The 72,089-nt window shown below is 40.3% G+C and overlaps 2 protein-coding genes across 2 annotated transcripts; one reads left to right on the top strand and one right to left on the bottom strand.

The window, feature by feature from the left end:
• The first annotated feature begins 15,837 nt into the window (after positions 1-15,837).
• Positions 15,838-20,075, top strand: LOC147334802 (uncharacterized). Its single transcript, XM_086275235.1, has 5 exons — positions 15,838-15,885; positions 16,064-18,053; positions 18,170-18,235; positions 18,684-19,070; positions 19,565-20,075. The coding sequence occupies exons 2-5, from the start codon at positions 16,166-16,168 to the stop codon at positions 19,777-19,779; spliced, it is 2,556 nt and encodes an 851-aa protein (XP_086131361.1). The 5' UTR covers positions 15,838-15,885; positions 16,064-16,165; the 3' UTR covers positions 19,780-20,075.
• A 28,228-nt stretch (positions 20,076-48,303) lies between these two features.
• Positions 48,304-68,014, bottom strand: LOC147334801 (protein NLRC3-like). The gene is made up of 10 exons (XM_086275123.1): positions 67,963-68,014; positions 66,575-66,712; positions 65,541-65,660; positions 64,458-64,536; positions 63,142-63,328; positions 61,175-62,993; positions 56,977-57,153; positions 55,770-55,943; positions 49,446-49,492; positions 48,304-49,270 (listed from the first exon to the last, which is right to left on the bottom strand). The coding sequence occupies exons 2-10, from the start codon at positions 66,661-66,663 to the stop codon at positions 48,747-48,749; spliced, it is 3,216 nt and encodes a 1,071-aa protein (XP_086131249.1). The 5' UTR covers positions 66,664-66,712; positions 67,963-68,014; the 3' UTR covers positions 48,304-48,746.
• Positions 68,015-72,089: the final 4,075 nt, after the last annotated feature.

The following is a 72,089-nucleotide window of genomic DNA, read 5'->3' as shown; positions in this document are numbered from 1 at the left end:
AAGTATATGAGTCAGTTGGGCCTAGTGCATAAATGAAATGCACTTTGATTGTATTAAAACAATCAGTTTGAGTGAAAGTTTCCCAAAATCAACATTAGCATTAGGAGAAGGAAATTGGCTATACCAGTTGTTAGTCCAAACTTTCCCTTTAAAGCATCAATTTGGTCTTTATTCCAATTAAATTTAATATTTTTGTCCTTTTACAGATGTTTTTGTCCATTTAACCTGAAGCTGATCAGTTTACATGATTGGATTTCTGGGGAAATAGATGGCTTTACATCAGTGTTGGGTTTAGAGCTTTTATTGCCAACAGCAGGACAAGTTAGAAGTCAGGAACATGAACTCTACATGTGTTCAGTCGTCATGTCCTCATATTGTTTCAAGCTGTGAAGAACATGAGTGTGTTTCAGAATACGTCCTCATATGGTTGGACCAACAACTCTAGTGTGTGTGTTACACTGTCCTCATATTGTTGGGTAGCAGAACTGTACTGTGTTAAGTTTCTATAGAATCTGGCATAAGGAAGTCAGATCCTTCTGTAATAATGTTCACTGAAACAAGTATGATCTGTAGTTAATGAGCTAGTCAGCATTTGTAGTACAGAATGTTTCTGACATTATATTGTTGTCTTTTGTTGCAGACACCAAGTGTTGAGACCCTGTCCCAACCTCCTACAGACCAAGAAGTGAGTGACAAATCCACTTCATTCCTCCAACAGGTTACGCATAAATTTTTGTATTTGGAATCAAGTATATGAGTCAGTTGGGCCTAGTGCATAAATGAAATGCACTTTGATTGTATTAAAACAATCAGTTTGAGTGAAAGTTTCCCAAAATCAACATTAGCATTAGGAGAAGGAAATTGGCTATACCAGTTGTTAGTCCAAACTTTCCCTTTAAAGCATCAATTTGGTCTTTATTCCAATTAAATTTAATATTTTTGTCCTTTTACACATGTTTTTGTCCATTTAACCTGAAGCTGATCAGTTTACATGATTGGATTTCTGGGGAAATAGATGGCTTTACATCAGTGTTGGGTTTAGAGCTTTTATTGACAACAGCAGGACACGTTAGAAGTCAGGAACATGAACTCTACATGTGTTCAGTCGTCATGTCCTCATATTGTTTCAAGCTGTGAAGAACATGAGTGTGTTTCAGAATACGTCCTCATATGGTTGGACCAACAACTCTAGTGTGTGTGTGTTACACTGTCCTCATATTGTTGGGTAGCAGAACTGTACTGTGTTAAGTTTCTATAGAATCTGGCATAAGGAAGTCAGATCCTTCTGTAATAATGTTCACTGAAACAAGTATGATCTGTAGTTAATGAGCTAGTCAGCATTTGTAGTACAGAATGTTTCTGACATTATATTGTTGTCTTTTGTTGCAGACACCAAGTGTTGAGACCCTGTCCCAACCTCCTACAGACCAAGAAGTGAGTGACAAATCCACTTCATTCCTCCAACAGGTTACGCATAAATTTTTGTATTTGGAATCAAGTATATGAGTCAGTTGGGCCTAGTGCATAAATGAAATGCACTTTGATTGTATTAAAACAATCAGTTTGAGTGAAAGTTTCCCAAAATCAACATTAGCATTAGGAGAAGGAAATTGGCTATACCAGTTGTTAGTCCAAACTTTCCCTTTAAAGCATCAATTTGGTCTTTATTCCAATTAAATTTAATATTTTTGTCCTTTTACGCATGTTTTTGTCCATTTAACCTGAAGCTGATCAGTTTACATGATTGGATTTCTGGGGAAATAGATGGCTTTACATCAGTGTTGGGTTTAGAGCTTTTATTGACAACAGCAGGACACGTTAGAAGTCAGGAACATGAACTCTACATGTGTTCAGTCGTCATGTCCTCATATTGTTTCAAGCTGTGAAGAACATGAGTGTGTTTCAGAATACGTCCTCATATGGTTGGACCAACAACTCTAGTGTGTGTGTGTTACACTGTCCTCATATTGTTGGGTAGCAGAACTGTACTGTGTTAAGTTTCTATAGAATCTGGCATAAGGAAGTCAGATCCTTCTGTAATAATGTTCACTGAAACAAGTATGATCTGTAGTTAATGAGCTAGTCAGCATTTGTAGTACAGAATGTTTCTGACATTATATTGTTGTCTTTTGTTGCAGACACCAAGTGTTGAGACCCTGTCCCAACCTCCTACAGACCAAGAAGTGAGTGACAAATCCACTTCATTCCTCCAACAGGTTACGCATAAATTTTTGTATTTGGAATCAAGTATATGAGTCAGTTGGGCCTAGTGCATAAATGAAATGCACTTTGATTGTATTAAAACAATCAGTTTGAGTGAAAGTTTCCCAAAATCAACATTAGCATTAGGAGAAGGAAATTGGCTATACCAGTTGTTAGTCCAAACTTTCCCTTTAAAGCATCAATTTGGTCTTTATTCCAATTAAATTTAATATTTTTGTCCTTTTACAGATGTTTTTGTCCATTTAACCTGAAGCTGATCAGTTTACATGATTGGATTTCTGGGGAAATAGATGGCTTTACATCAGTGTTGGGTTTAGAGCTTTTATTGACAACAGCAGGACACGTTAGAAGTCAGGAACATGAACTCTACATGTGTTCAGTCGTCATGTCCTCATATTGTTTCAAGCTGTGAAGAACATGAGTGTGTTTCAGAATACGTCCTCATATGGTTGGACCAACAACTCTAGTGTGTGTGTGTTACACTGTCCTCATATTGTTGGGTAGCAGAACTGTACTGTGTTAAGTTTCTATAGAATCTGGCATAAGGAAGTCAGATCCTTCTGTAATAATGTTCACTGAAACAAGTATGATCTGTAGTTAATGAGCTAGTCAGCATTTGTAGTACAGAATGTTTCTGACATTATATTGTTGTCTTTTGTTGCAGACACCAAGTGTTGAGACCCTGTCCCAACCTCCTACAGACCAAGAAGTGAGTGACAAATCCACTTCATTCCTCCAACAGGTTACGCATAAATTTTTGTATTTGGAATCAAGTATATGAGTCAGTTGGGCCTAGTGCATAAATGAAATGCACTTTGATTGTATTAAAACAATCAGTTTGAGTGAAAGTTTCCCAAAATCAACATTAGCATTAGGAGAAGGAAATTGGCTATACCAGTTGTTAGTCCAAACTTTCCCTTTAAAGCATCAATTTGGTCTTTATTCCAATTAAATTTAATATTTTTGTCCTTTTACGCATGTTTTTGTCCATTTAACCTGAAGCTGATCAGTTTACATGATTGGATTTCTGGGGAAATAGATGGCTTTACATCAGTGTTGGGTTTAGAGCTTTTATTGACAACAGCAGGACACGTTAGAAGTCAGGAACATGAACTCTACATGTGTTCAGTCGTCATGTCCTCATATTGTTTCAAGCTGTGAAGAACATGAGTGTGTTTCAGAATACGTCCTCATATGGTTGGACCAACAACTCTAGTGTGTGTGTGTTACACTGTCCTCATATTGTTGGGTAGCAGAACTGTACTGTGTTAAGTTTCTATAGAATCTGGCATAAGGAAGTCAGATCCTTCTGTAATAATGTTCACTGAAACAAGTATGATCTGTAGTTAATGAGCTAGTCAGCATTTGTAGTACAGAATGTTTCTGACATTATATTGTTGTCTTTTGTTGCAGACACCAAGTGTTGAGACCCTGTCCCAACCTCCTACAGACCAAGAAGTGAGTGACAAATCCACTTCATTCCTCCAACAGGTTACGCATAAATTTTTGTATTTGGAATCAAGTATATGAGTCAGTTGGGCCTAGTGCATAAATGAAATGCACTTTGATTGTATTAAAACAATCAGTTTGAGTGAAAGTTTCCCAAAATCAACATTAGCATTAGGAGAAGGAAATTGGCTATACCAGTTGTTAGTCCAAACTTTCCCTTTAAAGCATCAATTTGGTCTTTATTCCAATTAAATTTAATATTTTTGTCCTTTTACACATGTTTTTGTCCATTTAACCTGAAGCTGATCAGTTTACATGATTGGATTTCTGGGGAAATAGATGGCTTTACATCAGTGTTGGGTTTAGAGCTTTTATTGACAACAGCAGGACAAGTTGGAAGTCAGGAACATGAACTCTACATGTGTTCAGTCGTCATGTCCTCATATTGTTTCAAGCTGTGAAGAACATGAGTGTGTTTCAGAATACGTCCTCATATGGTTGGACCAACAACTCTAGTGTGTGTGTGTTACACTGTCCTCATATTGTTGGGTAGCAGAACTGTACTGTGTTAAGTTTCTATAGAATCTGGCATAAGGAAGTCAGATCCTTCTGTAATAATGTTCACTGAAACAAGTATGATCTGTAGTTAATGAGCTAGTCAGCATTTGTAGTACAGAATGTTTCTGACATTATATTGTTGTCTTTTGTTGCAGACACCAAGTGTTGAGACCCTGTCCCAACCTCCTACAGACCAAGAAGTGAGTGACAAATCCACTTCATTCCTCCAACAGGTTACGCATAAATTTTTGTATTTGGAATCAAGTATATGAGTCAGTTGGGCCTAGTGCATAAATGAAATGCACTTTGATTGTATTAAAACAATCAGTTTGAGTGAAAGTTTCCCAAAATCAACATTAGCATTAGGAGAAGGAAATTGGCTATACCAGTTGTTAGTCCAAACTTTCCCTTTAAAGCATCAATTTGGTCTTTATTCCAATTAAATTTAATATTTTTGTCCTTTTACAGATGTTTTTGTCCATTTAACCTGAAGCTGATCAGTTTACATGATTGGATTTCTGGGGAAATAGATGGCTTTACATCAGTGTTGGGTTTAGAGCTTTTATTGACAACAGCAGGACACGTTAGAAGTCAGGAACATGAACTCTACATGTGTTCAGTCGTCATGTCCTCATATTGTTTCAAGCTGTGAAGAACATGAGTGTGTTTCAGAATACGTCCTCATATGGTTGGACCAACAACTCTAGTGTGTGTGTGTTACACTGTCCTCATATTGTTGGGTAGCAGAACTGTACTGTGTTAAGTTTCTATAGAATCTGGCATAAGGAAGTCAGATCCTTCTGTAATAATGTTCACTGAAACAAGTATGATCTGTAGTTAATGAGCTAGTCAGCATTTGTAGTACAGAATGTTTCTGACATTATATTGTTGTCTTTTGTTGCAGACACCAAGTGTTGAGACCCTGTCCCAACCTCCTACAGACCAAGAAGTGAGTGACAAATCCACTTCATTCCTCCAACAGGTTACGCATAAATTTTTGTATTTGGAATCAAGTATATGAGTCAGTTGGGCCTAGTGCATAAATGAAATGCACTTTGATTGTATTAAAACAATCAGTTTGAGTGAAAGTTTCCCAAAATCAACATTAGCATTAGGAGAAGGAAATTGGCTATACCAGTTGTTAGTCCAAACTTTCCCTTTAAAGCATCAATTTGGTCTTTATTCCAATTAAATTTAATATTTTTGTCCTTTTACACATGTTTTTGTCCATTTAACCTGAAGCTGATCAGTTTACATGATTGGATTTCTGGGGAAATAGATGGCTTTACATCAGTGTTGGGTTTAGAGCTTTTATTGACAACAGCAGGACAAGTTGGAAGTCAGGAACATGAACTCTACATGTGTTCAGTCGTCATGTCCTCATATTGTTTCAAGCTGTGAAGAACATGAGTGTGTTTCAGAATACGTCCTCATATGGTTGGACCAACAACTCTAGTGTGTGTGTGTTACACTGTCCTCATATTGTTGGGTAGCAGAACTGTACTGTGTTAAGTTTCTATAGAATCTGGCATAAGGAAGTCAGATCCTTCTGTAATAATGTTCACTGAAACAAGTATGATCTGTAGTTAATGAGCTAGTCAGCATTTGTAGTACAGAATGTTTCTGACATTATATTGTTGTCTTTTGTTGCAGACACCAAGTGTTGAGACCCTGTCCCAACCTCCTACAGACCAAGAAGTGAGTGACAAATCCACTTCATTCCTCCAACAGGTTACGCATAAATTTTTGTATTTGGAATCAAGTATATGAGTCAGTTGGGCCTAGTGCATAAATGAAATGCACTTTGATTGTATTAAAACAATCAGTTTGAGTGAAAGTTTCCCAAAATCAACATTAGCATTAGGAGAAGGAAATTGGCTATACCAGTTGTTAGTCCAAACTTTCCCTTTAAAGCATCAATTTGGTCTTTATTCCAATTAAATTTAATATTTTTGTCCTTTTACAGATGTTTTTGTCCATTTAACCTGAAGCTGATCAGTTTACATGATTGGATTTCTGGGGAAATAGATGGCTTTACATCAGTGTTGGGTTTAGAGCTTTTATTGACAACAGCAGGACACGTTAGAAGTCAGGAACATGAACTCTACATGTGTTCAGTCGTCATGTCCTCATATTGTTTCAAGCTGTGAAGAACATGAGTGTGTTTCAGAATACGTCCTCATATGGTTGGACCAACAACTCTAGTGTGTGTGTGTTACACTGTCCTCATATTGTTGGGTAGCAGAACTGTACTGTGTTAAGTTTCTATAGAATCTGGCATAAGGAAGTCAGATCCTTCTGTAATAATGTTCACTGAAACAAGTATGATCTGTAGTTAATGAGCTAGTCAGCATTTGTAGTACAGAATGTTTCTGACATTATATTGTTGTCTTTTGTTGCAGACACCAAGTGTTGAGACCCTGTCCCAACCTCCTACAGACCAAGAAGTGAGTGACAAATCCACTTCATTCCTCCAACAGGTTACGCATAAATTTTTGTATTTGGAATCAAGTATATGAGTCAGTTGGGCCTAGTGCATAAATGAAATGCACTTTGATTGTATTAAAACAATCAGTTTGAGTGAAAGTTTCCCAAAATCAACATTAGCATTAGGAGAAGGAAATTGGCTATACCAGTTGTTAGTCCAAACTTTCCCTTTAAAGCATCAATTTGGTCTTTATTCCAATTAAATTTAATATTTTTGTCCTTTTACACATGTTTTTGTCCATTTAACCTGAAGCTGATCAGTTTACATGATTGGATTTCTGGGGAAATAGATGGCTTTACATCAGTGTTGGGTTTAGAGCTTTTATTGACAACAGCAGGACACGTTAGAAGTCAGGAACATGAACTCTACATGTGTTCAGTCGTCATGTCCTCATATTGTTTCAAGCTGTGAAGAACATGAGTGTGTTTCAGAATACGTCCTCATATGGTTGGACCAACAACTCTAGTGTGTGTGTGTTACACTGTCCTCATATTGTTGGGTAGCAGAACTGTACTGTGTTAAGTTTCTATAGAATCTGGCATAAGGAAGTCAGATCCTTCTGTAATAATGTTCACTGAAACAAGTATGATCTGTAGTTAATGAGCTAGTCAGCATTTGTAGTACAGAATGTTTCTGACATTATATTGTTGTCTTTTGTTGCAGACACCAAGTGTTGAGACCCTGTCCCAACCTCCTACAGACCAAGAAGTGAGTGACAAATCCACTTCATTCCTCCAACAGGTTACGCATAAATTTTTGTATTTGGAATCAAGTATATGAGTCAGTTGGGCCTAGTGCATAAATGAAATGCACTTTGATTGTATTAAAACAATCAGTTTGAGTGAAAGTTTCCCAAAATCAACATTAGCATTAGGAGAAGGAAATTGGCTATACCAGTTGTTAGTCCAAACTTTCCCTTTAAAGCATCAATTTGGTCTTTATTCCAATTAAATTTAATATTTTTGTCCTTTTACGCATGTTTTTGTCCATTTAACCTGAAGCTGATCAGTTTACATGATTGGATTTCTGGGGAAATAGATGGCTTTACATCAGTGTTGGGTTTAGAGCTTTTATTGACAACAGCAGGACACGTTAGAAGTCAGGAACATGAACTCTACATGTGTTCAGTCGTCATGTCCTCATATTGTTTCAAGCTGTGAAGAACATGAGTGTGTTTCAGAATACGTCCTCATATGGTTGGACCAACAACTCTAGTGTGTGTGTGTTACACTGTCCTCATATTGTTGGGTAGCAGAACTGTACTGTGTTAAGTTTCTATAGAATCTGGCATAAGGAAGTCAGATCCTTCTGTAATAATGTTCACTGAAACAAGTATGATCTGTAGTTAATGAGCTAGTCAGCATTTGTAGTACAGAATGTTTCTGACATTATATTGTTGTCTTTTGTTGCAGACACCAAGTGTTGAGACCCTGTCCCAACCTCCTACAGACCAAGAAGTGAGTGACAAATCCACTTCATTCCTCCAACAGGTTACGCATAAATTTTTGTATTTGGAATCAAGTATATGAGTCAGTTGGGCCTAGTGCATAAATGAAATGCACTTTGATTGTATTAAAACAATCAGTTTGAGTGAAAGTTTCCCAAAATCAACATTAGCATTAGGAGAAGGAAATTGGCTATACCAGTTGTTAGTCCAAACTTTCCCTTTAAAGCATCAATTTGGTCTTTATTCCAATTAAATTTAATATTTTTGTCCTTTTACGCATGTTTTTGTCCATTTAACCTGAAGCTGATCAGTTTACATGATTGGATTTCTGGGGAAATAGATGGCTTTACATCAGTGTTGGGTTTAGAGCTTTTATTGACAACAGCAGGACACGTTAGAAGTCAGGAACATGAACTCTACATGTGTTCAGTCGTCATGTCCTCATATTGTTTCAAGCTGTGAAGAACATGAGTGTGTTTCAGAATACGTCCTCATATGGTTGGACCAACAACTCTAGTGTGTGTGTGTTACACTGTCCTCATATTGTTGGGTAGCAGAACTGTACTGTGTTAAGTTTCTATAGAATCTGGCATAAGGAAGTCAGATCCTTCTGTAATAATGTTCACTGAAACAAGTATGATCTGTAGTTAATGAGCTAGTCAGCATTTGTAGTACAGAATGTTTCTGACATTATATTGTTGTCTTTTGTTGCAGACACCAAGTGTTGAGACCCTGTCCCAACCTCCTACAGACCAAGAAGTGAGTGACAAATCCACTTCATTCCTCCAACAGGTTACGCATAAATTTTTGTATTTGGAATCAAGTATATGAGTCAGTTGGGCCTAGTGCATAAATGAAATGCACTTTGATTGTATTAAAACAATCAGTTTGAGTGAAAGTTTCCCAAAATCAACATTAGCATTAGGAGAAGGAAATTGGCTATACCAGTTGTTAGTCCAAACTTTCCCTTTAAAGCATCAATTTGGTCTTTATTCCAATTAAATTTAATATTTTTGTCCTTTTACACATGTTTTTGTCCATTTAACCTGAAGCTGATCAGTTTACATGATTGGATTTCTGGGGAAATAGATGGCTTTACATCAGTGTTGGGTTTAGAGCTTTTATTGACAACAGCAGGACAAGTTGGAAGTCAGGAACATGAACTCTACATGTGTTCAGTCGTCATGTCCTCATATTGTTTCAAGCTGTGAAGAACATGAGTGTGTTTCAGAATACGTCCTCATATGGTTGGACCAACAACTCTAGTGTGTGTGTGTTACACTGTCCTCATATTGTTGGGTAGCAGAACTGTACTGTGTTAAGTTTCTATAGAATCTGGCATAAGGAAGTCAGATCCTTCTGTAATAATGTTCACTGAAACAAGTATGATCTGTAGTTAATGAGCTAGTCAGCATTTGTAGTACAGAATGTTTCTGACATTATATTGTTGTCTTTTGTTGCAGACACCAAGTGTTGAGACCCTGTCCCAACCTCCTACAGACCAAGAAGTGAGTGACAAATCCACTTCATTCCTCCAACAGGTTACGCATAAATTTTTGTATTTGGAATCAAGTATATGAGTCAGTTGGGCCTAGTGCATAAATGAAATGCACTTTGATTGTATTAAAACAATCAGTTTGAGTGAAAGTTTCCCAAAATCAACATTAGCATTAGGAGAAGGAAATTGGCTATACCAGTTGTTAGTCCAAACTTTCCCTTTAAAGCATCAATTTGGTCTTTATTCCAATTAAATTTAATATTTTTGTCCTTTTACGCATGTTTTTGTCCATTTAACCTGAAGCTGATCAGTTTACATGATTGGATTTCTGGGGAAATAGATGGCTTTACATCAGTGTTGGGTTTAGAGCTTTTATTGACAACAGCAGGACACGTTAGAAGTCAGGAACATGAACTCTACATGTGTTCAGTCGTCATGTCCTCATATTGTTTCAAGCTGTGAAGAACATGAGTGTGTTTCAGAATACGTCCTCATATGGTTGGACCAACAACTCTAGTGTGTGTGTGTTACACTGTCCTCATATTGTTGGGTAGCAGAACTGTACTGTGTTAAGTTTCTATAGAATCTGGCATAAGGAAGTCAGATCCTTCTGTAATAATGTTCACTGAAACAAGTATGATCTGTAGTTAATGAGCTAGTCAGCATTTGTAGTACAGAATGTTTCTGACATTATATTGTTGTCTTTTGTTGCAGACACCAAGTGTTGAGACCCTGTCCCAACCTCCTACAGACCAAGAAGTGAGTGACAAATCCACTTCATTCCTCCAACAGGTTACGCATAAATTTTTGTATTTGGAATCAAGTATATGAGTCAGTTGGGCCTAGTGCATAAATGAAATGCACTTTGATTGTATTAAAACAATCAGTTTGAGTGAAAGTTTCCCAAAATCAACATTAGCATTAGGAGAAGGAAATTGGCTATACCAGTTGTTAGTCCAAACTTTCCCTTTAAAGCATCAATTTGGTCTTTATTCCAATTAAATTTAATATTTTTGTCCTTTTACACATGTTTTTGTCCATTTAACCTGAAGCTGATCAGTTTACATGATTGGATTTCTGGGGAAATAGATGGCTTTACATCAGTGTTGGGTTTAGAGCTTTTATTGACAACAGCAGGACAAGTTGGAAGTCAGGAACATGAACTCTACATGTGTTCAGTCGTCATGTCCTCATATTGTTTCAAGCTGTGAAGAACATGAGTGTGTTTCAGAATACGTCCTCATATGGTTGGACCAACAACTCTAGTGTGTGTGTGTTACACTGTCCTCATATTGTTGGGTAGCAGAACTGTACTGTGTTAAGTTTCTATAGAATCTGGCATAAGGAAGTCAGATCCTTCTGTAATAATGTTCACTGAAACAAGTATGATCTGTAGTTAATGAGCTAGTCAGCATTTGTAGTACAGAATGTTTCTGACATTATATTGTTGTCTTTTGTTGCAGACACCAAGTGTTGAGACCCTGTCCCAACCTCCTACAGACCAAGAAGTGAGTGACAAATCCACTTCATTCCTCCAACAGGTTACGCATAAATTTTTGTATTTGGAATCAAGTATATGAGTCAGTTGGGCCTAGTGCATAAATGAAATGCACTTTGATTGTATTAAAACAATCAGTTTGAGTGAAAGTTTCCCAAAATCAACATTAGCATTAGGAGAAGGAAATTGGCTATACCAGTTGTTAGTCCAAACTTTCCCTTTAAAGCATCAATTTGGTCTTTATTCCAATTAAATTTAATATTTTTGTCCTTTTACACATGTTTTTGTCCATTTAACCTGAAGCTGATCAGTTTACATGATTGGATTTCTGGGGAAATAGATGGCTTTACATCAGTGTTGGGTTTAGAGCTTTTATTGACAACAGCAGGACACGTTAGAAGTCAGGAACATGAACTCTACATGTGTTCAGTCGTCATGTCCTCATATTGTTTCAAGCTGTGAAGAACATGAGTGTGTTTCAGAATACGTCCTCATATGGTTGGACCAACAACTCTAGTGTGTGTGTGTTACACTGTCCTCATATTGTTGGGTAGCAGAACTGTACTGTGTTAAGTTTCTATAGAATCTGGCATAAGGAAGTCAGATCCTTCTGTAATAATGTTCACTGAAACAAGTATGATCTGTAGTTAATGAGCTAGTCAGCATTTGTAGTACAGAATGTTTCTGACATTATATTGTTGTCTTTTGTTGCAGACACCAAGTGTTGAGACCCTGTCCCAACCTCCTACAGACCAAGAAGTGAGTGACAAATCCACTTCATTCCTCCAACAGGTTACGCATAAATTTTTGTATTTGGAATCAAGTATATGAGTCAGTTGGGCCTAGTGCATAAATGAAATGCACTTTGATTGTATTAAAACAATCAGTTTGAGTGAAAGTTTCCCAAAATCAACATTAGCATTAGGAGAAGGAAATTGGCTATACCAGTTGTTAGTCCAAACTTTCCCTTTAAAGCATCAATTTGGTCTTTATTCCAATTAAATTTAATATTTTTGTCCTTTTACAGATGTTTTTGTCCATTTAACCTGAAGCTGATCAGTTTACATGATTGGATTTCTGGGGAAATAGATGGCTTTACATCAGTGTTGGGTTTAGAGCTTTTATTGACAACAGCAGGACACGTTAGAAGTCAGGAACATGAACTCTACATGTGTTCAGTCGTCATGTCCTCATATTGTTTCAAGCTGTGAAGAACATGAGTGTGTTTCAGAATACGTCCTCATATGGTTGGACCAACAACTCTAGTGTGTGTGTGTTACACTGTCCTCATATTGTTGGGTAGCAGAACTGTACTGTGTTAAGTTTCTATAGAATCTGGCATAAGGAAGTCAGATCCTTCTGTAATAATGTTCACTGAAACAAGTATGATCTGTAGTTAATGAGCTAGTCAGCATTTGTAGTACAGAATGTTTCTGACATTATATTGTTGTCTTTTGTTGCAGACACCAAGTGTTGAGACCCTGTCCCAACCTCCTACAGACCAAGAAGTGAGTGACAAATCCACTTCATTCCTCCAACAGGTTACGCATAAATTTTTGTATTTGGAATCAAGTATATGAGTCAGTTGGGCCTAGTGCATAAATGAAATGCACTTTGATTGTATTAAAACAATCAGTTTGAGTGAAAGTTTCCCAAAATCAACATTAGCATTAGGAGAAGGAAATTGGCTATACCAGTTGTTAGTCCAAACTTTCCCTTTAAAGCATCAATTTGGTCTTTATTCCAATTAAATTTAATATTTTTGTCCTTTTACGCATGTTTTTGTCCATTTAACCTGAAGCTGATCAGTTTACATGATTGGATTTCTGGGGAAATAGATGGCTTTACATCAGTGTTGGGTTTAGAGCTTTTATTGACAACAGCAGGACACGTTAGAAGTCAGGAACATGAACTCTACATGTGTTCAGTCGTCATGTCCTCATATTGTTTCAAGCTGTGAAGAACATGAGTGTGTTTCAGAATACGTCCTCATATGGTTGGACCAACAACTCTAGTGTGTGTGTGTTACACTGTCCTCATATTGTTGGGTAGCAGAACTGTACTGTGTTAAGTTTCTATAGAATCTGGCATAAGGAAGTCAGATCCTTCTGTAATAATGTTCACTGAAACAAGTATGATCTGTAGTTAATGAGCTAGTCAGCATTTGTAGTACAGAATGTTTCTGACATTATATTGTTGTCTTTTGTTGCAGACACCAAGTGTTGAGACCCTGTCCCAACCTCCTACAGACCAAGAAGTGAGTGACAAATCCACTTCATTCCTCCAACAGGTTACGCATAAATTTTTGTATTTGGAATCAAGTATATGAGTCAGTTGGGCCTAGTGCATAAATGAAATGCACTTTGATTGTATTAAAACAATCAGTTTGAGTGAAAGTTTCCCAAAATCAACATTAGCATTAGGAGAAGGAAATTGGCTATACCAGTTGTTAGTCCAAACTTTCCCTTTAAAGCATCAATTTGGTCTTTATTCCAATTAAATTTAATATTTTTGTCCTTTTACACATGTTTTTGTCCATTTAACCTGAAGCTGATCAGTTTACATGATTGGATTTCTGGGGAAATAGATGGCTTTACATCAGTGTTGGGTTTAGAACTTTTATTGACAACAGCAGGACAAGTTGGAAGTCAGGAACATGAACTCTACATGTGTTCAGTCGTCATGTCCTCATATTGTTTCAAGCTGTGAAGAACATGAGTGTGTTTCAGAATACGTCCTCATATGGTTGGACCAACAACTCTAGTGTGTGTGTGTTACACTGTCCTCATATTGTTGGGTAGCAGAACTGTACTGTGTTAAGTTTCTATAGAATCTGGCATAAGGAAGTCAGATCCTTCTGTAATAATGTTCACTGAAACAAGTATGATCTGTAGTTAATGAGCTAGTCAGCATTTGTAGTACAGAATGTTTCTGACATTATATTGTTGTCTTTTGTTGCAGACACCAAGTGTTGAGACCCTGTCCCAACCTCCTACAGACCAAGAAGTGAGTGACAAATCCACTTCATTCCTCCAACAGGTTACGCATAAATTTTTGTATTTGGAATCAAGTATATGAGTCAGTTGGGCCTAGTGCATAAATGAAATGCACTTTGATTGTATTAAAACAATCAGTTTGAGTGAAAGTTTCCCAAAATCAACATTAGCATTAGGAGAAGGAAATTGGCTATACCAGTTGTTAGTCCAAACTTTCCCTTTAAAGCATCAATTTGGTCTTTATTCCAATTAAATTTAATATTTTTGTCCTTTTACAGATGTTTTTGTCCATTTAACCTGAAGCTGATCAGTTTACATGATTGGATTTCTGGGGAAATAGATGGCTTTACATCAGTGTTGGGTTTAGAGCTTTTATTGACAACAGCAGGACACGTTAGAAGTCAGGAACATGAACTCTACATGTGTTCAGTCGTCATGTCCTCATATTGTTTCAAGCTGTGAAGAACATGAGTGTGTTTCAGAATACGTCCTCATATGGTTGGACCAACAACTCTAGTGTGTGTGTGTTACACTGTCCTCATATTGTTGGGTAGCAGAACTGTACTGTGTTAAGTTTCTATAGAATCTGGCATAAGGAAGTCAGATCCTTCTGTAATAATGTTCACTGAAACAAGTATGATCTGTAGTTAATGAGCTAGTCAGCATTTGTAGTACAGAATGTTTCTGACATTATATTGTTGTCTTTTGTTGCAGACACCAAGTGTTGAGACCCTGTCCCAACCTCCTACAGACCAAGAAGTGAGTGACAAATCCACTTCATTCCTCCAACAGGTTACGCATAAATTTTTGTATTTGGAATCAAGTATATGAGTCAGTTGGGCCTAGTGCATAAATGAAATGCACTTTGATTGTATTAAAACAATCAGTTTGAGTGAAAGTTTCCCAAAATCAACATTAGCATTAGGAGAAGGAAATTGGCTATACCAGTTGTTAGTCCAAACTTTCCCTTTAAAGCATCAATTTGGTCTTTATTCCAATTAAATTTAATATTTTTGTCCTTTTACGCATGTTTTTGTCCATTTAACCTGAAGCTGATCAGTTTACATGATTGGATTTCTGGGGAAATAGATGGCTTTACATCAGTGTTGGGTTTAGAGCTTTTATTGACAACAGCAGGACACGTTAGAAGTCAGGAACATGAACTCTACATGTGTTCAGTCGTCATGTCCTCATATTGTTTCAAGCTGTGAAGAACATGAGTGTGTTTCAGAATACGTCCTCATATGGTTGGACCAACAACTCTAGTGTGTGTGTGTTACACTGTCCTCATATTGTTGGGTAGCAGAACTGTACTGTGTTAAGTTTCTATAATATCTAGAATAAGGAACTCAGATCCTCCTGTCAATAATGTTCACTAATGTATCTGTGACATATATGTGAACTCAATGCAGCCTTTCATCTCAGCAAATATAATTAATGATTGACAGGGTTCACAAATGAATTTTCACCCAAGATTTTATGTCAAAATGACATGACACAAAGTGTGTGATATGTATGTTAAATCATTCTCACTATTAAGTTACAATGCATTGTTTTTCATTTCTTAACCTACTAGCAATGTTTTTTACAGTATACTGAATTGCATAATAATTTTGAGTTAGTTTTCAAATGAATTATAATTACAAACATTGAATTTGTTACGTTTCATGTAAGGCCAGACAAAAATCTCGAGTTCTCACCTTTCACCAGACAGCTACCTCAGAGCAGGTAAGCCAGCTGCCTTTTTCTTCTTCATTCAAATTGTTTATGCTATGTAATTATGCATATTTACTACATGAATGCATTTTCATCAAGTCATGGATTGCAGAATGTTCTGCTACTGGAGGGGGAATGACATTCTAGCTATTAATAAATACAAAGATGCTTTTTCTCCATTTTCGTTCAGATCTCTACTGATGAATTCTCAGATTGTACGGATTATGAAGATAAAGACTATTTCCCAGATTCATGTGGCAGTTCCTCTGACACAAGTCTCCATAGTGTGGACATGAAAATCACAGAATCTGTGGTTCCCCAAAATACGTTAAATGACATGGCATTGGAGACGGCTTCAGGACACAGTGGGAAGATCACCAGTTCAGAGAAACCTACAACATTTAGTTTGTCACTGAGAAGTAGCAGTCACAGTACTTCGGTAACAAGCCGCAGTTTTGATTCATCAGGGGTCACATCACCTAAAAACAGCTCCATAAAAGTCCTACCTTTGCCAAACACGGAAAGACAAAGCAAGTACAACAAGAAGCAATACTGTCTATATTGTAAAAAGGCCATTGCTAAATTGGCAAGACACCTTGAATCTGCCCACGGTAATGTGCCGGAAGTTGCAAGCGCCTTCAGTTATGATAAAAGATCCTGCAAAAGAAGAGATTTGTTGCGCTCTATTAAGAAGAGGGGAAACTTTAACCATAATGCTACTGTGGCAACTTCTGGTGCTGGAGAAATGGTTGCTTGTCGAAGACCCACTACTGCAACAGGATCTGAGGACTACCGTCATTGTAAATTTTGTCAAGGACTATATGCAAGAAATTGCCTTTGGAGGCATGTGAGAAGGTGCCCTCAGAGGTTTAATGAGGAAGCTCCCTCTGGGCAAAGACGGATGCATCTGCAATTACCGAAACCTGATCAAGTTCATGAAGCTGTATGGAAGATTGCTTGTGAAATGAATCAGGATGACATTTCCTTTGTAGTAACGAGTGAAAGAGACATTCTTAGCCTTGGTGAGTCACTGTACAATGGCAGAAAACCAAATGAGAAAAGGAATGATTACATACGCCAAAAAATGAGAGAGATCGCAAGGTTATTGATAACCGCCAGAGCTATGACACCTTTGAAGAGCACAGAAGACCTTGTTATGCCTACTAACTTTCCCCATGTCATACAAGCAGTCAGAGCTGTTGCTGGTTATGAGCAGGAGAGCAACTCATATAAAACCCCATCCTTGGCTTTGAAATTGGGACACAGTTTGGCTAAAGTTGCAAGCATTGTGCAGTGTAAAGCCATCATTGCAAATCGCTATGATGTTGCAGAGTCAGCCAAGCAGTTTGCCACTCTGTATGAAAAAAAGTGGTCAGAGTCCATTTCAGCTGCTGCATTGGGCACACTTCAACAAGCCAAATGGAATAAACCACAGATTTTGCCATTTACACAGGATGTGTCACTGCTGCATAAGTTTCTTGCTACTAAGTCCGCAATGTACATGAAGGACCTTGAGGAAAAACCCAACAGCACAACCTTCGGAAATCTTGCTCAAGTGACTTTGACGCAGGTAGTGCTATTTAACAGAAAAAGGCAAGGAGAAGTTTCAAAAATGGAGCTCCAGGTTTTTACATCCCGGAATCGCACAGAGTTGAATCCTGACATTATGATCGGCCTAACTGAGTTTGAAAGGAAACTTGCAAAGCACTTTGACAGAGTTGAGATTCGTGGTAAAAGATCAAGAATGGTACCTGTGCTTCTCACACCTGACATGATCACTGCAATGGAGCTCCTCGCAAAAGCCAGAAGTGAGTGTCAAGTCCACACAGAGAATGTGTACTTGTTTGCACGCCCAGGTGTCCTTTCCCATTACAGAGGCTCTGACTGCTTTCGCAAGTATGCAAATAAATGTGGTGCAAAGTACCCAGAGGCCCTTACCTCAACAAGATTGCGGAAACAAGTTGCCACTTTGTCCACAGTACTAAATCTAAAAGAAAATGAAATGGATCAACTTGCCACCTTTCTCGGACACGACATCCGTGTCCATCGAGAATTCTACCGGCTTCCAGAGAGTACCCTGCAGCTTGCAAAAGTCAGCAAACTGTTGATTGCAATGGAGAAAGGAAAACTGTCTGACCTGCAGGGGAAAGGGCTGGATGACATCGTGATCAATCCTGATGGTGAATTCTTTTTCTTTCTTTTTTTTTGAAACATAGTTATCTTTGAATATAACATTTGTGAATGTTCAGCAGATTCTAATATAAATATTTTGTCTTGATTATTTTTCCCCAACAAGATGAAGCAGTTACAAGTGATGATGATTCCAGTGGAGAAACCATCACTGACCCTCAACAACACAAAGGTATCTTGACTTGCCCAGTGTGTGATAATATCTTTAAGTTATGAGACTGGAGACAGTTAATAGGTTCATGTCATGTTAGATGGGCTTAAGGGACAGCAGTATATAAATTAGACAGAATGGTAGACACCATTCATTAATATGGTACTAAAAGATCTGGATACATTGAAGTCTGGCAAAATGCATAAATAAGCAATACAAAGGCAAATATTAAATATAAGGATTAGGAGGTCCACTTCTGTGAGATTAGGCACACAAGTTGAGAGGTAGTGCATGCAAGTAATGTGTTTCTAGGGAGATGCCTGAGTATTGATGAGTATTATTAGTAGATTATGTTCACATGTAAAATATTCATATCAAATGTAAAATTACACACTGCCCAATGCTGACTTTGCCTACAATGCAAACAAAAAATGCATTAATTCTCATATTTCACTGTTACTTTTCAAAGGCTCAAGGACCAAGAATTCTGGGAACCAAAGCCACACACTTTACTCAGCTTCCCTGGACAATATGGAGGGCGCTTCTGCCTCAACCACCCTGGACAATATGGAGGGCGCTTCTGCCTCAACCACCCTGGACAATATGGAGGGCGCTTCTGCCTCAACCACCCTGGACAATATGGAGGGCGCTTCTGCCTCAACCACCCTGGACAATATGGAGGGCGCTTCTGCCTCAACCACCCTGGACAATATGGAGGGCGCTTCTGCCTCAACCACCCTGGACAACATGGAGGGCGCTTCTGCCTCAACCACCCTGGACAATATGGAGGGCGCTTCTGCCTCAACCACCCTGGACAGCAAAAACATCAGCAACACTGCACCAGGAAAGGGTAAAGGTACCCATATACAAAATGTTTTAAGTGAATATACTTGTTATCAATGGACATGTTTATTCTTTTCAGGCATGACACTATTAAGAGCTTTTATCATAATCCGTTTCATCTTCTTTGATTCCCAGCAGAACACAGCACTTCAAATGGTTCATCCCAAGCATCCTTGAAGGAGCATTAAGCAATATCTTTTCACTGCTAGGTGTGCTGTTTTGCACTGCCTGTAAACCAAACCAAAGTCTATGGCTGGAGATCAACACAGAGAGAGGGATTGTGACTTCATGCTGTACTCCAGATGAAATTACACCTCTAATTATTCACATAGCCATTTTTAATTCCTTCAACCTAAGTATGATGAATTGTGCTTATTGCTCCTTTAAAGTGCTCCAGTAGAAAGCAAGGTTTAAGAACATTTTGTATTCACATTAGAAACTAGAATATTTTCTCTCTTATCTTACATTCGCATTAAGATATATATTTTTTGTTTCCATTTATGACAGCTGGGAAGGCAAGGTGCAAGTGGACAGATGATGAAGTAAAGGCTGTTGAGCGGCACTTACTTCATTTCATAACAAGCTGCAAAGTACCTGGCAAAAAGGAATGTGACTCCTGCATCCAAGCAGAGCCGGCAGCTCTGAAAGGCAGAGACTGGGTTGCCATAAAGTATTACATCCACAACAGGATCGTAGCATTGAAAAGAAAGATGAATAAATAAAATTACAAAATGCAGGTTCAGGAATGCTGCATCAGTTAAAATTAACTTGATTTTCATTTTTATTTTTTTTAAATTTTTGACTTTGTCTGTTGGGTTAGTAATGACTAAGTTACTCAGTCCTTTCTCCTGGTTTTTGCCATCATAAGTTAATACTCAAGGGAGATAGTTTGTTACTCTCAGTTATTTCAGTATTGCAGGTCACTCACAGTTATTTCAGTATTACAGGTCTCTGCATTGCATTGTTTATACCCATAAATCTGTTTATTATGGGTGCATTTTGTAATTAAAAAATAAGAAAGGCAGAAAATGTTCCATGTTTTTATTCACATAAACATTCACTGCAAAATTAATGCAATACAATATTAAGACTTAAAAAGTAGACTGACCACATTTTTGAGCTATGTCTCTTTTTAAGTCTCTATACAGCTCAGATTTACTGTGTTGTATTAACACATGAATGTCTGATATTTCTGTCAGAAGTTACCCGACTGGTGAGCATTACTATTGTGCATCCATGCCTATTATATTGTAATCTCAAAAGGAGCCAAGCTGAAAATACAGACCCTACCCTTACCTGGTCCTTATAAGTCATGTATACTTGAAAATTATGTGTGTATCCATGGGCTTCACAATTCACCTAAACATGAAATATCAGTGTGTGTGACCTTATGGTACTCATAAGTCACATAAACCTGACAGTGTCCTCATAAGTAGCAGTAAATTCAGGTTTGACCAAAATTTAACCCTAGCCAAAATCTCAACAGATGGGCGTGTTCCTGGAAGCATGGGTCAAATTTTTTGTGATTCCCATGCCTCTAGGACCTTCGGAAAGGCACGTTCCCATTTGTCACATTTTTGTCATAGGTACTGATATATCATGAAAACACGTATGTGTGTGTGTGTGTGTGTGTGTGTGTGTGTGTGTGTGTGTGTGGTTTTATTGTTTTATTTTTTTATTGTTTTATTGTTGGCAATAACAGAGGTCAAACGTTTACTATAGGTCTTTACCAGGTTTGCACACACAGTAGCTGGTATTTTGGCCCATTCCTCCATGCAGATCTTCTCGAGAGCAGTGATGTTTTGGGGCTGTCGCCGAGCAACACGGACTTTCAACTCCCGCCACAGATTTTCTATGGGGTTGAGGTCTGGAGACTGGCTAGGCCACTCCAGGACTTTCAAATGCTTCTTACGGAGCCACTCCTTTGTTGCCTGGGCGGTGTGTTTTGGATCATTGTCATGTTGGAAGACCCAGCCTCGTTTCATCTTCAAAGTTCTCACTGATGGAAGGAGGTTTTGGCTCAAAATCTCACGATACATGGCCCCATTCATTCTGTCCTTAACACGGATCAGTCGTCCTGTCCCCTTGGCAGAAAAACAGCCCCATAGCATGATGTTTCCACCCCCATGCTTCACAGTAGGTATGGTGTTCTTGGGATGCAACTCAGTATTCTTCTTCCTCCAAACACGACGAGTTGAGTTTATACCAAAAAGTTCTACTTTGGTTTCATCTGACCACATGACATTCTCCCAATCCTCTGCTGTATCATCCATGTGCTCTCTGGCAAACTTCAGACGGGCCTGGACATGCACTGGCTTCAGCAGCGGAACACGTCTGGCACTGCGGGATTTGATTCCCTGCCGTTGTAGTGTGTTACTGATGGTGACCTTTGTTACTTTGGTCCCAGCTCTCTGCAGGTCATTCACCAGGTCCCCCCGTGTGGTTCTGGGATCTTTGCTCACCGTTCTCATGATCATTTTGACCCCACGGGATGAGATCTTGCGTGGAGCCCCAGATCGTGGGAGATTATCAGTGGTCTTGTATGTCTTCCATTTTCTGATGATTGCTCCCACAGTTGATTTTTTCACACCAAGCTGCTTGCCTATTGTAGATTCACTCTTCCCAGTCTGGTGCAGGTCTACAATACTTTTCCTGGTGTCCTTCGAAAGCTCTTTGGTCTTGGCTATGGCGGAGTTTGGAGTCTGACTGTTTGAGGCTGTGGACAGGTGTCTTTTATACAGATGATGAGTTCAAACAGGTGCCATTCATACAGGTAACGAGTGGGGGACAGAAAAGCTTCTTAAAGAAGACGTTACAGGTCTGTGAGAGCCAGAGATTTTCCTTGTTTGAGGTGACCAAATACTTATTTTCCACCCTAATTTAGGAATAAATTCTTTACAAATCCTACCATGTGAATTCATGGATTTTTTTTTTCACATTCTGTCTCTCACAGTTGAAGTGTACCTCTGGTGCAAATTACTGACCTCTGTCATCATTTTAACCCTCCTGCCATCCTTTAAAAAACTCACACCCATTACCCTAGGGACCATTCTCAGCCACGCCCAAAAACGCTATAAAAAGACCATATATCCATATTTTATTCCACTTTGTTAGGATGCCTGGGTCGTCGACCCAGGGTTTTTGGAGTTTATGATATTATTTATACTTTCTAGTTTTTGGTTTCTTTGAGTTCTGTCTTATGGCTTATGTCTCTGTCTTCTTTAGTTGCTCTGTCTCCCCTATCACCTGCATCCCCTTGTCTAGTTCGCGTCTATGTGTATCCTAAGTTCCTATTTCCCCGTGTTCAGTCAGTGTTTGTGTCTGCCCTGTTCCCACGTCTCTGTTCCCTTTGTTATAGTGCCTGCCCGTGAGTCTGTGTTATGTTTCCTGTTTTACTTTGAAAGTCCATGTCTGATGTTAATGTGTCTGGTTTTGCTTCCCCTTGTCTCGTTAGGCCTGATTTGCCCCAGCTGTGTTTCCCTCCTGTTACCCATTCCCTGATTGTTCCCTCTGTGTATTTAAGCCCTGTGTTTCTTAGTGTCTGTGTCGCGATCTACCGTTTATTTTGCTGTGTGTTTTGCCTGTCCACCGGTGTAAGTTTATTTTGAGTTTTTTCCCGTTATGTCATGTTTGCGTTCAGCATTAAAGCTGTTTTGGTTTAAGTTCTGTCTCTGGAGTCTGCACCTTGGGTCCTATTCCTGTCTGCACACAGCCTCACCTAACACACTTTAAATTAACCAACCTTGTAAAACTACTTCTCCCTGAAATATTCATGTACAGTTTTAATTATATTTTCGTTGTTTTAACCCTTCAAATCCCAGTGTTATTACATGAGTGCCCTGTGTTATAAGCCCCAAAAAACAAAACTAAATATTTCCACAAAAAACCAGTTGAAGTAATATGTGATTGTCATTATAAGTAGGCCTTTAGATGGACCAAAGATTGGCACCAACATACATTTTGACCTGCCATTATTTTTTTGCATTTTTTTTGCAATTTAAAAATTCAAACTTCAAGGCCCTGAGTCTTCATTGACATCCAAGAAAAGAAGAAAAAATAAAATCATATAATGATAATTTGGGGATGAAAAATAGCGTTTATAATGGAAGTCAATGGGCAGAAAATGGTCACCAGGGTGATGGGTGTGGGGATTTCTGCTGCTCAGCCATTTTAGGCTGATTTAAGGAATTCACACTGGAATATTAACATTGACAGGTAAAAACTATCCTGTGGCAAGTTTGGTTATATTCCACTGAACACAGTGGAAATGGCAGCCATTTAACACATAGCAGTGGCACAAAAAGGTCCCAAGAAGGCAGGAAGGTTAAGTGGGGGAACTTGCACAATCGGTGGCTGACTAAATACTTTTTTGCCCCACTGTATATAGTACACTCAAAGTATCCCACAATGCCTCACTGTGAGTAATGTACAACCAAGGGTCACTATCCTCGCATTGTATCCCATCATGCATTGTTGCTGGAGTAAGAGGCGCTGGTTGGTTTACAGGACAGAATTTCATGAATGACAGGAATTCTTCAAACCCTGAACGCAAACACACACTGGAGCTTCATCACAGAGTGTGATTGTGTTCCTGTTATGACACGGGTCAGCAGAGATGAGCTTCCTCTGAAGGGTGACCGGTCTCTCCCTTAGAGGCGGGGTAGAGACTCGTGAAACGAGACATGGTAAACGGCACCTCACGACAGAGTTAATGTCAAACTGTGGCTCTACCGCCTGAGCCACATGTAGAGCAGCTCATGTGTGAATGTCAGACACAAAGCACTCTGGCGTAGAGAAAAACGCCTGTTGCATGGAGAGCTTTGAGCGCTGCATAAGAGCCAGACCATTTATCATTTTCCAAAATGACGTCACATGTGCTGTCGTGAGCCGCCGCAGTCCTGCGTGTCTCAAATTTTACAACTTTGTGTGTTTTGATGCTGCAGCTCGGTTAAAGACGTGAGTGCACCATCGTGTGGGTTTAACTGCAGTTTTAACAATGCACCAGGAGCTCACACATTACACAGACGGACATGCGGCAACAGTGTGAAAAAGATGAAACTTTGTGGAAAATGCTCAAATTCTCATGATGTGGAGGTAGTCTGAGTGGCGACGCCCGTCGGTCTGCAGAATGCTAACAGCAGTGATAAATGGATGTGACCGTGTGACGTCACCGTGCCATGTAGTGTCCCACGCAGCGGGTTTACTGAGGCTTAACTCTTTCCACCTTTGATGCTTACAAGGATTTAGCTTTGTTTCTCTTTTCTGAACCGAGTAGTTTCTGTCATACTTCATAACAACAGGTGAGCGTGGTCGCTGCCTACACAGCTGTCCTCGGAAAAAAAAACAGAACCTGTTCGTCCGTGTAGATTCTTGGTCATAAGGTCACAGTAGTCTAACGAGCTTAAAAAGAAGACGACAGGACTTCTGGAAGCTTTTCAAATTCATGTACAGGTGACAGAAGTCATCATTAAGGGTACAAGGGAGTTGGTCTAATACCATCTTAAGGGGAAAAGAGTTGAGGAGCTCGGTTACTCAGGGGCGTCCTCCACACTGACAGGAACCCTGAGGTGGTTCAGGATGGGGTGTGGATGCCTCCTGGGCACCTCGTTAGGAGGACACAAGCTCTCAGCTGGCTTGGGAACACAGCGTCACCAGAGCAAAGAGGACGGAGGAGGTGAAGGAATCACAACAGTCTGCTGGTGTTTTAAGCCCGAAACATGTTCAGGATTGTTCTTCTGGTATTACTCTCCTTTTCTTAAAGTGGACTTTCCTTATAAAACAAGATGAGCAAACAGTAAAAACACTGAAACCAGGAAATCAAGAGCACAAGATTGAAGCAAATTGGTATTACATGAGCCCGGCCTTAGTTTAACTTCAGCTGAAATCTCTTCAGCACAATCAAAGATGTCTTTGGCATCCTGCTCATGGTTACTTTTGGAGGGTTTTAAACTATTTTAAAAGGACCTGCAGGGACCCATAAAACTGTTATTTGGTGTAAAACAACGTCCTCTTGCAGAACATTTTGCAGAGTTAAATTAAGATGATCAGTTGCAGCACGGACGTGCACTTGCAATCAGACAGCTTCTTGGCTTCTGCAGAGAGGGCTGCGCTTTATGTCAACATTACATTATCCTCGTCTTGGTGCAGCGGGTAGACCGAGAATCTGCAACAATGGCAAAAGCTTAGCTGGCTTAAGATGAGTCCGGGCATCTTTTCTCTGAGGACAAAGGAGGGATTTATATTCCAGCAATGTTCCCTGTTTATTTAAGGAGCTTTTCATGGTCTGAAATAAGGTAAACGAGAGCCTGTCACCTTTCTGAATCCACTCTGATTGCATATTGTGTGTTTAACAGTCTGCAGGTGTTAAACAGGAAGGTTTACAAAAACACGCCAACAGAAACAGACACTTTCTCTACACCTTTAACACAAATGTGAGTATTCAAACAGAGATGCCTTGGGTGGTGTATGTCTGTGTCTGTGTGTGTGTACACAAATAGCTTCCCAGCGACACACCCCGACTGACACGACTGCTCCGCCTGTGTTTAGTCCGTTTAGCCACTCTGAGCTTCTCACTGTCCTATTAGGTCACGCTGGCCTACATATTAAAATCTTATTCAGGTCAAATCTGAAGCTGAGTGCAGCTCGCACGCAGGAGCGTCCCATTATTTCATGATAATGTCTTTTACTGACGATTCTCAAGGTCACCTTGATTAAACACTCGATAGCTTCAAATTTAAACCCAAACATATTTGAGCTCTGATTCTTTGAAATCGGAGCTTGAAATGTGGTAAACATATGTTTGACTTCCAGACGATTAAGCCCACAGACTGACGGTTTCCTCTCGTCGCACCCCGATGTTCACATTTCCAGGCTGAAGTGAAATTTGTCCATGAACTCGAGCACCTGCTGTGGACTCGAAAGTCCTTCTAGAAGCAAGTCTAGCAACTCAGCAGCCATTCTGGATCAAATCCAGGGAGTTACTCATTCCTCTGTATGAAAACATGTGAATGAGCGCCCGCTTGCTAACTTGATCTACAGGTAACTCACTTCCTCCTGATGACAGCCTCCTACACAAGTACCTGCCCAGGACAAAAGATTCACTCATTCATCTTTCGCTCAACCAGCCACACCTGCATCTACCTGCAGCTCTTCCATGTGCTTTGCTCACCGGTCTGAAGGCGTTCGCAGGAGCGTTTCACTCTTTAGTCTGAACTGGTTTCACATGTTTATGTCAGACACAAAAGCACTCCACATCACTCTCCTCACATCCTGTAGAGCAGGGATGTCACATTATAGTGTTTCTGTTAGTTTTTAACAGATTAAAGATAAACATCGCCTTCCTGTATTCCCCTGATGGAGGTTCAGACACCACGTTGGCTCCTGAAGCAAAACCCTTCATTTCTCGTCCCAGTTCAATTATCGGCCCAAATCATACCACTCTGACTCCAAAGAAGGAAACATTGAGATCTGATAATGGTGTGCAACAGCATTATCAGATCTCAATAATAATGCTGCCCATAATGATGGGCAGACACCACCCTCACTGATGCACATCCAGTCATTTTGTTGTTTAAGGGGGATTGAAACAGTTTCAGGTCAGACAAGAGCTTCACAGGTTACTTCTAGCAGACGTGTTTCAGGGTATGAAGATATAAATCCTTGTTCTTGCTCGATGAACTTGGGCTCATGGATTATGCAATATTTAGATCATCTTTACAGAAGATTTGATGGCAGTTTCTTAATCTTAATTTTGTTAAAGTCTATATGGTTTGTTTATTTTTAGGTTGGTGCTAAATCATTTATCTGATAGGCTTTATTGTGAAGTACTACAAAATAAAAGTCATATTTGTACCGAATTTGACTTGCAAAAATAAAAGTCACTGAAGAGGATGTTTTACTGTCACCACCAGAGCCAAAGACCAGAGCTGGATTCTTAAAATATTCAAGTGAAATCACACTGGATCCAAACACAGCAAACACACATCTGTTATTATCTGAGGGGAACAGAAAAGCTATGTATACCAAAGAAGAACAATCCTATTCTGATCATCCAGACAGATTTACTGGATGGCTTCAGATCCTGAGTAAAGAGAGTCTGACTGGACGTTATTACTGGGAGGTGGAGTGGAGAGGAAAAGGAGTTGAAGTAGCAGTCACATACAAGAATATCCGAAGAGTAGGAAAATCAGACGTGTTTTTTTGGATTCAATCAAAAATCGTGGTCACTGAAGTGTTATATCAACAAATATGAATTTTGGCACAACAAAGTCCCAACTGTCCTCTCAGGTCCTCGGTCCTCCAGAGTAGGAGTGTACCTGGATCACAGAGCAGGTATTCTGTCTTTCTACAGCGTCTCTAAAACCATGACTCTCCTCCACAGAGTCCAGACCACATTCACTCAGCCGCTCTATGCTGGACTTGATTTTTTGGATCATGAAGATACTGCAGAGTTCATTACACTGAAATAGACAGAAGCCACTGATGGACAATTGGTTAAAATGTGTGTTTTATTTTCCACTTTTTTTTGTCTACATCATTGTTGAGATGGGAGTTGCTGAGAGCTCACAGTTGTGCTGTTTTTACTTTGCACGGAGATCACCTGTCAGTCACACTGAATAGCTGTTCCTTTGACCTTTTGTTATCCGTTTTCTATATTTTCCTAACATTACGTTTATATGCCATTTAAATGTTGTTCTTGTACTAATTAAATGTTAAATATATCAAAAAGAAGTCAAAGTGGCACCAAAAAGTTATTTCCTGTTTTCTTTTAATAAAGCGCACACCCTCATCCCTAATGACCATTTTGTGCCACGCCCCAAAAACTGCTATAAAAACATTATATATTCATATTTTTTTTCCACTTTAAATTAGCCAATCTTTTAAAACTACTTCCCCCTGAAATATTTATATAAAGTTTTAAATATATTTTAATTATTTATTTATTTTTAATCGTAGTTTAATTACATGAGCGCCCTGTTTTTTTAGCCCCAAAAAACAAAAAAACTAAATATTTTCAAAAAAAACCATTTGAAGTAATATTTGATTGTTATTATAATTAGGCCTTCAGATGGACCAAAGATTGGCACCAACATTCATTTTGACCTGCCATTATTTTTTTTTGCAGGAGCACATTAAAAAATGCATGCCTAACCAAATCTGCTTATTACTCTGCTATTGTCTGCTCAAGTGAGAACTCTACCAAGACCCTTTTCTCACTATTCAACTCTTTTAACAGGCCACCTGATTCTCTCCCTGCTCATCTCTATTCATCTAACTTCTGTGATGCTCTAATGCTATTCTTTATTGATAAAATTCATAAAATACACTTAGACCTGGACCCTAATGCTCAATGTAGCTTCTCTGTCCTAACTTCTCCCCCTTCTCACTTCCTCTCTTTTTTTCAACTTCCATCCTTAGCTGATATTGCTGATCTCATCCATAAATCAAAGCCTTCTACCTGCCAGCTCGATCCTATCCCCACTGTCCTCGTCAAAGCCTGCTTACTCCCTCTCCTTCCCCTCATATCTGCTATTATTCACTCTTCACTCACCACTGGAACTGTTCCTGCTTCCTTCAAAGTCGCTGCTATTACCCCAATTCTGAAAAAAACTGGTCTAGATCCCAACAACTTTAATAATTTTCGTCCTATCTCCAATCTACCATTTCTCTCAAAAATCCTTGAAAGAATAGTTACTTCACAAGTCCATCTTCACCTAACTGATAATAACCTTTACGAACAGTTCCAGTCTGGCTTTCGTCCTCTACATAGCACTGAAACTGCTCTTATAAAAATAACAAACGACCTTCTTATAGCAGCTGATTCTGGTCTCCTCTCCATCCTTATCCTTCTTGATCTGAGTGCAGCTTTTGACACCATCTCTCATCCCATTCTCCTTAGCAGATTAGCTTCTATTGGTGTCTCTCACACTCCACTAGCCTGGTTTAAATCATACCTATCTGACCGCACTCAGTTCATTCAATTAAAATCCTTCACTTCTCAGCTTTCTCCTTTATCCACTGGGGTGCCCCAGGGATCTGTCCTCGGGCCCCTTCTTTTCATCATCTACCTTCTTCCACTCGGACATATTTTTCGTAAATATAATATTCAGTTCCACTGCTACGCCGATGACACCCAGCTCTATCTCTCTACCAAACCTGACTCTACTCTTCCTCCACCCTCCCTCATCCTCTGTCTAGCTGAACTTAATTCTTGGTTCTCCTCCAACTTTCTTAAACTCAACAGCAATAAATCGGAACTTCTTCTGGTTGGCACTAAACGACTGCTATCCAGAATTAACAATTTCTCTCTCACCATCAATAACTCGCTGGTCCCTATCTCTCCCTCTGTGAAAAGCTTGGGTGTCATTCTCGATAGCACATTATCCTTTAACTCACATATCAATAATATTACACGTGCAGCATATTTCCAACTCCGTAACATTAATCGCCTCCGCCCCTTCCTCACACCTCACGCCACTGCCATTCTCATCCATAATCTTGTTATCTCTAGAATTGACTACTGCAACTCATTATTATTTGGCCTTACACAAAAATCTATCAACAAGCTCCAACGTGTCCAGAACTCTGCTGCCCGTATTATTACTAGGACTTCTTCTACCCACCACATCTCCCCAATCCTGAAGCAACTTCACTGGCTCCCGGTCAAATTTCGCATCCATTTTAAAATAATTCTGTATACATTCAAGGCTATTCATTCTCTCTCTCCACCGTACCTCTCTGACTTATTACAGATGAAGCTCCCATCCCGCTGCCTCAGATCTTCATCTTCTCTTTCTCTCTCTGTTCCCTCTGCTCGTCTGATCACAATGGGAGGGAGGGCCTTTAGCTGCTCTGCCCCTCGACTTTGGAATTCCCTACCCCCGGACCTCAGAAATATTAGTTCATTCTCTCTTTTTAAGTCCACCCTCAAAACTCATCTGTTTAAAATTGCCTATTCTTAAATTTCTGTATGTTTTAACTTTTATCTTCTATTTTTATCATTGTGTATATTTCCAGTTTTTATCTGTTGTACAGTGTCCTTGGGTGCTTTGAAAGGCGCTATTTAAATAAAATGTATTATTATTATTATTATTATTATTATTAAGGACAATTCCCCAAAAAGTGCAATAAAAATATTAAATATAAATTTTTTTTCACTTTAAATTGGTCAGTCTTTTAAAACTACTTCTCCCTGAAATATTCATATAAAGTTTTAATTATATTTTCGTTGTTTTAACCCTTTAAATCCCAGTTGTATTACATGAGCGCCCTGTTTTTCAGCCCCAAAAAACAGAAAAACTAAATATTTAAAAAAAACAAACATTTGAAGTAAAATTTTTTTGTTATTATAATTAGGCCTTTAGATGGACAAAAGATTGACACCAACATTCATTTCGATCCATTTTTAATTTTTTTTGCAGAAGCCAAAAATGGTCTCCAGGCGGCGCTGCTGCTCCAGCTCCCCGGGGAGGAGTGCCTCTGCCGCGGGTGTGTCTCGCGCAGCGCCGGGGCATATGGTTCGGTTTCCGTGTCTGCAGCACACACTTCCGCCACCACGTGAAAACAAATATGTCATTTCCGGTTGATTTTAAAAAAAAAGCGCCATCAAACGATCCTAAGGGAAGGAAATGGTCCAGCCCGGTCAGCGGGCCAAGTTCCCGCTGCATGCGGGGAATGAGTGTGCCTTTTCCCGCGAGTGTGTCTCGAGCAGGCCGCTGGAAAGGGGTATTTCCGAGCAGGCGTCAAATGTGAAACAAGGGCGCCACCTGGTGGACAAATAAAAAAATTACAACTCTAAGGCCTCTAGTACAAAACGAAACCTAAGCTGGATTCATGACGATCCCTTTGACCGTAATTTTTTAGCCGTGAAAAATAGCGTTTATAATGGAAGTCAACGGGCACAAAATGACCACTAGGGGTATGGGTGTGGGGATTTTTGCTGCTCAGCCATTTTAGGCTGATTTAAGAAATTAACACTGAAATATTAAATCGGACAGAAAAAAAACTATCCTTTAACAAGTTTGGTTATATTCCACTGAACACAGTGGAAATGGCAGCCATTTAACACATGTAAGTGGCAACAAATGGCCCCAAGAAGGCAGGAAGGTTCAGTAAATTCAGAAGGTCATATTCATAATAAAAAATAACCTCAGTTTGTAAATGTCAAAACAATAAAAGTATTGTTTTGGGAGAATAAACTCACAGATCAAATGTTAGATACTGAAACATTATTTCAGTCCTTCCAAGATACAGAGTTATAATAAAAATTTGCCAGTTATCTGTCCTGAGTCTGACCGCTCTTACATCTGTGTTCTTCATTAACGTCTTGTCTTCAGGCTTATAATTTGGCCGGTTTCTCTTAAATATTTGTGAACTAAAGACAGCTTCAACCCTCTGTGTGTTGACCGCACTGCATTTTCTTGTTAGTAATAGCAACACCATTGTAACAACAGAAATACTAATTAGTTAGATTACTAGTTACTGAAAAACATTTAACGCCATTATTCCCATTTGTGCGAATTTACAAAACATTATGTAAAGATTGCTGGTATTTTTGTGCCCTTAAAAAGTGGAAATAATGATGAGAGCTGAATGAATGATAGTGACACGCAGATCTCGTTTTCACTCGTCTGTATTGAGTGTTACAAAAACAACACAACCCAAACCATATTCTCTCTGCATGGATACACTCAGTCTCAGGACCACAGTTTCCAAACTAAGTTGCCCTGTTTTAACTTATGAGAGTATTTAGACGCTGCACAACTTGAACTGTAACATAAGGTAAATACATCTTTTTAACTCACATATGTTAGCTGACACATTCGCTGACTTTCAACAGTAATGAAATAATACTTTATGCGCTGTATATGTCTTTCAGTAGTTAACTTAAATACAGATAGTGGCAGAAAAACTGTCATTCAATAAGGCGGGACACCAGTGAAAGCTAGCTTAAACAGCAACGGAGTTCAGCTGAAACTTCTCAGCAAAAACTGTCCACAATTCACCTCTTTCCTTACAATAAACAATGATGGTGGGCTAATAGTCAACTGTAATACACAGAGTTCTGTGCGTGCAGTTACCTTAAACAGGGGAAACGAGGAGAGATGAATGATGATACTGACACAAAGTGCTGGCTTTCACTCGTCTGTACAGAGTGAAGGACAAGAGGCGCGAATCCCTCTAGTGGAGCCCTGAGGAATTACCAATGGATCGATGCACAATCAATCCAGGACATTGTTCCTTCTCGCAAATTGAAAGATATTTCACGCACTGAAAGCCAAGGTTTTTTCTTTCTGGGTTTTTTTTTGTCACAAACAGAGAATACTTTCAAGTGCTTCCCTTCCCACTTTAAACACAACGTTAGTATTCAGGAAAAAAAACATTGCGCATATTTTTTAATCATAACTCTGGTTTTATGTTACCTATCAACACAATTTAAAAACTGGTAGTTTGAAGTCCACACTTTTAACACAGAAATGGAGAAACCTCTTCTGTCCGCCGATCCAGGAACTTGAATTCTTTGAATTTCAGGATACTTTTTCTTAATAAACGGTAAGCATTATACATATTGTCCTTACAGAGGTGGTTTCTCTTCTCGCAAGTGAAGTAGATCTTTTGAAGGCGTTTGCTTTTTTCGAGGTCGCGGATGACGTCAGGAGAAGGTGATTGGTCACTTGCAATGTTGAACCTGGAACAACATTATTTATGATGACGAGGGAACAACACCAACACAAGGATATCAGATCGTCTGGACACTCAGGGTTGTCTTGGGTAGCATCTTGTTGCTATGTCATCTTACAGTAACTTGGTCATGTGATTAGTTTACCATGACTACTTTATTCTTCCTCAGCCAATCAGCAGCACTTGTGCAATTGTAACCTGTTGTGTATATAAACCTTCATTAACTGGTTTGAGAAATCCTTTAAACCAGTGACAGGAAAGTTGGATCACAGTGGTAATTATTAAAGGACATTGATGTTTGATGTCTCATTTAATTCGTCATCTGTCATTGAAATTATCAGAGGAGGCCTGAAAGGCTCGCACTAGCTGTACAACCACTCACAGCAGCCCATTCATTCATTTTCATTGCTGACACTGGATTGCCCAATCAAATCTCTTAACTTGACCAGCCCATCCCCAGCTTGTAGGAAAAGTTCAGTGTGGAAGAAGTGGTGAAAAGATTGAGCTGAAAAGCTGAGCGAAAACAATAAACAGAAACTACAACTATTAGCCAGACCTTACAGTCACACAGCAAATCAAGGATTAAGGTCAAATGATTGGCTGCTTTCACCATGAGCCACTGCTAATTTTTAAAGTGTAGCATTTAATTATTGTCAAATGCTTTTAAAAAGAACAATCACTGATTGTTGTTTTAAAACTGATAACTTAAGCATGTTGATTGACTCATCTTCCTTTCCGCCTGCCTGGAGGCTCCCTTAACACCTCTCTCTGCCTCCTAACAAACCTTCCCCCTCTCATCTCGCTTCATCTTTGGCCTACAGTAGCACAGTTTCCACCAACACCTTGCTGGCCAACAGAAACTCGTACCTTAAATGAAATAAATGATATGGAGCACTCCAATCATGCTTTCAAAACTACAGCAACTGTTAAAGAAAGAGGTGATAAACATGCCCCTGCGCCCGGTTCTTGTTGAAATGAGTTACTAACATGATTTCCCCTTCATGTATGGTGATAGACTGGCCAAAATATTAGGAATGCTCTGGAATTTCTGATGAAGCCAACAGTAAGTGTTGCTTTAAATCGGGGGTATTCAACAAAAATGAAAAGACTTCTTACTTCTTAATGCAAAGGTTCAGATGATCATTATTCTAAATATTTAATTACTTTAAATGATTTTATTTTATTTATTTTATTTACTTGTAATATATATTGTATTATACATATTATATCTATATTTTAAATATAGAGATAAGAAAAATCATTAGAAAAAGTTGTTATTATTGGTATTATTAGTATTATTGCATATTAATGATGAAGGAACTGACCTCACAGGCCACAGAATCAACTTTTTGGTAACAAGTTAATGTGGTAGTTCAACAGTTTAACCAGCAGAGGGAGCCAGATAAGCTGTTTTGAATTCAACACTAACAGGCAGAGGGGGAGGAGGAGGGACTGTTGCCGTAGTAACTGAATCTACAAAAGTCAGTAAGTGTTCGTCTTAATTAAATCACACTTAGCTGTTAGTGTTCATCTTCAGGCACTGAATTCACTTACAAGAAACAGTCCAACAGATTCACACAAGGGGAACATGTTCGCTGTTTTTTCTGCAGCTGTGAGGACTGTTAGCCTGGACATAACAAGCTGTGTGGCTGCGTCACTGTTCAAACTTCAGGTTCCGAGTACCAGTTTTAGTTTTAGAGCTCAGCAGACCCAGTAGCTCATCACCACTGCTCCTCCATAACAACAGTGGTGAGGCTGAAGGGGACTGGAAAATAATGTACATGGAAATGAATCACTGTAAATAACACTATATAATGTTTGATGATAATACGGTCTGAAGGTTAAATAAACATGTTTATTGCCTGGTATAACACTTGGTTTCGTCTCTGGGGATAGTATTGTGTCCACTTTGACTTGTGGTAATTAAAGTGGAATTTTTCACTTGGTTGATTTGTTGAACTTTCTTAAATCTCTTCTTTAAACACAGTGTCATCTGATTGTATTTACTGACCATTTTAGAGATTTACAATCAATAACTGGGAAACAGGAAGCATTTCACACTCTGCTACTGATGAGTCTCATGGTGCTTTCACCACAAGTTTTTTAATAAAAAATAATAAAAATCTACAAAAACACACGAACATAATTTATTAGTACAGTAAAATCCTAAAAATTCAGTTAAATTTCTAAAAAACAAGAAGTGTTCATCCAGGAACCTTTAAATGGTCTTCAGATCCCCAGGCCTGCATAAAGCACCATGACGCAACTGTTGTTGTGTTCATTTGCTTATTAAAAAATTGAATTAAATTGATTAATGATTATTAAATAAACAATTATTATGCGGTCAGCACGGTGGCATGGTGGTTAGCACTGTTGCTGCACAGCAAAAAAGTCCTGAGTTCAATTCCACCATCAGGCCGGGTGCTTTCTGTGTGGAGTTTGCATGTTCTCCCCGTGTTTGTGCAGGTTCTCCCCGGATACTCCGGCTTCCTCCCACAGTCCAAAAACATGCAATAGGGGGGATAGGTTAATTGGTCAATCGAAATTGCCCATAGGTGTGAATCTGTGAGTGAATGTTTGTCTGTGTCTCTATGTGTTAGCCTGTCTCTTGCCCTATGACAGCTGGGATAGGCTCCAGTGCCCACTGCGACCCTGGAAAGGAGAAGCAGATGGATGGATAATTATTATGCTCTTCTCACATAATGTCTCAAACTGGTTACATTCATAAAATACTTGGCAGGTATTTTGTCTTTCTACAGCTGAACCATGACTCTTCAGAGTCCAGACCATATGCACTCAGCTCTGTGCTGGACTTTGTCTTTTTATCAACCACGGAGACCCTGCTGACTTCATTAGTTTGTTAGTTTATTTGATAGAAATTCCACAATATGTGGTTTATATTGTCTGGTGTGATTTTCTTTTTCCTCACAATGAAAACTTCTTGACTTGTGGATTTATTTGTGGTTTTGTCTGTTTGTCTTTGCTAATGCAAAGAGAAAATTAGTGTTGAAATATATGTAGACCTGTAGAAATTTTAAAAAGTACTCATTCGTGTAGAAAAATAGTCAAATGAAACATTCTGGACTTTTTCCATTTAAAAAGGGGAAAAACCTTTATCCTGTAGATGTGAGAGCAGTCTGATGAAAACACACTTTTGTCTTTTAATTGTTTAAGCCTAAAAAACAAAGGGAGAGAGAAAAGTGATTAATAGATCGATAGTTGTGACCAGTTTATGAGCTGCTGATCTGCACATAAAATCATTTCATCATTTGATTGTTTTTCCATGTACCATCTATATTTACGGATGGATGTTAATAAGGTTTTATTGATGTTGGTTTGGTTTACAAAGGTGGAAAGTTAACATAGTACAAATACTTAAGTAGATTTTTCACATATGTTTACTTCACTTGAGTATTTATTTTTAGTTTTACTCCCTACATTATTAAACTGTGTATAAATACCTGTACTTTCTACTTCTTACATTTCCAAAGCAGACTTGTTCCTTTAAGTTCATCTAGTGTTTATACTCAGGGATTAAAGTGGGCTGAAGTTATGGTTGTGGTACTTCAGAGTAGTTAGTGTGTTGTTGTGTCCGGGGAAAACAGGTTAGTTTGCATTCATGTGGTGAATTCACTATAAAACACTGTTGGACAGCTTATGGTTACATCAAGTGTGGCAGAAATGAATGTGCATTTAAGATAATGATGCTTAGATTACTTAACTGAATTGAAACTTTGTAGCAGCTGTATACTGTCTAGTGTGAAGCCGCATAGTGTGAGTGTAGGGGATGGACATCAGGGCCCTGTTTCAGGAAGCCGGTTTAGTGGAAAAACTGAGTAAGTATACCCTGAGTTAACGAAAATTCTGGGTTTTCGGTTTCACAAAGCGAGTTCAGATGAAGCCTCAGTGAGTCACTATGACGACACACGCCGTGAAGCTAACCTGCCCCCTAGCAGGTTTACTACAACTAACCCTGACTGTCTCCGCCCCTTTGTCGGAAACCTGACAGTAGGAAGTGTCAGACATGGCGTGTCCCTTCCTTGAAGAGCCAGTAGATCGTGAAGCCCAAATTCTCCGCAGAGCTCTCCGCCGGGAGAGAGTGATTAGAGCGCGTTTGGACATTTTATCATTTCCTGATGATTTCCTGTGCGAACGTTACCGTTTCTCAGCACAATCTATAAGTTATTTGGATAACATCCTCAGGCCATATATTACGCATGTGACACATCGCGGACATGCTCTCAGTTCTGTACATATTATTTGTATTGCACTTCGGTTTTTTGCAAACGGGAGCTTTCTGTATAATATTGGTGACGCTGAGCACGTTTCCAAGGCTACCGTCTGTCGGGCAGTCAGGAATGTTACAGTTGCACTGAAACGTCTCCTGCACTCGTTTGTGGTGTTCCCCGGTCATAGACCCACAAGATTCATCAAAGAGGGATGCCACAAAATTGCAGGTATCAGGATGAACAAAACTTAATGTATGATGTGGTGATACTTGGACTACTACTTAAATTTTACATTTATTTTCAGGGTTCCCAGGCGTGATTGGCTGTACAGATGGCACTCACATTCCAATCATTGCTCCTTCAGTAAATGAAGGAGACTATGTGAACAGGAAGTCTTTCCACAGCATTAATGTACAGGTACATAGTTCCCTGTAGCATTTCAAACTAACAAATTATTTCATTATAGTAATGGATGCTAATTTGTGTTCTCTGCACTGTGAAGATCATATGTGATGCTGCCAACATTATCACAAATGTGGAAGCCAAGTGGCCAGGCTCTGTCCATGACTCACAAATATTCCGTGAATGTACACTGAGCACAAAATTTGGACATGGTGAGTTGAAAATACTTTAAAATATATAAAGACCAATTGCTTCAGGGACATTTGAACTGAAGTGTATCCTTCTGTCTTAGGAGAGTTCACTGGCTACTTGCTTGGTGATAGGGGGTATCCATGTTTACCCTATTTGCTTACCCCTTACTCTGACCCTGAACCGGGCCCACAGCAGCGATATAATCTGGCTAATTGCAGGACAAGAGCCAGAATTGAAATGACTATCGGAATGCTTAAGGCCCGGTTCCAGTGCCTGCAAAGACTCAGGGTCACCCCAGAAAGGGCATGTGACATTATTGTGGCATGTGTGATTCTTCACAACATTGCCACAATTAGAGGAGAACACTGTCCTTCTGAACCAAACATCAGCAGTGATCCAAACCATGAACATCCTGACCCTCCCACGGACATACAAGATGGAAGCGCAGTCAGAGACACCACATGTCACAATCATTTCTTTTGACCCATCACCTCAACATGTTGAAAGAAGAATAAACAGATTTTTTGTTCAACTGGCTTTATTGGTCGCCTGTATTTCCTGTACACAAAGTATTACAAGATGTAAACCTCATAAAGTGTCTCTGTTGCTTCCTCCTCTGTAACAGCTGTCAATGTTTCTTCATTATTTTCCTGTAGTAAAGAAATAGACAACATTGCTGTTCTACTGTAAACTCATATAATCTGTGGAGTATTACTCACAACTGCATGTTGGTCTGGCTCAACAGGAGGCTGCACCAGATGCAGTACACCACCACCATCAACTGATAGAATATGAGGTTTATACAGGTCACTTATAACTTACAAGGGACCAAATGGCAATTAACAAACATACCAATCACCTTACACTTCATTGTCATTATGCTCTCAAAGACAACCAAGACTGAGGGAAGGCAAAATCAGTAGGAAAATAACTTCACTACAAAATAATTCATTATGGTAAAGAGTTTATCAAATGAATGAGTAGCACTGCGAAGGTGACTGTGAAGAAAGGATGTATGCACATCATGTATTATTTTGAATTTACCTCTTATGTAGGCACTTGTGTCTTGCGGGGTTATTGACTCACAGGATGTCCCCGCAGAGATGCCCTCGGCCACAGGGCGCCCACTGTTTTGGCTGAGGGCCAACTGCTCAGCCTCTGTGAGTGGTGGTGGTGGAGGACCCCCACCTGTTTTTCGGGCCTCCGCTTTTTTTCTGTTGGCTATAACGGGTCACATTTGAGCATACAGAGTAAGCAAATATGTACTTGTAATGCGCTCAGATAATTTCAATAAGTGCTTACAGAAAGAAAATTAATGTAGCCTCTAACTGCAATTGATTTACATGGGACAAACAGACCAAGCACTATGGCTCATAATACAATTACACCTCACCTGTTTGGACTATATTTTTATATTTCATTTTTACTTGCTGCCAGGCACGTTTGGGGCCTGTTGGGTTGCACCTGCGCTCACATCACATCACAAAATCAAATGTATAAAATGAAAAATAAAATATAATAGAATAACGTGTTAAATGGGTGGAAATCCCTAGATCAATGTTTAAATTAACACTCACGCATTGACTCTGTCGGCTATGTTTTGCCATGTATGCTCCCTGTCTTTTGCAGCTGAGGCTGTGTTACTTTTTTTCCGCGGAATTTGCATGTTATCAGCATATGCTGCCATCAGAATTTCGGCCTCAAGCGCTGTAAAATACATTGACCGCGCCTTCTTTCCCTCCGTCTCCATGGTGACTCGCTTATTCTGTGCTCCAGTTGCTTTAACTTGGGGTTAAAGCAACTCCGTGTTGATTGAACTAATTGTTATCAGCCTTTCTGAAACCGAATATTCCGAGTTGGACAGTTCGGGGTTACTCAACCCTGAGTATCGTTTTTCACTCTGAGTTTTCTAAACCGGCTTCCTGAAATAGGGCCCTGATATAGCTGGTGAAACTGCGTACATGTTGTTAAGTTCAGTTGTGTAAATCCACAAAGAGCAGCAGGTCAGCTGATTGCAGCCTTTACACTAAGAAAACTTTATGAAGCTTACATCAGAAATTATTGTGGGCCATCATTTTTTTCCCCACACTGAGCGCCATTACTAATTTTAGAGTTCCTCCACCACTTTAACCCCTGACTGCGCATTTTCCTGTTTAGAGGCAAAGTCACCCTCTACAAAGTAGGCAACAGGAAACAGTTATTGTTTTAAAATATTTCACTGCATGTTTCCCACATAATAGTTTCAAAATAAGCACATTCATTAGAATTAGAATTTAGATTAGAATAATATTTGTATTCTTGTGCACTGATAATATTTTCTGATTATATTCTTATATTAATATAGCACAAGCTTTAGTTACCTTGTAACCTGTAAACCTTTTCACTTTTACTCAAAGAAGTTGCTTCACTGCTTTTACTGGAGAATATTTTTTAAAAACACGGGTATCTGTACTTCTACTTAAGTAAAGAACGTCTGTACTTTTGCCCCCTCTGATGGTGTGTGTAACTCATTACTATCATCTTCACATCATGGGGTGTTTTTGGGGGGGAAACCAGGAATCCAGCTCTTTGTGAAAACAACAGGAAATGAGCAGATACACTGTCAGAGTTTAGGTACAGATACTGAGTTTTATTTAGAGGCAGTGCCTGTGTGGTTATAACTGAATATGTACTGTTAACAGTAATTTTGGGGAAACTCCAGAACTGACACCCTGTTATGGAACCATAAGTCATAACAAGATGATGAGCTTTGGGACTGTAGTGAGGACAGTATGCACATGTTCAGATGCTGTGTAGGTGTTCAAGTCTCTGATTTTGATTTATCCAGAAAAAAAGATTCTGCTGTTGGAAGATTATGTCAACTGTATTTGATTTTTTGCAGGCAATCCTCTCCAAAGTCTCCCTCTGCCCATCTTAATGTGACCAGAGGTACAAAACAACAGAGATGCTTCTGTGTGCACAGGTGCTCAAGTGTGAACTCAGAGCAACAATTAAAACAAACACACTCCAGATGAACCTGCTGTGATTCATGCAGATGAGTCAGGATGTTGTTTATGGTGTTTTTATTCTCCCTGTTTTTCCGTTACAGCTCCCTTTATTATGTGTTAGCTGCTTAAGTGCTGGTGTCCTGATTCTTTCTGCGATTCTCCTTTAGTTAAACAAGCACGTCTAATGTTTCTGCTATTGGTGATGTGTTTTAGCAGGACAGAAAAAAAAGGTCATTACTTCTGTTAAATCTCTTCGATTTTGTTCCCCATTTGCATATTTTCTGCTTGGCTGCAGAAGCTGAAAGCGAAACAGTCACTGTGTGCCTGCACTAATGTTTCCCTGTGATGCTTGCAGTGGTGTTTTTGTGGACTTTTATGGTTTTACAGCTTTACAGCCTATCAACACGACTGATTAGAGAGGGATTGTAGTTGGGGAGGCATTTAGTGAAGACCTTACATTTTGTTTCAGTAACAATTAAATTCACCCTGATTATTTTCATCTTGTTTTTACTGCAGCTGTAACATTTGTAAAACGACACTGAGAGAGAGCCTGTTTCTGCGTCTTTGTGCTGCTCTTACAGGAGTTAAATGTTCAGATGATGATTCCAGCTGTTCTTCAACCTCCAGAAACCATCATAAAGCTACTACATCTGGATTAGAACAAACCAGTGTTTTTAATATCAGTTTAGTCAAGTTTATTGTTTCTGCCCAGGGTTCAGGTACAGAAATGGTCGTCTCAGAGATGACAGTATCTCAAACTAGCAACGTCAAAACAGAACAATAAAATAAATACATGCACATCTATGCAAAACAAACAAACAAATGAGGCAGTTACTGAGCTGAAACATAGTTAACTATGTACATGAAAAAAAAATCAACAGCTCGCACACTGCAAGTTTTTGCAAATGTTTCCAGCACTCGTGATCTTCGTCGGACAATAACACAAATCAACGCCATTGTAACATGACAAAAATGCATTGAAAAATTCAAAAAGGAAGAAAACTCCAGCGCTATCTTATTAAAAAAATAGTTCCACATGTTTATTAAAGAGGAAAAAGAAAACTAGTGTAATTTAATACAAACAACTGGAACAGACAGGATAAAAGCCAGGTGAACAAAATCCAGAGAAAATCCAGGTAACAGACCTGAGAAACACAGATATATGCACCAAAAACAGTATGCAGTACCATCATAGACAGCCATATAACAACTAGAAGTAGACATAGTAGAAATACACAGAAAAAAAAGACATTGGTAAGGGAATACTAATAGAAATGATGAAGCAACAACTTTGATGACGTTTAATTAACTGTTTAATAACTGTGTCACCTGATGGTGTCCTTACTGGACATAAAAGACGGTCTTTCTAATAACTTTCCGGAGTTCAAGTTTTGCAACACGGACGCTCCGTTTGCAGACCCCCCATTCATCTCACCTGAGACGCCTTTGTTCTCTGGCCCTGGAGGCCGCAAACGCCGACGCAGAGGGAGAAGATCTGGCGTTCTGGTTCGACTGAGACAGCGCACTTACAGACCACCGTTACCCAGTTTATTACTGGCTAATATGCAGTCTCTGGAGAACAAGCTGTGCGAGCTTCGGGCACGGATCTCATTCCAGCGAGAGATGCGGGACTGCTGCGTGATATGCCTCACAGAAACCTGGCTATCGGACAAAGTACCGGACTCCGCAATACAACTGCCGGGGTTCTCTGTGCACCGCGCGGACAGGTCACAGGATCTTACTGGGAAAAGCAGAGGCGGTGGTGTGTGTTTCATGATCAACAACAGCTGGTGTGATTATGCGAACGTGCACCCGGTCAAATCCTTCTGCTCACCGGACCTGGAGTACCTGATGATTAAGTGCCGGCCATTCTGGCTACCGAGGGAATTTACAGCAGTGATTATTACGGCTGTTTACATTCCCCCACAAGCCGACACTGACCGTGCACTCCGGGAACTGTACAGCGCGATCAGCAGCGAGGAAACCGCACACCCAGAGGCAGCGTTTATCACAGCCGGAGACTTTAATAAGGGAAACCTGAAGAAAGTCTCACCAAAACTCCATCAACACATCCTTTTCAACACACGTGGAAACCGGCTACTCGACCACTGTTACACCTCTTTCCGGGATGCGTACAAAGCCCTCCCCCGCGCCCCATTCGGCCAATCAGATCACTGCTCCATCCTGCTCCTACCCGCCTACAGGCAGAAGCTGAAACAGGAAGCTCCAACCCGGAGGGCGGTGCACTGTTGGACGGACCAATCGGAGTCTGCGCTGCGGGACTGTTTTGATCACGCGGACTGGGAAATGTTTCACGTGGCCGCCAGAGACATTGATGAATACACAGACTCAGTCTGTGGATTTATCAGGAAATGCGTGGAAGATGTCGTCCCATCCAGAACAGTCAAATCCTTCCCAAATCAAAAACCCTGGATAAACGGAGATGTTCGCGCGGCACTGGCGGCACGGAACACCGCCTTTGCCTCCGCGAACACATCGGACTACAAACACGCACATTACCAACTCCGGAAGACGATCAAAGCAGCCAAACGTGAGTACAGGGACAGGGTGGAGCAACAGTTTGACAACCCTCGGAGTATGTGGCAGGGACTAAACACGATCACAGACTTTAGAGGGAAAACCAGCACACCGCAGACCACGGCCTCTCTGTGTGAGGATCTAAACGTATTCTACGCTAGATTCGACACAGCGAACACCATGAGACCGGACAGTGTGCGCACCGCGGATGACGTCAGTGCGCACACTGTGTCTGAGGAGGATGTGCGGAAGTGCTTCAGGAAGGTGAACGCACGCAAAGCTACTGGTCCGGACGGGATTCCCGGCCGCGTCCTCAGGTCATGCGCGGCTCAGCTGGCTGGAGTGTTCACGCACATCTTCAACCTTTCCCTCTCTCTGTCTGTAGTCCCAGCCTGCTTCAAAATGGCCACCATCGTCCCTGTACCCAAATCCTCCACCATCTCCTCATTGAACGACTGGCGACCTGTAGCCCTGACCCCCATCGTAAGCAAATGCTTCGAGAAGCTGGTCAGGGACTTCATCTGCTCTGCACTACCCGACTCACTGGACCCTCTACAGTTTGCATACCGCCACAACAGGTCCACTGATGATGCCATAGCCCTGACACTACACACTGCCCTGTCACACCTGGAGAAGAGAGACACGTATGTGAGGATGCTGTTTGTAGATTACAGCTCAGCATTCAATACCATCGTTCCCTCGAAGCTGGACAGGAAACTGCAGGATCTAGGACTGAGCAGCTCCCTCTGCAGCTGGATCCTTAGCTTCCTGTCTGACAGACGCCAGGTGGTCAGACTGGGCAGCATCACCTCATCCCCCATCACACTGAACACTGGTGCTCCACAGGGGTGTGTACTGAGCCCTCTCCTGTACTCACTCTACACCTACGACTGCACAGCCACTAACAGCTCCAACATCATTGTGAAGTTTGCGGACGACACTACAGTGGTGGGTCTTATCACCAACGGTGATGAGACGGCTTACAGGGAGGAGGTCAGCGCCCTGACCCACTGGTGTCAAGACAACCATCTCACCCTCAACGTCGCAAAGACAAAGGAGTTGATAGTGGACTTCCGGAGGTGCAGAGAAGTACACACCCCCATCACCATCAACGGCGCTGCTGTGGAGAGAGTGAGCAGCTTCCGGTTCCTTGGAGTACATCTGGCTGAGGATCTTACGTGGTCAGTACACACAAACAAAACAGTGAAGAAGGCGCAGCAGCGCCTCTTCTTTCTCAGGAGACTGAAAAGATTCGGCATGAGCCCCCGCATCCTCAGGACCTTCTATCACTGTGCCATTGAGAGCATCCTCACTGGATGCATCACCACCTGGTATGGCAACAGCACCGCCTACAACTGCAAAGCTCTCCAGCGAGTAGTGCGGTGCTCTGAACGGATAATTGGAGGTGAGCTTCCCTCCCTCCAAGACATCTACAGGAAGCGGTGCCTGAGGAAAGCGGGGAGGATCATCAAGGACTCCAGTCACCCCAGCCATAAACTGTTCAGACTGCTTCCATCAGGAAGGAGGTTCTGCAGCATCCGGTCCCGAACCAGCAGACTGAGAGACAGCTTTTTCCATCAGGCCATCAGACTGCTGAACACGTCATAGACACCTCAGCTTCACTACTGGAACTTCAACATTATGCACTCCACACTGTATATAAATGCCACTCGTTTTGCACATATTCAACTCTGTATATTTTATATATTTTATTATTATTATTATTATTATTATTATTATTATTATTATTAATTTATTTTTTAATTTTTTAATTTATTTATTTATTTTTAACTATTTAATTTGTAAAAATGTGTATACACACACACACACACACACACACACACACACACACACACGTAGGAAAATATTTAGTATACACATCCAGAAATGCATACACTATTATATATTGTACATATATTTATTAGTTTCAGGTTGGCCATTCTTGTATTTTGCTCGTTTGTGTTGTTGTGTTTGCACATCTCTGTTGCTTGTGGGGCTCGCACACAAGAATTTCACTCGCATGTGCTGTGCCAGTGTGCCTGCACATGTGATGTGACAATAAAAGTGATTTGATTTGATTTGATTTGGTGACAGAAGATCTCCTGTTTGACTGATATACAACATTCACTAATGTTTTCTCGGGGCTACTCCATGAGACACACCGGTTTTCTACTGAACATTACATGAGTCATATTGATATTTTCTATAAATTTGCTTCTGCACTGGCATTAGATTTCCCTTTGATTATTATTTACCAGGCTTTTCCACGAGGATGATGATGGTGAAGACGATGTACATTAATAAGATATAAACACTGACCCACTCACAGTGACTGAAACAGGACAGTGGTAGGTGTCAGAAATAGCATCATTATATTGTTCATTTATTACGCAAAGCAGCAGAAATGCACATTAAGCTTAACTGCAGGCACACTCACTTGTCCTCATTTGACCTTTGTTTTTACATGCAGACCCCGCCCCCTTTTGCATTATCAGAGATCCAGATTTGAATCTGCAGCTGTGAATTTCAGATCCAAAAACAATCGGTCAAAATACTACTTTTTGTAAAAAATGTTTTGTAAAAGCTGTGAGTGGCTAGCATAGAGGCATAAGAAAAACTAGGTCAGCGGGTGACAGGTCACTTTGGCAACAGAGACTTCAGTAAGGGGAAGTAAAGAAAGGGGAAGTTTTAGTGCAGAGCTGCACAGACATATTAATCACTTGTCATCTGCAGTGCAACAGCTGTGAACTTCAGATCCAAAAACAGTCGGTCAAAATGCTACTTTTTGTAAAAAATGTTTTGTAAAAGCTGTGAGTGGCTAGGAGTAATATTCAGCATTACATTATCAAGTGCATGAAGCATACCTCTCTCGCTCCCTTTCTCTCTGTCCTTCTCTTTTTCTCTCTCTTCCTCTCTTTCTCGCTCTTTACAAGTGTTAAGGAATAAACATATTCTTAGTGTTTATTTTTTGTACTTTGTAATAGAGGCATAAGAAAAACTAGGTCAGAGGGTGACAGGTTGCTTTGGCAACAGAGACTTCAGTAAGTGGAAGTAAAGAAAGGGGAAGTTTTAGTGCAGAGCTGCACAGACATATTAATAGACCAGACACAAAAAGCGGAACTAAGTAAACTGTGCATTGGTGTGACGTAGTGCAGAAATATACAGGGTGGGCCATTTATATGGATACAAGTATTACTGTATAATATGTACCATAAATGATTATATATTATTATTTTAAAGAGATATTTAAACTACTATTCTTCGCAAGAAAAGAAAGCTAAATGAACGTGTGACAGCTCGACGTCCGACTTATAATATAGAAATAGTGTGAGTGATATGCAGGCAGCTTAAAGTGTTGTGAGTTATGAACAGACAGTTTAATACAGGAACTTTGGTTGTGTCTCATCCTAACAGGAGAAATGTAAAAGCTGTTTTAGCAGTCGTCCTGTCTCTGTTTGATTGTGACCAGTCTGCTGGAGCAGAGCCCACAGTTTGTAAATCTATCATGTTGAGTCTACCACACAGTACTAGGGCCACATTAAGACACAAAGTTGTTGCTGATCATTTGGAGAATACAGTGGAAATTTGGAGATGAAATTGGAAATGTGCAGATTACAGTTGTTGTTTCAAGAAAAACTGCCACAGCTGCTGTACCCTCTACAAAATGCCTTGTGTAGATGAGTTAGTGAAACAAGCTGATCAGCTGTCTAGTGATACAGCATTCCTCTTTATTACGCAAAGGTGGAATCATTGATAATCTCGTGTCTGTCCATGACCAGCCATTTCATTTTCTAAAAATCCGCCCAACTCTTTCACGTTTGTGTGTGTGTTTTTTTTTTTTACTATTTATATGGCACATATTTCACATTAGAAATATCACACGGCACACCACCAAACAAATATGTAATTTTCCCCCACACACCAGGTATAGTGGAATTGGCTCGGTTTGTCCTCAGTATACCTTTTTTGCTTTCTTCTGACCACTACTCATGCTAGGGCCATCATCTGGGTCAGAATTTTCTCCAGGACTGAGGTCACATTGACTACTTTTTCTTTTCAACTATTTATCTATTGTTGTTACGGACCGTGTTTTCTCACAGCATGACTATTATGTAATTTCTTCTTTTGTTTTACTGGCAGTTGGGAACCCATTCAATTAGATCAGATAGTTGTACTGCCCTCTAGTGGAAGAGAATGTAATTGTTCTACCCGTTACTCAGCCGGTGGCTTAGAGCAGCGGTCCCCAACCCCCGGGCCTCGGACCGGTACCGGGCCGCGAGAGTTGAGGCTCAGGTGTGAAATGTATGGTTTTCAGGGTTTTTATTGGTTTTCAGCGTTATTTTGTTATCGTTTTTATCGTTAACTCAGTTTTCCTGAGTCTTTTCACGTGTGTTATGAATAAATCTTCTTTTTTTCAGTACCGGTACTAGTTCTATTTTGTTGTATTTATCCGCGACACCTTTTTTTTTTTTTTTTGCCTGTCCCATTTGGTTCTTTAGCCATCAGAATTGTTGTCTGAAGACCAACAAGGATACCCAATGGATTTACTTTGCCAAATGGATCATCGTGGCATTGCCGTATTGGTCCATTTGGTCGATCTTTGTTTTTATTATTTATTATATTTTATTTTCAGATGTTACAGACGGGACAGACATGAGTGAGGGATAGGAAAGGAAGAAAGAAAGAGGAAGGAAAGGAAAAACAGAAGGGGAGAGGGACAGTGAGAAAGGGGGGAGAAAAAAAATAAAAATCTCCTGGATCACCTGTTGAGAGAAGAATAGAAAACAAGCAAAAAAAACAAAGCAACATACTAAACACAACACCATCGCATTAATCTAGCTAAGTGTAAACAGCAGTAAATACTAAATATTCAATGTTGTTGTGCAGCACGCAGGACAGATCCGCGATACCTTAAAGGCCGGTCCGTGAAAATATTGTCGGGCATAAACCGGTCCGTGGCGCAAAAAAGGTTGGGGACCGCTGGCTTAGAGTACTAAGCACACCTGATCATTTCTCACAGCACACCTATGTGCTGCGGCACAGTGGTTGGGAAACACTGATTTAGAGTTCAAGGAGATGTTCGTGACATCATAGCCGTACGTATTGATATGATATGGAAGTTCATGTTTCTTTGATTGGACCAGTTGGACCAGGTGTTTTTATAGAATGACAGAAACATGAGAGATGCTGAATATCTTTAATATTTTATACACTGAGTACTTTTGGATGTCCACTTAATCAGTCATGATGGTAAAATGCCATTAAGAAAGAGAAATCAAACACTTGGATGCATTTTAATGAGCTCAGTTTTGTTTATAATACAGAGGAGCTGGTTGTGAACTGAGCTTCAGAAATACACAACATACTGATATTCTCTGTGAAAAGCGCTACATAAATACATTTTACTTACTGTGAAACTTTGAATGGAAAAAGACAAAAAAACAACATGTGGATTCTGGAACAATGGTAGCTTCCATCTTTAAAGGACCGAAGAGGAAGAAGTTTACAAGGAATCATTGAGAACAGTTTAAAACATGAACGGATTGAATCCATGAATCTGAAATCATGTTTCTGAATGAAAGAGACAGACATGTACAGACTGAACTATCTCTTGAACAGCCAGAGTGTTTCCCTAACTGGAGGACACTCTTTACATTTAACTCAGCACAGACACACTGAGGCACCAGAAGACCTGAACCAAAATCCAGGATAAAGAGGTTCAGTGAATGTGGTGTTGAAGGTGTGGATGTGGATCAGAGTGTCTGAGGAGACTCTGTAGAAGGACAGAGTGCCAGCAGGACAGTCCACATACACTGCTACTCTGTTAGAGACAGAGGAGGCAGAGGATACTTTGCTGCTATTGTGCCAGACAGAATGAGACCCATTATCAGAGCACCTCAGACTCCAGGATTTATCATTTTCTCCAAACACACAGTCATCACCATCTCCTTTCCTTTTGATACTTCTGTAACTCACTGCTATCTCAACCCTTCTTCTCCACTCGACCTCCCAGTAACAGCGACCAGTCAGACCATTTGTACACAGCAGCTGATAACAAACATCAAATCTGTCTGGATGATCAGGATATGACTGAACCTCGTCCACACGTGTCACCTTCCTGTTGTTGTCAGACAGTTTGAGGTTTGGGTGTACCGTGTTTGTGTCGATTGTGAGTTGACAGGAATCTGATGGAGAGAACAAACACAATCCAGCTGCAGTTATTGATCCATCATCTGTTCATTGATTGACACTTTGATGATGACTCCTGACATGAGAGATGTGAATGAGTTATGTGACAGTTTGAAGATGGTTGAATGTGTGCTGCTTTGTTTTCATGAATCACATTAAAAGCACACTTACACTTCCTCAGACCTGGTCTCAACCATTGGGTTCCAGCAGGCTCCGCCCTGAAAGGAGGAAGATGGTCAGACTTTCAGCATGCACACATGGACATTACATGGTTCTCATACACATACTGTTATTTACACACAGATAAAGGAACAGTCCAACATTTTCACAAATACACTTCAATCCATACGTGGATCAAACTGCTGATGATTTGGACTGATCCTGGATTTGTCTGTTCTTTGAAGAAGTTGTTGGATTGGTTGAGATAACAATAAATCCATAGATTCAAAGCTCCACTACTTTAGTGTTCAGTGTCTTAAAAATAAGAAGAGCATTTCAATTGAAAATATATTTTGTGACCATGATAATCCTTCAGTTCTCCTGACTACTTTTAGTGAGATGTTCTTCAACTGGAGGGGAATAATTTGTATTATTATTATTATTATTATTGTTATTATTATTATTATTATTTCTAGTACTACTACTAGCACCACATATTAAAAGACAAATGCTACAGCCTTGAAACAGTAAATTAATTTCAGACTGAAGGGAACTGAATGTTATCTTTAAATCTTGGAGATCCAATATATTTTGTAGTTTTCTCTAAATTTTGATTACACATAATACAGGGAGTGCAGAATCATTAGGCAAATGAGTATTTTGTCCACATCATCCTCTTCATGCATGTTGTCTTACTCCAAGCTGTATAGGCTCGAAAGCCTACTACCAATTAAGCATATTAGGTGATGTGCATCTCTGTAATGAGAAGGGGTGTGGTCTAATGACATCAACACCCTATATCAGGTGTGCATAATTATTAGGCAACGTCCTTTCCTTTGGCAAAATGGGTCAAAAGAAGGACTTGACAGGCTCAGAAAAGTCAAAAATAGTGAGATATCTTGCAGAGGGATGCAGCAGTCTCAAAATTGCAAAGCTTCTGAAGCGTGATCATCGAACAATCAAGCGTTTCATTCAAAATAGTCAACAGGGTCGCAAGAAGCGTGTGGAAAAACCAAGGCGCAAAATAACTGCCCATGAACTGAGAAAAGTCAAGCGTGCAGCTGCCAAGATGCCACTTGCCACCAGTTTGGCCATATTTCAGAGCTGCAACATCACTGGAGTGCCCAAAAGCACAAGGTGTGCAATACTCAGAGACATGGCCAAGGTAAGAAAGGCTGAAAGACGACCACCACTGAACAAGACACACAAGCTGAAACGTCAAGACTGGGCCAAGAAATATCTCAAGACTGGTTTTTCTAAGGTTTTATGGACTGATGAAATGAGAGTGAGTCTTGATGGGCCAGATGGATGGGCCCGTGGCTGGATTGGTAAAGGGCAGAGAGCTCCAGTCCGACTCAGACGCCAGCAAGGTGGAGGTGGAGTACTGGTTTGGGCTTGTATCATCAAAGATGAGCTTGTGGGGCCTTTTCGGGTTGAGGATGGAGTCAAGCTCAACTCCCAGTCCTACTGCCAGTTTCTGGAAGACACCTTCTTCAAGCAGTGGTACAGGAAGAAGTCTGCATCCTTCAAGAAAAACATGATCTTCATGCAGGACAATGCTCCATCACACGCGTCCAAGTACTCCACAGCGTGGCTGGCAAGAAAGGGTATAAAAGAAGAAAAACTAATGACATGGCCACCTTGTTCACCTGATCTGAACCCCATTGAGAACCTGTGGTCCATCATCAAATGTGAGATTTACAAGGAGGGAAAACAGTACACCTCTCTGAACAGTGTCTGGGAGGCTGTGGTTGCTGCTGCACGCAATGTTGATGGTGAACAGATCAAAACACTGACAGAATCCATGGATGGCAGGCTTTTGAGTGTCCTTGCAAAGAAAGGTGGCTATATTGGTCGCTGATTTGTTTTGTTTTGTTTTTGAATGTCAGAAATGTATATTTGTGAATGTGGAGATGTTATATTGGTTTCACTGGTAAAAATAAATAATTGAAATGGGTATATATTTGTTTTTGTTAAGTTGCCTAATAATTATGCACAGTAATAGTCACCCGCACACACAGATATCCCCCTAAAATAGCTAAAACTAAAAACAAACTAAAAACTACTTCCAAAAACATTCAGCTTTGATATTAATGAGTTTTTTGGGTTCATTGAGAACATGGTTGTTGTTCAATAATAAAATTATTCCTCAAAAATACAACTTGCCTAATAATTCTGCACTCCCTGTACATTTGTTGTTTTACCTGATACAGTTTGAAGTTTTCCACATAATTTTTACTCTTCAAACGTTACATTTTGTGCTTTCTCAGCAGATTGCATGATCTGACCTCCGGGTGAATTTACTGGAATACCCATTCCTGTAGCATTGTCCACAACACTGCCAAAACATCTGCTTTTATAGAGGTGCTCACACTTGCTGATGATCAATTAATCAGGTGTATTTGATTAGTAACATCTGGCTGTTATTTTATCTTGAACAGTAAGGGTGTATTTAGATTTTTACTTGACTGCATTTTTTCTCTCCCTCTCTCTCAAGTCACTTATTTTTCTTTTGCTTGCCTCCGTATTCATTTTCCACTGCTCACATTCTTTCGCTTCATCAGTTTGATGAATGGTGTGACTCATCACAGCTGGAGCTGAATGTGAGCAGAACCAAAGAGATGGTAGTGACCTTTTCCAGCAGAAAAGGAGCTGGCTAGGGCTGTTTCCACCACTATCCATGGGTCACCAGTAGAGATCATGAAGAGGTACAAGTACTTTGAGACCATCTTCAACAACCACCTGAGATTCTCCTCCAATGCTGAGGTGCAACCAGACAATGGACCTCCTTAGAAAACTGAACTCCTTTGCATCAGTAATAATATCTTACTGGCCTTCTATTAAACCTTCATTGAAAGTGTCAGGACATTTTGTCTGATCTGTTGGTTCCATTCCATCACCATGCAGGATGAAATGGAAGCTTTGTCAAGATATGTTGTAACATGTTGAGATGAAATTATTTGAATTGCCTCAATGCTATGCTTTATATTAACTAAAGTGTCATATAATTATATAGTGTAGTATTAAGTGGACACGGCCCCGAATAATAAAGGCTCTTACAGCATGTCACTCTCTTAGAAGTACGTTTGCAGGAGACTCTCGCCCACGCTTGGCTGCAAAAGATGTGTTGCAGCTAATAGACAATAACTCTATGCAACGTGACTACTGAATGCTTGTGTAACACTGTTGTTTAGACTAGAGTGGGACAGCTTCTAATAAAAACTGTTAGCGCACACCACCATTTCGAGATCCGCAGCAGCGTGTCATGCAGGACGCATCTGCCTTCTAGAAGTAATTTTGTAAGAGAATAAAGTGTGAAATGGTCTACTGAGCAGTGTGTTGTCTTCCATCAGTGTTGATATTTAACAAACATCAACATTTGTCGCCTTCTCAATATTCCGTACACACCATCCAGCGACACTCCAGAATGTGTTCTTTCCCTTGATGCAGAGAAAGCTTTTGATTGTCGAGAATAGAACTATTTATTTGCTGTGATTTGTGTTTGGTCTCAATTTCATCTCATGGATCAAGTACCTATACTTGTCTCCTATTGCTTCAGTTTGCACTAATAGCCAGAAATCAAAATTATTCCTTAAAGAAGGCACACAACAGGGTTGCCACCTTAGCCCATTGTTATTTGATCTAGCTATTGAATCCTTAGCAATGCTTTTTTTGAAGCAGTAAACTTGTTCAGGGGATACAAAGAGGTCAAACTGAACATAAAGTCTCTCTATGCTGACGATTTATTGCTTTATATTTCAAATCCACATACTTCCCTACCGTCTACACTGTTACTACTCACATTCAGTCAGATTCAGTCACGTCTTTGGTTATAAATTAAATCTGTCCAAGTGTGAACTTTGTCCACTAAATGAAGAAGCGTTTCAAATAGATTTGTCTGGTTTCCCTTTTAAACTGGTCAAAGAGCAGTTTACCTACTTGAGAATTACAAGAAAGTATAAACAACTTCTCAAAGCCAACTTTTTTACACTATTGAAGATTCTCAAACAAATCCTACTACAGTGGTCATCCCTGAACACAACTCTGGTTGGATGAATTAATTCAATTAAAATTAATATCCTTCCTAGGTTTTTATACTTATTTCAATCTTTATCCCCAAGTCTTTCTCTACAACCCTCGATTCTATAATTTCCTCCTATATTTGGAAGGGTAAACGACCTCGAGTAGCTAAGGTGCATTTACAGAAACCTAAGATTGACGGGGGTCTGGCACTCCCCAACTTTAGCTTTTACAATTGGGCTGCCAATATTCGCTCCCTCACCTACTGGTTAAAGTCTTGGGAGGGTGTGGGCCCCACCACTTGGCTGACAATGGAGTTAGACTCAACTCAGGGTATTTCTCTTGTCTTCTCTCTGGGTTCTTTCCCTCTATCCATTGACAACTTTACATCTAATCCAATAATTCAGCACTCCCTCAGGCTGTGGGCTTAGTTCAGGAGACATTTCAACCTTAATCATTTTTCACTTCAAAGTCCCATCCTATCAAATCACCTATTCCTCACGCCAACTTTGGACAACTTGTTTTTAAAGTCTTGTTTAGAGCAGGTATAATTTACTTTAAAGATCTCTTTATACACAATAAACTAGCATCATTTGATCAGCTAGCAAAATCCACTCTTCACAAAACTCAATTTTTTAGATATTTACAACTCAGATATTTTTTTTGCAATCCCACCTCTCCTATTTTCCAGAATCTCCAGCTGTTAACTTACTGGACGAACTCCTTATTTTGCAACTATCAGGCAAATTTATAATCTCCCGCATCTATAACAAACTGTGCAGTGTAACCTCAGCTCCCTTTGAAGGCTTAAAATCCACATGGGAGGAGTTGCGTATATCTATGTCAGATGACGTTTGGGATTCAGTCCTTACTCTGGTAAAAACCACGCCACTCTGCGCTCGCCACTCCCTATTACAATTGAAAGTAGTCCATAGGGCCCAATTATCTAAATCCAAATTAGCTAAGATTTATCCTAGCTAAGACCCTCACTGTTACAGGTGTGGGTCTGATGATGCTAATCTTACCCACATGTTTTGGACCTGCCCTGCCTTGGCAAATTTTTGAAAGGAGATTTTGTGCACTCTGAACAAGGCTACCAGGCTGAAACTGACTCTCAACCCCCTACTTGCTCTCTTTGGTACAGTGGGTGAGGATGATAAGTATATTACTGGGGCAAACCATCGGGTGCTGTCCTTTGGTTATCTTCTGGCTAGGCGTGCCATTTTGATGAGGTGGAAGGCTGCTGCCCCACCCACCCATGTTCAGTGGCTTGCTGACCTCATGTCGTGTCTCAGTCTTGAAAAGATCCACTGCTCCACCCAGAACCAAAAGGGCACATTTGATAAAATCTGGGTTCCTTTTCTGACAAACTTCTCTAACCTTCAATTTAAGAACATTCCTACTGACTAACAGATTTTCTTCTTCCATAGAGGTTTGATGTGTGGCTGTGTTTATGGGAATGTGTTGCAGCTAACTTCTGTGTGGTTTGTAAGGAAAGTTTTTGTTTGTATCAAGCTCCCTCCTGGGTTGTAGTTTTTTTGTAAATTTCTTTTAACTTTTGTTCTAACATGAGAAGTTCTGTTTTGTATTCAATGTAAACAGTTTTTGTGTTTCCCTTATCTTTTCTTTTTTTGTAAACTGTATCCACAATCACTCAATAAAATATTGCGAGTAAAGATGTGTTGGAACTAGGGATGGGTATTGTTTAGGTTTTATCCGATACCAGTACTAAACCGGTACTTTTGAAACAGTGCCGGTGCTTAAACGGTGCTCGAACCGGTGCTTAAAGAATGGAGAACACACACTTTGTCCAAAAACCTCTTATGTTTAGCTGTTTTTTTGTAAAAAGATAACAATGTTAGCCTTTTCTGCAGCTATAGAGCATATATGTTATCACTCTCACATTTATCATTGCTCCTATAAAGGTTACTGCAGTATACTTTCATAAATATCTCATTATTAATTAATTAATTAATTAATTAATTAATTTCCTTATGTTTTTTAAACTAGACCAGTGTCCTATTCAGAATGAACAATAAATGGTTGTGCATGGTAAATGGCCTGCATTTGTAAAGCGCTTTACACTACATTCAGTCTTTCACCCATTCACACACACATTCACACACTGGCAATGGCAAGCTACGTTGTAGCCACAGCTGCCCTGGGGCGCACTGACAGAGGCGAGGCTGCTGGACACTGGCGCCACCGGGCCCTCTGACCACCACCAGTAGGCAAATTTGTAACATAATGTCAATTAGCAACTCAGTGAAGGACACAGGAAATGTATCCAGCTCTTCCTCCTCTATCAGACATTACCTGAGAGTGTCCAGTTTCCAGCGTGGATCCTTCAGTCCAGCTGACAGCTGCTTCATTCCTGAGTCACCTGGATGATTGTAGCTCAGGTCCAGCACTGTCAAATGGGAGGGGTTGGAGCTCAGAGCTGAGGTCAGAGAAGTAAAGCCTTCCTCTGTGATCAGACAGCCTGACATACTGCAGACACACAAAACACTGCATTAAAAACTTTCACAATTTATTTATTTATTTTAGTGGAGATACAATGTTATCCAACCATCCATGAAGTTCATTCTAGCTTTTAAAAGAAAAGCGACCATTCACACCTGATAACGCCTCTTGTGTGAACTTGTTTAATAACATCTGGGTCATTTCATTTCAAATTACCTAATGTTTATTTTTACATTTTCTGCTCTACTAGCTCCAATTTTCAGAAAAAACCTTTACGGTCTAAAGTTTGAGCATGTATCATGAGTGCTATGGAACTTTATCTACAGAGATGTTTGGCAGTAGCAATTCTAAGAAGCTGTATCTGTGCATACTGTTCAAATAAATGAATGAAAGCAACACGTTTTAATCAGAGAGTAGCATCCAGTCCATTAAAGACCTTGTCAGTGACACCACCACGAACCTTCATCATCTTTTATGACTGTCTTTTTTTCACTAGTTTTGCATTTTAGCTATGGTCACTTCTGGTATCATGAGGTGATACCTGGACCCTGCTAGGATAGTATAGGTAGTCCAACTGTTTTGATTCGGGCTCAAACACTTATTTCCCTCAATGGAATATAAATCAAGTTGTAACTTTTGTGACATTTTATTTCAGAATTTTTGGTTAATATTCTTTTCTGTGTGAAGTTTGCATGTTAACCCCATGTTTGTGTGGGTTCTCTCCAGGTACTCTGGCTTCCTCCCACAGTCCAAATTGCCCATAGGTGTGAATTTGAGTGCCAATGGTTGTCTGTCTCTATGTGTTAGTCCTGCGTCAGGCTGGTGACCTGCCCAGGGTGTACCCTGCCTCTCTCCCTATGACAGCTGGGATAGGCTCCCCCCCCTCCCGCGCGCGCACTCACAATCCTGACAAGGATAAGTGGAAGAGAATACAGAGATAGTAATGTAATATCAGCAGTTATTAAATCTTTTTCATCATCCATTTATTTTCTTAACCTATTACTAATTTGTTAATTCTGTCAACTGATAAAAAAAATAAAAATGAAATGCTTGATCTCACCTGAGAGTTTCCAGAGCACAGTGTGGACTCTTTAGTCCTTCAGACAGAAGCTTCACGCCTGAATCCTCAAGGTCATTGTTGCTCAGGTCCAGCTCTCTCAGAGTAGAGGACTGGGAGCTGGACAGCAGTGAGGACAGATCTTCACAACTTCTGTTTGAAAGGTTACAGCTGCCCAGTCTGAAAGACAGATTTAGTCATAAATAGTATTATTGTTGTTTATAATTGTTTCAACAAGCCATTCATATAATGAGCCCGTTCCCATTCCTACAGCGTAACATACCGACGATTTGTCACATCCCGAGGCGTTCCTCAGGAACGGGAAAGGTAACCTTCCTTGTTCCTATGATACGCGCCAAGTTTTGGATGGAAAGCAACAGATTGACGCTCCCAGCAGTAATACATGTAACAGTCGTGTATTCCAGCCCTAACCTTAACCATCACCTTGATCGTGTTAGATAGTGTTTTCCAAAGCAATTACAGTAAAATAAACGTACATGTGGAGATTCACTTCACACGGTTCTCATGAACTCGTAATATAGGGACGTGTTGGAGGGCGAAAGCGAAATACTGAAGATTTGTAAAATGTTACACTTTGGGAGTGAGAAGGTGTTGATACAATATAACACAACTTAATACAAAATAAACAAGTTTAGTATTCCATATACTGAATATCTCACCACTGTGACAGTCTTACACTTTAAATTCTCACTACACCCATGCATAAGCTACAAGTGCTAAATATGGGCGATCGTGGCTTAGGAGTTGGGAGTTCGCCTTGTAATCGGAAGGTTGCCGGTTCGAGCCCCGACTTGGACAGTCTCGGTCGTTGAGTCCTTGGGCAAGACACTTCACCCATTTGCCTACTGGTGGTGGTCAGAGGGCCCGGTGGCGCCAGTGTCCGGCAGCCTCGCCTCTGTCAGTGTGCCCCAAGGTGGCTGTGGCTACATTCTGAAGTTAACAATCGTCTCCATAGTTTTGACTGCACTGAGCTCCAGGTTGTTATCTCGGTGCAAACTTTCTCTGCAAACTTTGGGAGGTTGACAGACAGGGGGCTGGAGATGTGGCTTGGTTTGTATACATGGAGAACAGCAGGGGAGAAAGTACAAATTCCTGCCCAGTGTGATGGAAAATGTCCAGTTTATTCTCATATTTAGATTTAGGTGCTTAGAATTTCCCCTACTGTACAGCCTTTTGTTTCTTAGGTGAAGGATGTGTGTGTCAATATGACTTGATGTAGCCTGCTTAACTATATAGAAGAATGAAAGGAAAATCAGTGCCAGATGCTTCCTGGAACATAGACGGTGGGAGTTGCTCTCTGCCCAACAGCGTGGGTGGCACAAGGAACTGTTGTAACTGTGAAGACTCCTGAAGGAGTTCTGTGATGTTATTGTCAGGGTCCCTGTGCCTATCCGGTCGGCTCAGTATGGCTACATATGTTTTTATTTGCTTTTTTTGTTCCTGCTCTCTCCCTTCCTGTCGTTCCCTCCTCCCTCTGCTCACCTGTGGGCTCCTGCCCTTGACCGACGCACCTGGTCACGATCACGCACCTGTGGCTCATCACAAGAGTGTTCCAGCTCCTTTATAATATGGCAGCTCTGTGTTTCTCATTGCCGACCCTCGTCAGTGTAACCCCAGCTCAGTTACCTCGAGAGTGTTTTCTCAGAGATTTGCCTTTATAATCCCTTCTTGTGTCTGTGTACAGATTCCCTGGACCAACCCCTGTGTTACCTGAGTGATTGGAGTGTGAAGAGGAGCGTGAGGAGTAGACGGAGTGTGTGTGTGACTTTCGGCGTCTTTCCCGTTCATGTGTGGACCCCCGGAGCCCGGCTTCCCCCTCACCTTTGTAAATAGATCACCTGGTGTATTGTAATAAAGACTCATGTGTAGGGCTGGGCGATATGGCCTAAAATTCATATCGCGATATAATTTGAAGCATGTGCGGTAACGATATATATCGCGATATATTCTTTTCTTCTGTATAACGTATTTTCCACACTATAAGGCACACTTAAAATCCTTTAATTTTCTCGAGAGTGTGCCTTATGTATGAATTCTGGTTGTGGTTACTGACCTCGAACCAATTTTGGTGTGCAGAAATCTGTTAAAAAATGTTTTAGCACAACTTTTCTTGATGGATTGTCAGAGCATTACGGCTGCCGTAGTGAGGAGCTTCGCGGAGTAATCTGGGTCCAAAACTCTGCCCATTTCAGGTCCCAAAGTCAAACGAACAATAAGAGTTAAAAACGGTCTAAATTCTTTCATCTTTAATTAAATCATCAATGTTGCTGCTTTATTGGGTGTAACAATTAAGTTTTACATCCATGCATCCATGAAAACAGAATTTATTAAATTTAACGGAGTTAGAAGTTAACAGGAAGTTAGCTCTCTAGTTTACACCTAAACATTTTATACCATGTTCTGACTGAGGGATTTTTTAAACTAATTAAAACGTACAGCTCTGCTACCACTTCCAACATAAATGAAGACAGAAAACTAAACAGCAGTGGCGTTTGTAGGGTTACTGAAGTTGGACTACCTGGTATATAATGTTGTGCTATGTGATTGCTAGCGACACAGCTATGTTAGCATAACATTAGCACAGTGAAGCTGGAGGATGAACGCCAACTTTTTTTCCACTCGATAAAAGTTAACGTGAGGGATTCTGGTGGTCAGGGACAAATGCAATCGCATATCAGGATGCTATACACAGGCCAAACTTCAGTCAGGATTACAACTGAGATTATTCATCCACAATACGAGGTTAGTTATTAATGTACTGCAACAACATGGGAATAGAACAGCTGCGAGAGAATTCAACATTAATGAATCAATGTTACGGAAGTGGAGGAATCGCAGTTTTTCGCTTTCCCCATATTTCAAAAGTGCTTCATCTCTTTGCTATGACTGTCGCCCGCTATAATTTGCAGATGATAATGGTTTTAGCCGCTGCGATGCTTTCGACCAAAACAGGCGCAGCTTGATGACATCATCAACATGCGCTATCGCGATAGAGCGATATAGTCAAAATCTCTATCGTTGGCCAAATTTATATCGTTTCTGTCGTATATCGTTTATATCGCCCACCCCTACTCTTGTGCTTTCAAGACCTAGAGCAAGGGTGTCAAACTCAAATACACAGTGGGCCAAAATTTAAAACTGGAACAAAGTCGCGGGCTAACGTTAATATTTATTGAAATATTTTTATTCCTCCAGATATAAGAATTAATCTTTTCTTATGGACTCAAACACGTTTTGCTGAAAAACTGAATATGGAACAAGCAAAGCTTAATACTAAACAATATATATATTAGCTGTATAATACCAGTAGGCCAGCTCTAATAGTAATTTGTTATGGCTTCGCGGGCCAAATGTAATTAGGCCAGAGTTTGACACCTATGACCTAGAGCCTGTGCGTGAGTCTGTTCAGTCCCGTCGTGACAGTTATAAAAGAGACGTTGCATTGTCTCAGGGGCAGAGCTCTCATAACTGTGATTTTTGCTGTCTTTTTGCTCTCCTGCATGCAGAAATAAAAGGCTTGACCGCAGCTATCACACTGCAGACTTTATTAACAGAAAATTCCACAACACCAGTCTCATGTGATGCCTTCAGTTACACAGGAAGTCAGTGATCCAACTGCAGATGGGAGCAGGCACATTCACCTGGCAGAGCTTGTCCTGCAGCAGAGTGGAACTAAAATCCACAAAGAGCAGGCTGGCTTAAGTTATTGTTGACTCCATGGACTGCCATGTTAACATCATTGTTGACCAACCAGTTGACCCTGTAGCTGAACTAAAGAAGGTCTAGGATTGTTTCAGTGACAGATTTGGGATGGAAGTGAGATACTCAAATGTCTTCATAATTATAGTGTAATCACTTTCACTACCAGGAAGGTATTTACAGCTTGCCAGCCACCACCATCATTTTTAAATTCATGAAACTTTCAAGACTAAATTCTGTTTTTGTTATGAATATGAAAACAGTAAGCAGGAGAATGAAGCGCAACTTCATTCACACACTTGACACAACTGAGTGCTGACAATCATTTCACTGAACAGAGTCATAGTTTGTGGAACGTAATATACCATTTGTGTTTTAATTAATTGATCACTTTATCTATTTCTAATTGTTTTGGTCTAGTGTGTTGTCAATTTGAATCAGCATTTAAAGAAATGAAAGTATAGGCAAGATATTTACTTACAGAGCTTTCTTGGAGGCTTTGACCACTGGCAGCAGCCTCAGAAGAGCCTCCTCTGAAGCAGAGTATTTCTTCAGGTCAAATACACCCATATCTTCTTGGGATGACAGTAAGATGAAGACCAGAGCTGACCACTGAGCAGGAGACACTTTATCTGTGGAGAGACTTCCTGAACTCAGGGACTGTTGGATCTCCTCCACTAGAGAATGATCATTCAGTTCATTCAGACAGTGGAACAGATTGATGCTTTTCTCTGCAGACAGATTCTCACTGAGCTTCTTCTTGATGAACTGGACTGTTTCCTGATTGGTCTGTGAGCTACCTGTCTGTGTCAGCAGGCGTTGTAGGAGACTCTGATTGGTCTGCAGTGAAAGACCCAGGAGGAAGCGGAGGAACAAGTCTAGGTGCCCATTTGGACTCTGCAAGGCCTTGTTCACAGCACTCTGGTGGAGAGATTTTAAATTGCTAATTTTTCTAAATACTTTAAACGTCTTAGTTGTTCTTCTACTTCTTTGTTCCTCTTCCAGCAGATTGACTCCAGAGTTGATGAAGGTCAGATGGACATGAAGAGCAGCCAGAAACTCCTGAACACTCAGATGGATGAAGCAGAACACCTTGTCCCGGTACAGTCCTCTCTCCTCTTTAAAGACCTGTGTGAACACTCCTGAGTACACTGAGGCTGCATTGATGTCGATGTCACACTCTGTCAGGTCTGATTCATAGAAGATCAGGTTTCCTTTCTGCAGCTGATCAAAAGCCAGTTTTCCTAGAGACTCAATCATCTTCCTGCTCTCTGGACTCCAGTGTGGATCTGTCTCAGCTCCTCCATCATACTTGACCTTCTTCACTTTGTCCTGAACCACCAGGAAGTGGATGTACATCTCTGTCAGGGTCTTGGGCAGCTCTCTTTCTTCACTGGTTTTCAGCACATCCTCCAGAACTGTAGCAGTGATCCAGCAGAAGACTGGGATGTGGCACATGATGTGGAGGCTTCGAGCTTTCTTGATGTGGGAGATGATCCCGCTGGCCTGCATCTTATCTCTGAATCTCTTCTTGAAGTACTCCTCCTTCTGTGGGTCAGTGAACCCTCTGACCTCTGTTACCATGTCAACACAGTCAGCAGGGATCTGATTGGCTGCTGCAGGCCGTGTGGTTATCCAGAGGCGAGCAGAGGGAAGAAGGTTCCTCCCGATGAGGTTGGTCAGCAGCACATCCACTGAGGTGGGCTTTCTAGGGTCAGATAGGATTTCAGTTTTGTGGAAGTCCAGAGGAAGTCGACACTCATCCAGACCATCAAAGATGAACACAACCTGGAAGTCTTCAAAGCTGCAGATTCCTGCTTCTTTGGTTTCAATAAAGAAGTGATGAACAAGTTCCACCAGGCTGAACTTTTCCTCTTTCAGCACATTCAGCTCTCTGAAAGTGAATGGAAATATGAACTGGATGTCTTGGTTGGCTTTGTCTTCAGCCCAGTCCAGGGTGTATTTCTGTGTACAGACTGTTTTCCCAATGCCAGCCACTCCCTTTGTCAGCACTGTTCTGATTGGTTCATCTCTTCCAGGTTGGGCTTTAAAGATGTCTTCTTGTCTGATTGTTGTTTCTTCTCTGTCTGGTTTCCTGGATGCTGTTTCAATCTGTCTGACCTCATGTTCATCATTGACCTCTGCAGTCCCTCCCTCTGTGATGTAGAGCTCTGTGTAGATCTCATTCAGAAGGGTTGGGTTTCCTGCTTTAGCGATCCCCTCAAACACACACTGGAACTTCTTCTGCAGCTTAGATTTGAGTTCAACCTGGCTCCAATGGGCATCCCTAATGAAAGTTTCTAAAATAAACAATAGATAAAAATAATCATTCATGGAAAAATCAAATGCACTTTTTGATTACATGTGAGTCTATTACTTCATTTTTTTTTAATTTTTAAAAAAATCTAATTTAGCCAGCTTCTTAAATCCTCAGAGAAATCCTCTTACTGGTCTTTATAAGGTCAGCAAGTTCATCATGCTTCATTTTCCTCAGGAAGTCCAGTGTGATGTTCACAAAAGCCTCACTGCTGCTCCTCTCCTCACCCTGCTTTAGACTCTCTTGTTCTGAATTTAGAAGCTTCTGGAGTTTCTTCAGTTCACTTTTCACAAAAGTGATGATGTTGTCCTCCAGGACCTGGAACAGAATTTGATATGAAAACCTTAATCAGCCATAAACATTGATTGGTTAGGCAGTGAAAAAAGACAGGAAAAAACTAAAACAAAGCAGAACAAACGAAAAGGAACAAGAAAAAAAGAAAAAAAAAAACCTACGAATTTTCAGGACATAGAGAGATGTGTGTATTAAAAAAAAGAGGACAACAGAGGAAAACCACAGTGCATCATGTGGAATCCATCAGCAGCTTTAGCTTATAGTAGCATAATTTAAATAGAGAGTGGTTTTAAATCAACTGCCCTAATAATAAGCTCATGCGATAATTATTAAAGGGAAGTTGGAAAGTTTGAAGACTAATCCTAAAGTTAGAGGTCTCGTTCCTGAATCAGAACTAGAAACTGGTTTGAAAGGACAGTGGCCTAACAGCTGGAGGTCCTGTCTCCCATTCTGTTTTTGAAAACTTTAGGAAATACAAGTAAGCCATCAGTCTGAGAGACAAGTGCTCTGTTAGGATAAGAAGGTACTATGACCTCCAATATGCAGCTGCTGGAACATTTTTTATATTGTGGCACAATTATTACTGTCACTGTCGACAGTAAGAGCTGAGGTCATTAGTATTGATTAAACTGTACCCACAATCCTTCAGTGCAATGTAAACTCTGGGCTATATATTTTCCTTTTGAAAAGATCAGAAATATATTGATATCAGTGCTGCAGCTGACCAAAGTGAGACTGATTTCCAAAGACCAAGTTTTCAGTGTTTTCCAGTTATCTATGTGGCCCACATAATTCAGTGGACACTCCCAACACATGCACCAGTTGAAGGATAACATGTAAAAGTAGGCACTGGTACAGATACAACAGCATAGTCCAGCATTCTTTTGGCAGTTTCAATTTTTATGTTTTGTTTCTACACAGTGTTGAGTTGTGCTTACAATTGTTTTCCACCACCAGTACTAAAAAAACCATTCACATGGACCATTACTGCTAAGGGCCAAAAGGATTAACTATAAATCTAACATATTATAGCACAATGATTAGAGAAGGCAGAGATCTGACCACCAAGTTTCTTTTTAAGGACAACTGACATCTCAAGTCACAACATGGACTTGGCTGTGAAAGATGTAAAAGTTGTTGAACATGCACAAACCCTAAATATGGAGTCCAGCTGTGTTTGATGCTCCTGGGCAGACTGACTACTGGGAACCTCTGAGTGCTCCTGGTCCAATCTGTGGAGGAAACATGAAGAACATGAATAATACAACAAAACAGTATAAACAGCTACCTATGGGAATGCTGGTCCTTGATGTCCTACAAAAACCACTTCCACCTGGCTCTGAGAAGGTTCTCTGTGGTCTATGAAGACAGGTCAGCGACTTCCTCTCAAATATACTCTTATTATCTTAACACCAGCAACACACAACTTAAATAATGGTCTCCATCCAAACTCCCTGAATCAAACATGACAGGCATTTTTTGTTTTATTGTTCTGTCATGTCAGTATGTTTTTAAAAACATACTGCTATAAAAATATACATAAGTGAACAGCAATGCAATCAAAGACTTTGGATGACTTTTTTTTAAACTAATCGGTCAAGACAAGCAAGGGTCTAAAGCTTGGAGAGAGAAACTATACATAAAACCGATCTCCTCTGAACCAACGCCATAAAGTAAGAGACCTGGGAGTGGTCTGTGACTCAGATTTCAATTTCAGGTCTCATGTGTCACTAATTCTGACTTTAAGTCACCTTAAAATATTTCTGGTGTGACAGATGGAGTTACACCATCAGTCACACAATCATCTAAAGTCATCTAAATGGACTTTAGATGATTAAATTAAAGTCCATTAAATTAAATTATTTTATTATTAAATAATTTTTCTGATTTTTAAAGCATTTCACAGTCTGTTCTGGTATGAATGTCTTATATGAATCAGTTCACACATGAAACACCTGAGTGGAAGCTCCTGCCTACACTGTGTTTGAAGCAAAGCACAAAGGAGACACTTGCTGGAGCAGCTGGAGTCCTACAGACACTCAGCCTCTTCACTACAGAAACACCTACAACATCCACTCTTTACACTCTGACTGTTGTGTTTGGGGAAACACTCCAACACACACTGCGTCACATATGAACATAGACATGTGTGTGAAAAAGAGCTGAGCTGACATTTAACATGATGGAGGATTTATTCACAGACACTGAGTCACAACAACATTTAGACACACATTACCTCTCTGCAGGAGAACAGGCGCCTGATTTAAAGGTAATTTCAAAATTCTTTGACCGGTCACTCTTTGAGGACACACAGCTGGGTTCAGGTTCGTGTTTCCGTTTAGTTCCTCGTTTCTTCCTGTGAATAAATGTGATATGAGTGCTGAACTGTGGCATGGAGAAGAGTCATGGGCAGTTAGAGATGGTTGTTAGGTTTATATTGTTGGATTGTCATTCATGCTTAGAAACATATACTCATATATGCTTAGTTATATAATCGATTGCATATTGATAGGATGTCTGATCCTTAGCAGTCTGCAAAGACTCTATGTGCCTCCCAGAGCACTCTGGCATACACACACATCCTAAGGTGATGAGAGAGGTCGTATCTTCTCTTACTGATTTATGGTATAGGAGGACACCTACTCTGTATCTGTTTAAGAATAAGAGTCCTTTGTTTAGGTGGACCACTGGACTCCTGGCACCAGCTTTGGGGAGTCGTTCACATCTTGACACACATGGCGATCGTGGCTTAGCTGTGGAGCGGCAGCCAACTCGGGGTGATCGTGGCTCAAGAGTTGGGAGTTCGCCTTGTAATCGGAAGGTTGCGGGTTCGAGCCCCGGCTTGGACAGTCTCGGTCGTTGTGTCTACTGGTGGTGGTCAGAGGGCCCGGTGGCGCTAGTGTTCGGGAGCCTCGCCTCTGTCAGTGCGCCCCAGGGTGGCTGTAGCTACAATGTAGCTTTCCATCACCAGTGTGTGAATGTGTGAAAGGGTGGATGACTGAATGTGTAAAGCGCTTTGGGGTCCTTAGGGATTAGTAAGGCGCTATACAAATACAGGCCATTTACCACACATACTACTTTGTTCACATGTATGCCTGTGTAAGGGGTTTGAGCGGCAGGAACAGCGCTCGTCACAGTTCTCTCCCTCGTGCACGAGATCACACAAAGATTTCTGCCTGGTGTCTAATGCTTTGCTACCTGCAGTAGAATAGTCTCTGATTGTTCCAGCAAGGGGTTTGTGCTAGACAGACCCATCAATGGTCATCTCACCTCTGAGTTTTGGTCTGGCTCTCATGTTCCCCACACAGAGTGGTTTTAGAGGGAGGGACTCCCTCCTCTCTGTCCTCACACTGATCCATGCTGCTGAATTCACATCCACGTCAGCTCACACAAACCTTCTACCTTCACCTGCAGAGGAAACATAAATCATTCATGTGCACATCAACTGAAATCCTCCTTTTCATCATGTGTGCTGTCCAAATATCAGCTGCTTCTTTCCTGCTTCATCTCAGTGTCAGCTGAATGTAGTCAGACAGCAGTGTGAGGCAGAGGAAGCTGCCATCAGCTGCTCTACTTCTACTATGTAATTTAAGGTACAATAACACAAAGAAACACACAAGTGTGTTCCCGTGTGTGCAAATGTTAGACAAGGTGCTCAGGTATTGAATAAGGTGTGTTTGATCAGATAACTGAACCAAAAGTTAATTTTCTGGCTGGTATTCAAAACCCTTGATGCTGATAATGTGCAGGCTGAGAGCTGCAGGCTTTTTTCTTTTCAAACAAACTTTATTGAGATCATGAACAGGACAACAGGTCTGGATAACAATGGTGATCAGGATCAGGGAGTTAGAGGAGGATTTATAGAAATGTTGATCAAAGACGTTCTCAGAGCTTCTGTAGAATTATTTATAACAAACAGTTATAAATAAAAGTTAGTCCTGATTTTAGACTCATTAACTGCATAGATTCATATGGAAAACTATTAAAGTACAGCTCAGAGCTTAATGCATTCAGTTGAACTATTATACCAGAAAGAATAATCTAAATGCAGTAACACTGTATCGAAGTATTTCTAAAATCCAGCTCTGACATTTTAACATTTGTCATCATTTTACAGCTGAATGAAACATTTAGGATTTTACTGCATCAGGTCCAGTTCATTTCTGAGCACATCACCAGGTAAACTCGCGACATCTTTAAATGTTTTGTTTGTAAACAGCGACACGACTGACGGAATGTGTTTGAGGAAACCTCCCAAATGTCACAGATGACGAAATCGGTGTTTATTTGCTGGTTTGTCGGTAGGAGCTCCTGAAAAGCAAGTCCGCCACACACCGCCCTCTATTTGTTTGTGAATAGTTTGTTGGACCAGAGCCAAAAGTTTGTGACGAAACACTTTTAAGCAGAGGATGTATGATCTATATCCAATATACAGCTATGAAAACTGTAACCTACGAAGTCACTTTTTATTTATCCACTTGAGTTCAGGTCGCATTTAGTGTGTCAGCGTTAGCCAGGAAAACATTACAGACTGACTTTAATGGAGAGACCGGAAATAAAAACACACAGTTTGTCGTGTGAAGAAATCAAACATGAGATGAACAAACAGTAACGTTCCTAAAAACAAACAGTTAAAGGAGGAAACAAAGCAAACTTACAGTTTCTCCAAACACACACACGAACAACAAGCTCCACTCCAAATCCAGCGACCGCACCTTCGTAGTACGCGCAGTTCGCGGACTACGTGGGGAGGGTACAAGGAAGTACGAGAAGTGCGGAAGTGAGAGGCTTGTGAAATGGGACGACACTAACCGCGAGGAACGTTTCATACAGCATTGTTTGACAGAAATGAAGGAGAAAAAATGTCTTTTGATTAGTTGAGTATCTGAGGCTGAGACCACGGGACTGTAAAACATGGTTGTTGGCCTTCATTTCTGTACTGAACAGTCATTTCAAGATTAATAATAATAATAATGTATTGGATTTATATAGCGCTTTTCAAGGCACCCAAAGCGCTTTACAATACCACTATTCATTCACTCTCACATTCATACACTGGTGGAGGCAGCTACAGTTGTAGCCACAGCTGCCCTGGGGCAGACTGACAGAAGCGAGTAAGTAAATAACAATTAGCTGATGTTATTCATGAGACTAAAGTCATCTCACTTTGGTAATGTAAATATAATATGGCCAATATTATATATATTGTCATATTATTATGATATATTACAGCAGTGAACTTCAACTGTGTTGTTCACTGAGCTTCAGTACAGATTCAAGCTGCATTTATTCAAAATTCCTATCACCTTAAATCTTCACTCAAAGACAAGTATCTTTGACAGTGTATATACAGATGTGTTATACAGGGAGTGCAGAATTATTAGGCAAGTTGTATTTTTGAGGAATAATTTTATTATTGAACAACAACCATGTTCTCAATGAACCCAAAAAACTCATTAATATCAAAGCTGAATGTTTTTGGAAGTAGTTTTTAGTTTGTTTTTAGTTTTAGCTATTTTAGGGGGATATCTGTGTGTGCAGGTGACTATTACGGTGCATAATTATTAGGCAACATAACAAAAAACAAATATATACCCATTTCAATTATTTATTTTTACCAGTGAAACCAATATAACATCTCCACATTCACAAATATACATTTCTGACATTCAAAAACAAAACAAAAACAAATCAGCGACCAATATAGCCACCTTTCTTTGCAAGGACACTCAAAAGCCTGCCATCCATGGATTCTGTCAGTGTTTTGATCTGTTCACCATCAACATTGCGTGCAGCAGCAACCACAGCCTCCCAGACACTGTTCAGAGAGGTGTACTGTTTTCCCTCCTTGTAAATCTCACATTTGATGATGGACCACAGGTTCTCAATGGGGTTCAGATCAGGTGAACAAGGTGGCCATGTCATTAGTTTTTCTTCTTTTATACCCTTTCTTGCCAGCCACGCTGTGGAGTACTTGGACGCGTGTGATGGAGCATTGTCCTGCATGAAAATCATGTTTTTCTTGAAGGATGCAGACTTCTTCCTGTACCACTGCTTGAAGAAGGTGTCTTCCAGAAACTGGCAGTAGGACTGGGAGTTGAGCTTGACTCCATTCTCAACCAGAAAAGGCCCCACAAGCTCATCTTTGATGATACCAGCCCAAACCAGTACTCCACCTCCACCTTGCTGGCGTCTGAGTCGGACTGGAGCTCTCTGCCCTTTACCAATCCAGCCACGGGCCCATCCATCTGGCCCATCAAGACTCACTCTCATTTCATCAGTCCATAAGACCTTAGAAAAACCAGTCTTGACGTTTCAGCTTGTGTGTCTTGTTCAGTGGTGGTCGTCTTTCAGCCTTTCTTACCTTGGCCATGTCTCTGAGTATTGCACACCTTGTGCTTTTGGGCACTCCAGTGATGTTGCAGCTCTGAAATATGGCCAAACTGGTGGCAAGTGGCATCTTGGCAGCTGCACGCTTGACTTTTCTCAGTTCATGGGCAGTTATTTTGCTCCTTGGTTTTTCCACACACTTCTTGCGACCCTGTTGACTATTTTGAATGAAACGCTTGATTGTTCGATGATCACGCTTCAGAAGCTTTGCAATTTTGAGACTGCTGCATCCCTCTGCAAGATATCTCACTATTTTTTAGTGATGTGACGTTCTGTATCGAGGCTTCGAAGCGTGTGTCGAGTAATTGAGGGGGCGTTTCCGCGATGCGCGTATCGAGGCTTGCTTCATTTATGGGAGGAGCTGAAAATGATGACGTCCGAAGCCTCGCTGCCCGGCTGTACCACGTGACTGGTTCATGAAGTGGTTCGAACTTTGCCGCGAGATATGACAGATATAAACCCCTCAGACTTCATTCAAAATGTGGGTGTTTGATGGAGAGCTGCGGTTAGTGAGAGTTTGGAGACAGTTTGGAGGTTTATGAGAGTGAGGAAAGTCAGGAGAGAATGGAGCCAGCTAAGAAGAGGAGGATGTCCTCCCTTGTGTGGGAACATTTTGATTTTATTCCTCCCAACAAGGTATGTAAATTTCTACAGAAGATGTATTTTCATAATACTGATGGTGCAATACAATTTATGTTAAGCGCCGTTACTTTTGTACAAGGTGAAGTGTTTGCTATGTGCCAGGGAGCTGGGATATAACAACAACACCTCATCCATGCTTAGGCACTACAGAGCTTTGCATGAGAATAAGGGGAACACCGATTATGGAGCAAGACCAGGTGAGCCATCAAATGCCATGATAATATAGCATGCTGTAATGTTACTAAATGATATAACAATATTATACAACTGTTATAAGTTACTTGTGTGATATTTATATTTGTGCTTCGTCTTTATTGTCTTTCCTCAGGAGAACAATCTCAAATAGATGAAGACCTGGTTAGCATGGTGATTGAGGACTCCTAGCCAGTTAGCATTGTGGAGGACAAAGGATTTAAAAGATTTGTTAAATTATTAAATCCTAGCTATGTTCTCCCCACTAAAAAGGTCATAAAAGCAGTGAAAATGTAGTTTTTACTGAATAAAATGTGAACAGGCAGGACTGACGCCTCAGTGTGTAGCTGTCCATACCTCAACGTTACAAAAGCACAACCACTGTCCACACCCCAACCACACCTCACCTCACAGTAAATGATCATTTCCATTTTAAGCATTTCCAAATGATCATTTTCCATACTGCCAGTATAAATATACACAGTATACTGCCATCACTACAATATACATGTTTTACACACTCCTTTTCTTGTTGACATTTACAGGCTGTGTGCAAAAGGCCACACTCTTCAAATTCATGCCAACTAATATTTTTACGTCCAGTAGGTGTCCTACTAGAGCAAATGAAGCTTCAAGAAGCTTTGCGCTGGGGTGAACCAATTGGATGAAAAGCTTCAGTGCTTCATGAAGCTTCATCTGCCCATCACTACTATTTTTGACTTTTCTGAGCCTGTCAAGTCCTTCTTTTGACCATTTTGCCAAAGGAAAGGACGTTGCCTAATAATTATGCACACCTGATATAGGGTGTTAATGTCATTAGACCACACCCCTTCTCATTACAGAGATGCACATCACCTAATATGCTTAATTGGTAGTAGGCTTTCGAGCCTATACAGCTTGGAGTAAGACAACATGCATGAAGAGGATGATGTGGACAAAATACTCATTTGCCTAATAATTCTGCACTCCCTGTATATAAGAGACAAATACGGTTCTTGTAATATGTTGGCATTACTAAATTTGGCTCAATGCTTACATATATGTGTAAAAAGAAAATGTACAAGCTGTGATAACTGTTTCTGATAGAATGAAGAGTAGACTGATATATAAAATATTTCTTTATTGGGTGAGAAAATCAGACCATGTCATAACTGCTTTAAGTCATACTGAAAAGATATCAAAGCCTTAAACAGGCTGACTTCTGCTAAATGGGTCAAACTGGGCAGAAAGTATACAAACACATAACATCCTTATAGAATATGATGTAACACTATAGATCAACTTACCTCAGAATATATAAAGCATATAAACAATTACAGCAATATGATGCAACAAACACAGCAGTGCTACTGATCCAAAATACTCAAAGCTTCATAGAACTGAAACAAACATTTATTTTTAGCTCCATTCTGCTGCTGATACATACTTTAGGTTTCTGAACATTAAACTTGTTGCTGCCTTTCATAGTGTGTAACTTGAAGGCCCTGAGTACTTTCTCCCACACTGAAAACACTGGGATGATAAAATTATTTGAACATTACCTAATAAGACTGATTCAGGA

This window comes from Aulonocara sp. 'chitande type north' Nkhata Bay, linkage group LG3 (genome assembly GCF_057382095.1).
Source record: "Aulonocara sp. 'chitande type north' Nkhata Bay isolate Kocher_YH1m ecotype deep benthic linkage group LG3, A_spYH_male_GT1.1, whole genome shotgun sequence".
Taxonomy (NCBI): Eukaryota; Metazoa; Chordata; class Actinopteri; order Cichliformes; family Cichlidae; genus Aulonocara; species Aulonocara sp. 'chitande type north' Nkhata Bay.
This window is presented reverse-complemented; position numbering and strand designations above follow the sequence as displayed.

Excerpts from the sequence above, each read along its gene's own strand:
- LOC147334802 (XM_086275235.1), top strand. The coding sequence starts at position 16,166 with ATGAAAATCACAGAATCTGTGGTTCCCCAAAATACGTTAAATGACATG. Across the intron at positions 18,054-18,169 it reads CATCGTGATCAATCCTGATG|ATGAAGCAGTTACAAGTGAT; the intron begins GTGAATTCTTTT and ends TTCCCCAACAAG. Across the intron at positions 18,236-18,683 it reads TGACCCTCAACAACACAAAG|GCTCAAGGACCAAGAATTCT; the intron begins GTATCTTGACTT and ends TACTTTTCAAAG.
- LOC147334801 (XM_086275123.1), bottom strand. The coding sequence starts at position 66,663 with ATGGATCAGTGTGAGGACAGAGAGGAGGGAGTCCCTCCCTCTAAAACC. Across the intron at positions 63,329-64,457 it reads AGCTGGACTCCATATTTAGG|GTCCTGGAGGACAACATCAT; the intron begins GTTTGTGCATGT and ends ATTCTGTTCCAG. Across the intron at positions 62,994-63,141 it reads TGCTGACCTTATAAAGACCA|AAACTTTCATTAGGGATGCC; the intron begins GTAAGAGGATTT and ends TGTTTATTTTAG.